General features: G+C 38.7%; 2 protein-coding genes and 1 pseudogene across 2 annotated transcripts; 2 read left to right on the forward strand and 1 right to left on the reverse strand.

Moving 5' to 3' along the window:
• Positions 1–13,435: 13,435 nt before the first annotated feature.
• LOC104101970 (mitogen-activated protein kinase kinase kinase 17-like) lies at positions 13,436–14,800 on the forward strand. The gene has a single exon (XM_018772703.3). It carries the CDS (start codon positions 13,513–13,515, stop codon positions 14,548–14,550), a length of 1,038 nt encoding a protein of 345 aa, XP_018628219.1. The 5' UTR covers positions 13,436–13,512; the 3' UTR covers positions 14,551–14,800.
• Positions 14,801–24,470: 9,670 nt separating this feature from the next.
• On the forward strand, positions 24,471–25,812 carry LOC104096001 (mitogen-activated protein kinase kinase kinase 18-like). The gene has a single exon (XM_009602278.4). The coding sequence runs from the start codon at positions 24,559–24,561 to the stop codon at positions 25,807–25,809; it is 1,251 nt and encodes a 416-aa protein (XP_009600573.1). The 5' UTR covers positions 24,471–24,558; the 3' UTR covers positions 25,810–25,812.
• A 30,634-nt stretch (positions 25,813–56,446) lies between these two features.
• Positions 56,447–59,364, reverse strand: LOC104096008 (sesquiterpene synthase 15-like; annotated as a pseudogene).
• Positions 59,365–72,089: the final 12,725 nt, after the last annotated feature.

Genomic DNA, 72,089 nt, shown 5'->3' on the forward strand with positions numbered 1-72,089 from the left:
TGTTTAAAGGAGTTTTTTGGCTGATTTTTATAGCTGAAAATTGATGAAAAATCAGCTGGGTTTGAGGAGGAGAAAGGAGCTGTTGTTTGGAGGTCTTTTAAGGGTATTTTTGGAGCTCTAGTCACCGGTTTCCATGGAGTTCTTCATGGGTTTTAAGGGTGTTTTAAGTGGTGGAGAAGATGGCCAATTTTTATGGAGGTTTAGAGGAAGAGGATGAATGTATGGTGGGGAAGAAGAAGAGAGCAGCTACGTTTTTCTTTTCGTGTGTTCCCTCAGATCTCTCTCTGTTTTTCCCCCTTTGCAGTGTGTGTGCGTTCTAGAGTTCTTTTTTGGGCTAGGTCCTCTGCCCTTTTGGTTCAAAGAGATGATGACACTCTCTTAAGAGGGTGGCTGTTGGAAATTCTAAGGTTCTCTCCTAGGGTTTGTGGGAAGATTAAGCTTTTATATAAAAGGGATTGGAGAATAGGCCATTGGATGAAAGTAGATCAATGGCTATGATTTGGGGAGGGGGGGGAAGGGGGGGTTGGATAGATGAGAAAATGATTTGGACTAAAAGGGATTGGGAAGAATGGACATTTGTCTTGCTGGGCCACTAAAATCCGAAAATGAGCTTCCAGTTGTCCCAAATTCAATTCTTTCCCATTGAATAAAATAAAATAAAAATAAAAAATAAAAATACTGCCAAAATATATAAATTAATCTTAGTTAATAAGAATAAACTATTAAAGTGAACTATATATTAAAATAAAAATATTTTTAGTATTTTTTAAATGTTATAAATATTATAAAATACTAATAAGCTAATATATATATATATATATATATATATATATATATATATATATATATATATATATATATATATATATTATAAAAATTATTTTATATTTTTAAACTTATGTTTTAAAATTAAAACTAAAAGTTGACTGAAATCCTATTAAAATAAAAATAAGTATATATTTTTTTTAAAAATACTACTTTTAAAAATTGCGCGGGTCAAAAATTACGTGCTTACAGTAACTACTGCTAAGGAACCTGGTTCCTCCATTAAAAAACGTGTATTGCCTGCTTGGACAAAAAGAAGTTTAATTCTCCCTTTTTCTCACTACAAGGAACCCAAACTTGTTTGGGTTCCTAAGTCTAATCCTTGATTTTCTTGTGCATGGAGCAGTGAAAGGAAGCAGCCAGAAGTGGTATATGGATAGTGGCTGCTCTAAGCATATGACTGGAAGCATCGATGATTTTCTTTCACTCAAAGCTCTGCAAGGAGGGAGTGTGTCCTTTGGCAATGGCAAAAAGGGATACATTCTAGGAGTATGAAGAATTGGGAAGACGTTCACTCACTCAATTGAGAGTGTGTACTATGTGAATGGCTTGAAATATAACCTATTGAGTGTCTCTCAAATCTGCGACAAAGGAAACAAAGTAGAATTTTTATCAAAAAGCTGCACAGTCACAAATCTCGTGACTGGTGAAGTGATTCTGTTGGCAAAAAGATACAAAAATATCTATGTTTATGATTTTGAGTCCTTGCACAATGTAGATCTTACATGTCTGAGTGTTGTTGATGATGATGCTGAGCTGTGTCATAGAAGATTGGGACATGCAAAATTTTCATTGCTGAACAAGCTGGTCAAGAAGGACCTGGTCCGTGGGCTGCCCAAGTCAAGGTTCAAAGGTCACAAGGTGTGTGATGCTTGTGTAAGAAGAAAGCAAGTCAGGTCTTCTTTTAAGCCCAAGAATGAAGTAAGCACCTCAAGGCCACTTGATCTCCTCCATATGGATCTGTGTGGACCTATGAGGGTGCCCAGTAAAGGAGGAAAGAAGTACATCTTTGTCATAGTTGATGACTACTCGAGATTCACATGGACCTTGTTTCTCAGAACCAAGGATGAAACCTTTCCAGTTTTTATTGCATTTGTGAAGCAGATTCATATGAAGATGAGCCATAATGTTGTAAGTATAAGTATAAGGTCTGATCATGGCTTGGGATGTTCATTTGGATCGGATATCCGAAATCTGAACCGATCCGCTCAATTTCGAATATTTGGATCGGATTTTGGATTGTGTTTATTAAAATTTTGGATATTTGGATTGGTATAATTGTAACCGGATCTGATCCGAAATTCAAAATTATTAGGGCATGTATAAATATTAAACTTTAATTTTGGATAGTCATTACTTCTTTTACATCTTCCTCCAAGTTATTACCTTTATAATTGTTGGATTTAGCTATATCGATACCATAGTACTATCACAATTGCAGAAACATGAATTTTTCTTACTGTATTGCCTCTTTTACAAAGAAAATATATATATGCGTTTGCAACTTTAAGGCATAATAATCCGATCCGAAATCCGAAAATTCGATCTGATCCGATATTAATTCGGATCAGATTCGGATTGTATTTTGTAGCATCCGAAATCCGAAATCCGAATCCAAAATGTGCTAAATCCGATCTGATCCATGCACATCCCTAATCATGGCACAGAGTAATGCAAAATTCGACTAATTTTGTGCTGAAAATGACATAAGTCACAATTTTTCAGCTACCAGAACACTCCAACAAAATGGTGTTGTGGAGAGGAAAAATAGGACTCTTGAAGACATGGCAAGAACTATGCTAATTGACAGTGGCATAGCAAAAGGCTTCTGGGCAGAGGCAGTAAACACTGCTTGCTACTTGGGGAACAGGTGCATGATCAAGTCCCTCCTAAATAAAACTCCATATGAACTTTTGAATGGAAGGAGGCCCAAGCTAACTCACCTAAGAACGTTTGGATGCAAATGCTTCGTTCTCAATAATGGTAAGGAAGTTTTGGGAAAATTTGACCAAAAGTGATGAAGGAATATTTCATGGATACTCCTCACAAAGCAAAGCATACAAGGTCTATAACAAGAGGACTCAATGTGTTGAAGAAAGTATACATGTTGTCTTTGATGAATCACACGACCTATGTGAAAAAAATTCACATGATAAGATTGATCAAGACAGAGAGCAGTCGAAGGTTCCTGGAGAAGTCATTGATATGGCAAATGGAAAGGCAAAATTGATGAGCCAAGTCAAGGAATTCAACGAAGAAAATCCAACAGAACCCTCAGCTGATGTAGAAGAACCCGGTTCCTCCATCACAGCAACTGAAGCAGAGGATAGAGTTGTTGATGTCGTGCAAGGAACTCCTAATACTGAATAGAGAAGTGGTACTCAATCATCCACATATGTCAATAATGGATTCTACTCTGAGGAACCTGGATCTTCCCACAATAAGATTCAGGTGTCTAACTGGAAGCACAAAAGTTCACATCCTCTCCAAAATGTGGTCACTGCTCTTGATTCAGGAATTCAAACAATCAAAGTCAAGAAACGCGTTTGCTTTCTCAGCTTCCCTTTCTCAAATTGAGCCTAAAAATATCAATGAAGCATTGAAAGATGCTGACTGGATTACTATTATACAAGATGAACTTCATCAACTTGAGAGGAACCATGTATGGCACCTAGTCTCTCGACCCTTAGATAGAATGGTCATAGGAACCGGGTGGGTGTTCAGAAAAAAGCTTGATGAATTTGGAAATACAACAAGGAACGAGGCCAGGTTAGTGGTTCAAATCTACAATCAAGAAGAAAGGATCGACTATGATGAAGCCTTTGCTCCAGTTACTCGTATGGAAGCCATCAGAATCCTTATTGCTTTTGCATCTCATATGGAATTCAAATTATTCCAAATGGATGTCAAAAGTGCATTTTTGAATGGATATTAAAGGAAGAAGTCTTCGTCAAACAACCACTTGGGTTTTAGTTTTATGAGAATCCTGTACATATATTCAAATTTGAAAAGACATTATATGGATTGAAGCAGGCCCCTCGTGCATGGTATGAAAGGTTGTCCAAGTTTCTTCTTGAAAATAGCTTTACAAGAGGAAGAATTTACAAAATCCTATTTCTGAAAAAACAGGGAAGGAACCTGCTCATTGTGCAAGTTTATTTGACAATATCATTTTTGGTGCAACAAACAACTCCTTGTGTGAGGAGTTTGCAAAGCTTATGGGAAGCGAGTTTGAAATGAGCGTGATGGGAGAATTGAATTTTTTCTTAGGGTTGCAAGTTAAGCAAGCCCCTAAGGGAATGATGATAAGCCAGCAGAAGTACATTAAGGAGCTCCTGAAGAGATTTGATATGGAAAGTTCAAAAACTATTGATACTCCTATTTCCACTGCCACCCGTTTGGACTTGGATGAACCTGGTTCTCCTGTGAACGAAACCATGTACAGAGGCATGATTGGTTCACTCTTGTATCTCACAACTAGTAGGCCTGATATTGTATTCAGTGTGGGATTATGTGCTAGATTTCAATTCAGTCCAAAGGAATCTCATCTCAAAGTTATAAAGAGGATTCTAAGGTATCTTAAAGGAACGCATGACCTGGTTCTCTACTATCCTTCAGGGGACAATTTTGACTTAATTGGGAATGCTTATGCTGATTATACTGGTTATCTGGTGGATAGAAAAAGTACATCTGGAATGGCACATTTTCTGGTATCATGTTTGATTTCATGGGGTACAAAGAAACAAAACTTTGTAGCTCTTTCAACTGCAGAAGCTTAGTATGTGGCAGTTGCCTCTTGTTGTGCTCAACTGCTGTGGATCAAGCAACACCTGGAGGACTTTGGTGTATTTTCTGATTTTGTACCATTACTGTGTGATAATACCAGTGCTCTCAACATGGAAAAGAACCCGGTTCAGCATAAGAGAACAAAGCACATTGATGTACGACATCATTTTCTCAGAGACAATGTTGAAAAGGGTCTTATCTGCATGAAGTTATGCAAAACAGAAGATCAAGTAGCAGATATCTTCACCAAAGCACTGAGCAGAGAGCACTTTGAAAATAATCGATTGGCATTGAGGTTGATAAAATTGAACTGAGCACCAGGTCCCTCAATAATTGACTATGAAAGAATAAACAGGTAAAAATAGCTAAAAGTGTTTTCTGGCAAGTTCTAACTCATCTCTATACCGTTACAGGTAGACACGCATGGAAACTACATAGCAAACAAGTAGCTAATGACATTGCATCTTGGTAAAATGACGAGGCTTACATTTACAAAACTAAGTCAAGGAACCTGGTTCCCTTGACACAGGTTAGTAGTTCCTTTGTATTCTCATGCGTATTTTTAAACGGCTATAAAAGTGCCACGTCATTAAAAGTTTCAATCTCTCTCTCTCTCTCTCTCTCATCTCTTAGAACTCAAACGTCACACCCGTTACTAAACGATCCTTCTACCCGGTGATTTGTACCCGTTTGTAACCGGTCCCCCACTTCCCTTAAATAACCCCAAAAGCTATCTCTTTCCTCGCTATCCACATCAAAGCCAAAAATTCCTTTCTCTCTCTCAAAGCAAATACCTTTCTTTTTGCGTCCTCACTACAAATCTCTACTATGTCTCAAAATCCAGAAGTTTTAAACGTCTCTAGTGTAATCCCCATTGTGTCCTTGCGGAGTCCTCTATGTCACCCAGTCCAAACCCCACACCAGAACATTAACCACCTACTACTCCCTCTCTAACCCAATCGAGTTCTGGATCTCACCGCATTCGCAAGACTCAGAACCCCAAACGATTTGTTGATACGACCTCTCCTTCTTCCTCGCCTGAAAAAATGGCAGAAGGTGAAACACTAGACGGAGATGAAGGTCAAGAAGTTTCTAGTCAGAAGGCTGGTGAGAGTGCTGAAACCTAACAGGATGTGGTTCGTTGTAGTAAAGAGTCAGCAACGCCTATTCCAGGCTTCGATTTGAATATTGCCAACCCTACAGATAATATTCCTCTTGTACCCTCTGACTCTACTTTGGGGGTAAATGAATAAGAAGCCATTGAGAACATGTTGTTAATCGCTATAGAAGGAGGTTTGGTTGGTGGTTATGAGGGTGTTAATGAGAACTTTGGGTCTCAGGGGGAAGGTGAAGGTCATCAGGAAGAGGGTAGGAACTGGTACCCCTTGAAAATCTGGCACCTAATAGTACTGCGGGGGAAACAAATGAGGGACCTAATTCCTCAGCTCAAGAAAAGCCCCTGCTCCTACTTGGGATGAAACTCCCTGCTCTTCAAAAGAGCCCCAGGTCAGTACTGATCCTGCTCCCTCTCCTCACTTCGATGCTGAGCCGTTAAACATCGCCTTTCCTGAGATAAGATCTCTTTCTGAGGAAGAAAATGAAAACAGTGAAGAAGACTATGACAATGCATATGTTGCAAGCTTCTTTATGGCTAGGAATATGAGTGAAGTTCCCAAAGAGCCCACTCCTAAAAGACCTACTATTAGGCTGCAAAAAAAGGAAGCCCTTGAATCTGTTCTGAAGAAAAACAAAAAGGAGAAGAAAAGGATTAGGCTGGTGAAAGGGGAAAAACTGGTAAATGAGGAAGAAGTGCCTCCAGCACTTCTTGTTGATGTTGACGATGAAGAGGTGAATGAGGAACCTGCTTCCTTAATTTGTAAGTCCTCTAAGAAATATGTGATTCCAAAACCTAGGAGAGAGCCATCTGTGAAAGTTGTGGAAGTGAAAAATGTTGAGGTGGACAAGTCTGGTGAAAAGGTGTCTGAGAAGTCTGGTGAGAAATTGTTTGAGAAGTCTGCAAAGAAAGAGAAAAGTGTGAGAAAGTTTGTGAAAAGAAAGGTTGGCGACAACGAAGAACCCGGTTCCTCCAAGAAGGCCAAAGTAAGTGTGGCTAAGGATGAAAGCAGAGAAAATCTGAGAAAACAGAGGGTATTTGTAGGGCAGAACATTTACCTCTAATATTCTTGACATAAAAGGGATGCGCCAACTGGTTGATATTTATGAGTTTCAAAAGTGGACACACCTATTCACTAATGAGAGTCCCAAGGTGTATGAGGAAGAAGTGAGTAGCTTCTACGCAGACATGTTCACAGTGGAAGATGATAACATCTGCTTGTAGGCGAACGAAGTAGACTTTGTGATGGACGAGGCTGTATTGGGGAACATTTTAGGAGTGCCTACTGAAGGGATCTCATCCATTGAGGGGACTTGTTCTCCCAATTTCAGAAGTGCCATTCTGAAGGATGATGATGTGCAGCAAGGGGAATGGGTGCACAAGAAGAGCCTCCTTCCAATGTATCAATTGATGTTCGAGATGGTGAACAAAGTCTTGCTTCTATGTGTAGAAAGGCATTCTATTACGTCAAAAGCAGACCTATTCCTCATGGAAGCACTGGATGCCTACACTACTATCAATCTGCCATGCCTCATGATCGAGCATATGAAGAAAGTGGCAGGCTTTAACGATGGTAATCATGGGTTGCCCTACGGGTTCTTGCTCACTAAGGTATTCAACTTCTTCAAAGTCCCTTTCGGAAAAAGCAATAGTGGAAACTCGCAAGCAGACCTTCTCAAAAACCACCTTGGAGGAATGTGAGTGCACTGATAAGAAAGGAGGGGTTGGCAGCAATTCCACTATCTCTCAATTGATAGATGCTCAGAATGCTGCAATTGAGGAAATAAGGAGGTTGAAGACACAAAATGCCATTCTTGAAGGGCAGCTTAGTCAGGCTCAGGAGGCACCTGGTTCCAGCAGTGCACAAGGCACAGAGGTTGCCCGTCTGACCAAGAAAAATGCTGATCTTAGGAAACATGTCGAGGACCTGAAGGAGCGGCTGCTTAACGAGCAAGTGTCTGCAAATGCTCGAATGGATATTCTCCTCATAACTCTTGCCTCTTCATCCCTGCCTCCCCCTTCTAGTGCTGCTTAAAACAGTTCCCTTCCTAGTGTCTAGTGAAATGCTGTTTGTCTTACCTTGGTCCCTTTTTGTTTTGTTGTTTTTGTGGCCGGTACTTTAAAGTTGTTTTGATTTGTGAATGGTTGTGTAACAATGGTACTACTATTTATGTTCTCCTTTCATTAAAATTAATGAATATTCCGTCCTTTTACTATGCATATTATATTCTTATGCTCTATTTTTAGCCATGCTTGTGTGCACACATATGACATGAGTACACTTCAGCTCGAAGACTTCGGTATTAATATGATAACTCAGAGTAAAAAATATTGGCTTGCACTTTATGCAACTAAACTCCACCTATTCGGCCTATTATGTTTGTATAGATAGGAGTGATAAGTGCTAGTATTAATTTGGTGCAATCAATTGCAACTTTCATAACCATTCACTTATCATTTGAATTGCATTATCACCACTTGATAAAATTTTAACAAAATATTTTCTCGTGCTTCCTAAAGATAAATATCAGATGCGAAGAGGTAATTGTGTAGACGTAAAATAAAAAAAATTGATATATTCTCATCTAACACACAACCCAACAACCATCAAAGGATGCGGTGCAACGAATGAAGCTACTCTTCCCTTAACCAAAGGTCTCGGGTTCGAACTTTTGATATGGAAAAATTCTTGGTAGGGAGCGCTTCCCCACGAATGAGCCCTCTGCGGCACAAATCAGGTATAGTCGGGCTCCAATGCAGGTACCGGACACCGAGTGAGAAACCAAAATAAATACAACTCAATACAATATAATTGTATATTGTGCCCACATTTCTCATGATGATCCGCAATTATCTTGCTGGTTTAAGTTCTTCTCGTTTGGATTTAGTAATGGTAACAAACTTTCAGAAAAGGTGGTGAGAAATTTGAATTTTCGAAGGATTTCCTATCTCTCAAGAAGCAATATATGATGATTATTCCTTCAATATAAAAGTAAAGTGGCTGCATCTTTTTCTAGATGTGACAAAAAAGGAACAAAGAGATAAGTAAATAACGTCAGAGACTCAAAAAATCATCTTACTTGAAAGCTGAGATATATTAAAATGATTGTTTCCTAAAACATAAATTCCTTTATCAGCAATTAATCAAGAAACCGCTTCATCATAAACTTTTTCTTTAAAAAATTTCAAGTAGCGAAGCAATTAAGTTCCTTATTTTATCAAAAACTATTCTTAGTCCAAATCCTTCTATTGAAAAAATGAATTTGTGAACTGTCAAATATATTTCACATATGAAAGAAAAGTGGATAATTGCATGTCAAACGTTGACCAAATTCAAAGTCCATTTTTTGGGGAAATACCTAATAAGAAAAGGCACAAAAAAAATAAGGCAACCTATACGTCGACAAATTTTGTATACCAAATCACGATATATAATCAAATCCAATCTTACCATATTCAATTTCCACAATCAACACGTATCTCTTGCAAAATTAAATATAATTTCACCACTTGTAAGTTGTGTCAATTTTTTGGTTTAGCCAAAATAACAGTGCTGTCCTACCGGCTACCCCAAAAAGTGGCGTAGGAAGAGTAAAACTTATCTTGTGCTACGAATACAGTAACTTTGATTCAAATTATTTATTTATTTTAATAAATTTATTAAATATATTTAAATTATTAATTTAAAATTCAGTAATTTAAAAAATTTAGAATCCCGATCTAATAAATTTCGAATCATGATTCCGCCTATGCATGCCCTTTTGGGGTCTCGCATTATAGTTTACTTGAATTCAGACTGTTTCGATGCCAAACTAAGAATATAATTTAGTATTAATTTTTATTTGTCGGTTCTCAAAGTTGTAAGTTAACTTCAGTTGAATGCACCCACCAACTGCAGCTAAATTCCACTCTAATATTGTAATTGTACTGCGGTACACGCATTTTTCAACAAATATGACATTAATTCAATATTTGACAACAATAAAGAACGTTTATTAAACATTAAAAAAAGGGAATTCCAAAGAGTAATAAAAGCGCATTCTTTTTAAAGAGAATAAAAAAAGGTCAAAAGGTGTGAAAGCAGTTGTAACAAATTTCACCAAATAGTTACGAATTTGACTCTTTAAAAAACGTCATTAAGTAACACAATAAGTGGGGTTAATTAATTGTAAAGTAAAAGCCAAAAATCAAATGATTACCTCATCACATGAGCCACGTATGACACAATACCAGTATTAAAACTTAATTATTAGATTAGCTAGATATATACACGCTATAGAATCTACTTCTAGCTAGCAGATGTTAGAAAATGTTATGAAACTAAAGTCACGTGTTTACTATAGTATATCAATTTAAGCACTTTAATTTGAATTAGTTAAGCTCCTTGTTTTCTTAGTTAGGAAAGTTGGATCAAGGTTAAATCATTCATCGAATGACAGGTGTTTTATGTATTCCGAAATTAAATGGATCTGAAATTAATTGTCTACCATAAGATATGCGATGTCATCTAACATATAATCTTATGCCACATGGTACCTGTTAAATCTAGAAAAATACAGATCAGATTAGAAAGGGCCACCAAATTGTTGCTCCATATTTAATTTCTTCTCTTATGGTCAGAAGGCAGGAATGTAACTTGAAAGAACCAGGGTTTATTTGAATTCAATACTTTTGACGTGCATATAAATTTAAGTGTAAAGATTTACTAAAATTGCAAAAAATAGTAGATATGAACTCATAAGTTTAAAAATATAATGTGTTTGAACCCATAAAACTTAAATTTTGATCCGCATCTACTTATGGTTCTAACTTTTGTGAAAGAGAACAAAAGAAAAAGGGGCAACTGATTTCTTTTTTTCTTAAATAAACTTATAACAGTACCAGATATATAGATTGTCTTTCAAGGCAAATTAGGCATTTTTTAAATCTCGAAGTTCTCGAAGTCTGAAGTTCAAAAGTTTTTTTAAAAAGGGGTTCAAAAGTAAGGTCAAAAACCAATTTCTCCAAAAAAAAAATCTTTTTGACTTTCAGTTTTACTTAAAGGAATGAGTATTAGATTCACCAAAGTAACTTCATTTGAAAATCCTAGGTGGCTAAATTAAACTGAAAACATTTGGCAGTAAATTAAAGCCGATTAAATTTTGTGGAGGTGTGACATTTGAATGCAAAAATATATAGAGGCCATATATCATATGTTATAGTGGATTGGTAACTGGTAAGTACTTCTTTATTTTTAATAAGAAGTCTCGACTCGTATTCTAGAAATTGAGTCACCTAATGTTAAGGAACGTTTTATCCTCAAAATGAGATTTTTTGGCACAAAATTGAATTTATGAAGCCTTTACGAATACCGGACATCGCATGAGACTATCAGTATCAGACATGTCAACTCATTTTAAACGGGTTTTTCTCCAACTTGTGTGAACCAGTAAGAAAGAGAACAAAGAAGTTATGAGTTTGGGAAAATGCAAATTAGGAAGATGATATATAGACAGGAGTTGGTTAGCCTGCCAAATCGTAGTCGTGTTATGTTTATTGTTGGCTTTCACGTCGCTCTTTAGTCTTTACAATTATAGTAGTCGAGGAATAGAGGATAGGATCTTTATATATTTGAAGTGATCACAAAAGATTCACAGTCTTATGCCAAGTGTTGAATTTTGGTTGGGGTAATTGTGGAAGGCGGAATTAATTAAGTGGAGTAATTAAATTTGCTGGCTTTGCGTCACAGGGACAGCTAGACATTTAGTTGGGCATGTACTCACGTATGTACTTGCACTTCCTAATCATGCTTTTGCCTTTGTATCGTGTTTAGTAGTCCTGAACCTTGATCGGCCATAGATTTTGTTTTTATTTTTTTAATTTTTTTTTGAAAATAATGTTTGTTTATGAAGTAAGATCATGTTTTGGGAAAAAAAAATTCAAAAATTTTCAAAAATTATTTTAAGGCAGTTTTTGAGTGAAATGTTTTTTTCCACTCATAAAACTTTAACTTTTATTCAAATAAAATATATGTCCAAACACAACTTCAAAAACTCTTTTTTAAAGTTTCAATCAAATTTATCTCCAAAGGCTATCTTATTCTCTTCAAACTAGTACTTGTTAGGCGTTGATTTAAGTTTTCCTTTTAAAAAGAAAAAAGAAAAACCAACCTGAAAAATTTGGAAAGTTTCATCTTTTAGAAGTATTTTTTCTTTCGGAATTCATCTTTTAATATGATAAAACTGTCTCTTGTTGAAAGACTAAACTATCTGGGAGATATTTTTTTTATTTTGATTGACCTTATGCTTGTCCGCTTCCAGGAAGTTTAAAATCTATGGTAAAGTTTACTCATAATTTAATGGATAAACATGTGAAAACTTTGCTGACTTCAAATTCCAATTGGAGTCAATGCCCATAAAAAATTGGAATATACAAAGAATTCAATACTCGTAATCCATTTTGGTTGTTCAAACTACTCTCTTGAAAAGATACTTACCAAACACCTTCCCTGTCTCCCAAATTTAATCTTCAAAATCTTTACACTCCATACAAAATAAAGGATCATAATCCAATCTACCGCATCCAACTTCTTACTAAAACATAAATGATAAGAATTAAATTTACCCATTTAATTTTACTGACAATGTAAAAATTATTACAATACTCATGTAATTAAATCTATATAATAGTGAGTTGCTCTAGTGGTGAGCACCCTCCACTTCCAACTAAGAGGTTGTGAGTTCGAGTTGCCCCAAGAGCAAGGTGAGAGTTCTTGGAAGGAGGGATCCGAGGATCTATCGGAAACAGCCTCTCTACTCCAGGGTAGGGGTAAAGTCTGCGTACACACTACCCTCCCGGGATAAGGTCTGCGCACACACTACCCTCTCTAGACTCCATTAATGAGATTATACTGGGTTGTTATTGTTGATATAATCGTAACCCGTCTTATTTTTTTAACATACGAATTCTACTTTTTATGAACAATTAACTAACATGACCCCTGGCTATATAACTCATTTCGATATAGCAAACCTTGTGAATTCTCCAGCCTACTCAAACTGCCGTATAGCCACAACCATTTGGCCACGTTGTGAATTTCCGTTAAAGCAATCGTCAAACTTCTAAAGAGAATAGAGAGCCACCTAAGCTCTACCAACTAATTTGGAGTTTTGGACGTTCACCATATTATATGGATCCGCCATAGATTTTTTCAAATTAAATTTGAGTTTTATTTGGCAAACACATATTTGGTCATAGATGTTGCTTATATTTTGGCAAAATTTTAAATCACAAATCCCAAAACCAGTTCAATAGCTGGTTTTGGGCCAAAATATCACTATTACATTTTTTAAAATTGTCCCAAACTTTTGTATTTTATAAAAGAGTTCACCATTTATTATTTTGTAACAATGTTGCTTCGTCTTCTCGGTCACCTGAGAGTGTATCATATAGTTAATTATAAAAATGATAATTTTGTATCAAATTTATTTATGTTCAGGACAATGGTTTGCGATAATATAATGAATGTTATTGATAATGGTACTGTTGGGTATTTGTGATAGTTTTTAAAACTTGTGATATAAGTCATGTTTCATGTTTTTCCAAAATAAATTTGAGAAATATGTTTTGAAAACTGATGTCCAAATACATTTTCATTTTCAAACCAAACTTCATCCAAATCAGATTTTGCACAATAAATTTAGAAATTAGTTATATATAACTCTGTTGCCGCTTCTAACAAACCAAAAACAGAACACTTTCTAAAAATTCATACACTGCCTACCAATCTTATTTCTTCTTCTTTTAAAATGGATTGGACCAGAGGGCATATTATCGGCCACGGCTCCTCCGCCGCTGTCTCCGTTGCCAAGTCACGATGTTCCGATGAGGTTTTTGCTGTCAAGTCAGTGGAGATATCGCAATCGCAGTTCTTGCAAAAAGAGAAGACAATTCTGTCCGAGTTGAGCTCCCCTTATATAGTTAGCTACAAGGGTTACGATGTTACAAAAGAGAACGACAAATTCATGTTTAATCTTATGATGGAATACATGTCGGACGGTACAATAACCGATGAAATTCGAAAACAGGGTGGTCGGATCAAGGAGCAATTGATCGGGTATTACACCAAGCAAATTTTGCTTGGATTAGAGTACCTACATTCAAGAGGCACAGTACACTGTGACATTAAGGGACAGAACATTTTGTTAGGTAACACCGGTGCCAAAATTGCCGACTTTGGTTGTGCTAGGTGTGTTGATCCGGCAGAGAGGGACGGTGGCACAGCGGCTGTTTCCTCCGAGCCAATTGGTGGCACGCCGATGTACATGGCACCAGAGGTGGCGCGTGGGGTAAAACAGGGGTTTGCAGCTGATATATGGGCATTAGGATGTACAATTATTGAAATGGCCACTGGTGGATCACCTTGGACTAATGTGGCTAATTCAGCTTCATTGATTTACAAAATTGCATTTTCAGGGCAATCCCCACAAATTCCAAAGTTTCTGTCTTTACAAGCAAAGGATTTCTTAAGCAAATGCTTCAGAAAAGATCCAAGAGAAAGATGGACGGCTAAAGAGCTACTCAAACATCCATTTCTTGAGGAATTATCCCATTCAAATTCTAAGGCAAATCAAGATTTTGTCACAAGCTCCCCAACGAGCATTCTTGAGCAAGACATTTGGAATTCAGTGGAGGAAACAGAAACCATGGACTTTTGCTCAATACAAACAGTTAGCTCAATGGATTCTGCTCTAAAAAGGGTAAGAGAATTGGGTTTGAATTCAGGAGAGCCGAACTGGAGATGGGACGATCAGAGTTGGATTACACTTAGAAGAAGAGGTGAATAGCTAGAAGAAAGAGAGGTAGCTCGTGGAACAATGACAGCCTTTTTTCTAACTGAGATCTAGAATTTCTATTAAACGGGTGTACTACTTAAAAAAAATGACTAAAAAAATGTACAAAGTGAAAATTGACCCAATATTTCTCTCGGTAATTAGATCAATCTTCAACCAAGTGCATCATTCACCTCTTTTGCAGCATGGGTGATAAGTGCCAATTGTTAATATTTTATCAATTTTAGAAAATTTGTACATAAAATATCTTTTCGCAAATGGATCACATGCCCTATATTTTTGCCTGTAAATCCGCCCCTGGTGGGGAAAGAGACAGCTAAATCTCTAGCTGTAAACTTTGGTACTATACAACAGAAGTCTATAAAACCAATGTGCAACGATGAGTAATTAAGTGCCACCTTCTCCTGAAATACACTGGACGATCACGAAGATAATGGGGAGTCCCAACATCTCTTGACCAAGGAGTGAGAAGAAGGATTTAATGGAAGTTAAATTCATGTAGAAAAAGCAAGAAAAAAGCCTTGAATGGTGTGAATTATTAGACATGCACTCAAGTGTATATTATAACGAAACGTGAAAGCAAATGTTGTTCATTATTGTGACGCGCATACAGTTGAAGAAAACTCTCTTCATTCAATTGAAACTAAAGCCTCTATAACGTCACACAAAGAAAACAATTTTATTGGACAGAGATAGATTTGGTGGTCCAACCTACCCCCCCCCCCCCCCCAAACCCCACCCCCACCTTCAAACACAAAATAATGTGAAAATTTGAATTTATGTTTACTTGATATTTTTTCCAAAAGAAGTTACCTTGTTTTCGAAACTGGGGAAAAATCAAGTTTTCTCCTAAAAGCTTTTCTTTTTTAATGGTGAAAAACCTCATTATTCACTTTCTATTCTGAATGTCATACAAGTAATTAGGTTCATTACACAATTATTCCTTCATAAGGAAATCTATGTCTGGTTAAATAGGCCTGGTTGTATATGCTGTCAAATGAGAGAAGAAACTTAACTTATACGAAATAAGAGCTTTTAATCTTTTTCCGCAAAAAGAAAAAAATTTCGTGAAATATCTAGATATTATATTCTTTTTCATTGAAAGAAAAATCAAATATAGTTGTACCATAATTCAACCCACAAGCTAACAATGCATAAGTTTTCTTGCATAATGAATTCGATTCACCCTTTTTCACATACTCGTCGAATATTAAACTTGATACATCTCCTCCTCTGAAGACCCAATAGGCGAAAATATCTAAATCCAATTCATAAAGTCTCCATCTTGAGATGCCAAGATTGAAGATGACTCTCCATTCAAATTCCTTATAAAAAATCTCCATTATTATCAAATTAACCGTTAGTAATTGAATCTCCAAACTCTAGCGTTCTGGTACGTACAATTACATAATGATAGTGCTCCATATTGATGTAGAGAACTTGATAAAGTAAACCATGGACGACAATAAGTAAGATAACAACGAGAATTATTAGAATAAAAGATACACAAAGAATTATGTAGTTTGATCGTAGGCCTATATCCACCACGCACGGAGAAGCAATCCATTATTTTAGAAATGTTAAAGAGAAAATAGAAAGTTAGAGACACACTCTAAATACGAGAGATTAATAACCTTACAAAATTCACTCTATGTGTGAGTAATTACAATAGTTCAACAAAAAAGTATTGTTCAAGTGGTAAGTATCTTCTATCTTTAATTTTAAGATTACGGAGTTAAGTCACCAACGGAACAAATAAGAGGTTTTGGGAGGGGTTAAAAAAGCACACAATGGAGTTCGTAACACAAGCATAAAGATTGCTTATCTCAACACGTGAACACAGGTAGAATTCTTTGTTCTCCTTAAAGTCTCTAACTCTCTAAGTCTGAAGTGATTTCCCATAGTGCTTAGTAAATGGACTACCTGCAATCCACCATACCCAACTTCCACACGTATGCTCAGTACGCCACAATTAAATACTTATAATTTTGTGAGTTGTAAGTTGTGTCAATTTAGTTTTGCCAACCAAATAGCAGTGCTGTTAGAGTCAGAGCCAAGATGTACTAATAGCCCCAAAAACTATTGCCACGTGTTAAATAATTGTCTACTACAAAGGGGTGAGCTAAAGACAAGACCACGTTATCATAGTAAAAGGGGGAATGGTTCCAAACCTTTCTGAGTGATAAGGAAAAAAAAGAGATCTAAAACCTATCCTAACAAACCGTTTAAAGATAAAGAAGTGAAATATCATAATCAGCAAATAGGATTGGGAAGTGCAAGTACATACGTGAGTACATGCCCAACTAAATGTCTAGCTGTCCCTGTGACGCAAAGCCAGCAAATTTAATTACTCCACTTAATTAATTTCCGTCTTCCACAAAAAGAAAAAATAATAACACAAAAATGCCCAACCAAACTTCAACACTTGGCATAAGATTGTGAATCTTTTTTGATATCGTCAAATATATAAAGATCCTATCCTCTATTCCTACTTCCTCCGACTACTATAATTGTAAAGACTAAAGAGCGACGTGAAAACCAACAATAAACATAACACGCCCACTTGTCCTGCAGCTGCTTCATTTACAATTGGCAGGCTAACCAACTCCTGTCAATATGTCATCTTCTTTATTTGCATTTCCCAAACTATTGCAGTGTAACTGTCTTCACTTTTTCTCTCATATGGTCCACACAAGTTGGAGGAAAAACGTTTAAAATAGGTTTACATATGTCTGGCCGTCCTACTAATTCCCAAGATCCCCTTTCGTATATTTTTGCGTTCAAATATCACCTTCCACAAACTTTTATTTAACCATGCTTACTAGTTACTACTAAGTGTTGTCATGAGTTTAGTAAAATTTAGAAGAACACTTAAAGTAAAAATTGTCAACGAATGTATACTACACGTGGCACTAAACCAGTTTAAAAATATTTTTAACATGTTTGTATACCCAACAATTTCTTCTTCGAACTAAGTTTCATGTGGCCTACTACCACGATCAACGGGTGTCCCCCTCAAACAAAGTGCCACATGGCCTATTTCCATGATTCATGGGTTAATTTTCGAGATTTATTGTGTCCCATCAATATTGTTAGAGTATTTATGGCAACCAAAGTCCGCAACTAGCTTCTTCTTGTTTGCACGTCTCCAAGCTCATAAGGATAAACAAATCGAGTCGCACACAATTACCCAGCCATCACCATACTCGTCTCGCCGAATCTGGGCTCTGATATCAGTTTTTGGGCTAAATCAGCCCAATGATACTCTTAATATGGTGTGATATTATTCGTTTTGGACTAAACATCCATGATTTTCCATATATATATAAAATAAATAAATAAATAAATAATAAATCCGGCCGGCTATAATATTTTGAAATGCAGTCACTTTGATACTTCTAATATACATTATATTCCCCGCAGAGGTACTAAGAACCATAAGAGAAAGATTAATTGTGGAACAACAATATTAGCCCTTTCTAACTCAGCTCTTATTTCAAGCTTTAACCGGCCGAATCACGTGGCGGGATGCTACAAGCTGGATTACATCGCAGATCCTATGTTAGATTATTCATTTCAGATCCAAAATGAACTGTTAATTTCATGATCCATGACACACCTGTCACTCCATGAATTAATGATTTAGCCTTAACTTTCCTTGGGAAAAAAAAATTAAGGAGCTTAACCAATTCAAATTAAAGTGGTTAAAGTAACACTATAATAATACACGTCACTTGAGATGAAACAACATCTCTGATTAATTTGCTAACTCACACGCCACGCCTTCATACATGAGGGAGCACGGCATGAGCATGGAGCTAGTATTATATTATAATTAATAAAGTAAACACTTGCAATTAGATTCATAATCATTTCTTATCATATCTGCTTGCAAGATTTTGTCGCCCCAGAAATCGGATAACAATTGAATTTATATACGTTTTTAAGTACATGTGATCTAATTTGATACAAAATGAAAAATCATATTTAATATAGAAGAATAAGTAGAAAAATAAATACAAACCATGCAGAGTGAACAACTTAAGTCTCGCAAGGTTAATTTCTTTCGAATTTAGATGTGATATTATTGAAGCAAGAATAATATGAACAAAGCTGGAAAATAATATCTTGTTCTCTTAAGTATGTTACCATGTCCCCTATAAATTATTCCATTCCCTTTATATATACAGGGAGATGAAACCTTTAAGACATTATTTTATAGGAAATTATGTAGACCGTTAGCTCCCTTTTTGATTTAATCCCGTAATTTTCGCTATAATAATTGGTCAATGGCGAGAATCACAGATACTTGTCGTGTGAGTTGGCAAAACTTTTCTTAGAGGTCATTAGAAGCGGGTTCGGTTGTGCCCCCGATAAAATCGAAGGCAAATCTGATGGTCTTGTTCGAACTTCGATCCTCGATATCGAGCTCAGTTACATTTGTAACTTCGATCTCTTACGTAGGTGCCGAGCCTTGACCTATTATTCCATATGCCTCGATCAAGCATAGATGTTATAACCCGCACTTTGGGGTTGTAATTTCGGCCAAGAACTGGTAAGAAAAAGGTCCTTCTGATGGTCTGACGTAGAACAGTCTACTCGGGCAACTTGGGCTTTTTAATTTTAAGCATATATAAGGGGGGTATAGGTGATGAAAGCTCTGACCTGCCTCCCCCAAACGCGTTGTCACCGAGCCGTATAGAACGAGCTGCCTTGGGGGCGAACCCCAAGGGCCTGCCTAGATGACTCAAGAGAGTGTCAAAGGTATCCATACGAGTTTGGGAACTCGTATGGGCTGCGCAACGCCTTAGGGCCTGCGTTGGGCATCAAAAGGGCAGTGGAGGCTGCTATTGTGGAACGGCCAGTCCCGCGGGCTGCCGAGTGTTGGAAAGAGACCTCCACGCCGATTGGATACTTGACGCACCTGTCATAGGGGCATCATGTGTCGACTTGTGAGCATGGCTTTGGTTCAGCCATGCAAGCAAGGGTCCGTTGGCCTAAAGGTGCAGGTGTGGGCGACACTGCACTACTTCGGAATGGAAGCGTGCTGCAAGAGGGCTATGTATGTGCATGGCATAAAAGAGGCGCATGACAATGGCCAAGGACTAAAGGTTGCCTTACTCGGGCGAGGCACGAGCTAGTCGCGGATGCACTAGACGAGTGTAAGCTTGAGGATTGGGCTGTGCACGCGGGAGCGATGCTCAGTCTTGGGCTATAAGGACAAGGCATGTCCTAAGACAAGTCCCCAGGGCGCGCATGGATTGTGATCCTAAGATGGAGCGCCACTACATGTCTAGGGCCAAGGGCCTAGGCATCTTACGGGCGGCACAAGTTGGGGCGAGCCTACGGGCGAGTCCCACCGACAGGCACAGGATCGTGCTTGGAAAATCCTGGGACAGGAAGAAGGCTGGCCTGCAGCGAGGGGAACTGCAGGCGCCGCACGGGCGAGCAGGTGCAGTTACCCAATGTAAGGAAATGGGCCCGTGACACTTGGTATCAGAGCTGATTAAAGCCATACTATGCCATGGCACAACGTCAAGGCAAAAGGGTGGATATGGCGAGTGTATTTTGGATGTCAGTGCCGAGATCACGTCAAAGCAGAGATTGATGTTCATATGCCACCAAAGATCAAGAACCAGATACTAATGGTCGACGAAGGAAATTGGTGATTCCATTGTCCTTCGTGAGTCTAAGGTGCTACTGAATGAGGTGATATGCCGATGAGTCGGATGGCCAAGAGAATGCCATGTTTGCCAGGTCGTGCAACCATATTGCGAAAGAGTGGGAGCCATGGACTATAAACTTGGGCATGATCATAGCGGAGATCTTGCCAAGGATGCGTGCAACGCATCATGTTGAGTGTCTTTCCTTCGGGAGAAGACTTTGGGTTGCCTGAGGGCATTGCCAAGGTGAGGAATCGGATTTGAGGGTATAGCGAAGCTACGGAATGGGATGAGTTCCCAAGTTTAGAAGGTGTCATCATTCTGGAAAGGGGTATGTCGAATGATCGGGGACCGAGAGTGTCCAGGTGCGAGGCACACCGAACCGGGAAGCCGTGCTAGCAGGACCAAGAGAGTACCTGTCTATAGGGCGAGTATTGAAGTACCATCGGGAGCATTGGCTACTTGCTGAGGAAGTGACGACTGGAGAACAAAGAACTCTGTTCGAAAAGGCGGCGATGCTATGACTTTGGGAATGTAGTACTCACCAAAGGTCGTCCCAAGTGCTGGCCGAATGCCAAGTGGGACGACAGTGCTAAAATGTATCCTCCACATTGAGTGTGGGAGGATCCCGCCTATGCAAGAGGCATAAGGGCGAAGTCGTGTGTCTGGAAGCGAACACATCTTCAAGGTAGTGGGCAAAGAGAGCTGCGGGAGCGGAATGCTACGTGAGCTATGCTAGAGGCGTTTGAAGGCCATGTGAGCGAATGAGCTACTAGGGCCGCGCCAAAGAGGGCATCTTAATGCTACGGGAGCGAAAGGCTACGGGAGCCATGCCAAAGGCATCTTAGGGCTACGTGAGCGAAAGGCTGCAAGAGCTATGCCAAAGAGGGAATCTTGAGGCTACGGAAGCGGATGGCTACGGGAGCGACGTCAAAAGAGCACGTTGATGTGCTAACCTGTGAAGGAAAGCTTCAGACGGACATGAAGGCCGTGAGGGTCATGGTGTGATTTGACTAGTGTGGGTCAATCACAAAGTTAGACACTAGAGGGTGCAAGTGCGGAGGCACTTTCCAAGTGAATACCGAATAGAGGTGAAGTGCAGAGGCACGCTTGGAAGATACTTGGGGGAGGAGTGCATGGGGCACGACTCCTTTTGAGAAAGGACTTCGAGGAAGTCCAACCCACAGGACAAAGGGAGCTTGAACAGGCATACCTGAGGGGGCAGACTCCGGGATGTCTTAAGCCATGATGTGTCATCGGGGCGATGACATTATGAGTGTGGGAGGATGTTACAACCCGCACTTTGGGGTTGTAATTTCGGCCAAGAACTGGTGAGAAAAGGTCCTTCTGATGGTCTGACGTAGAACAGTCTACTCGGGCAACTTGGGCTTTTTAATTTTAAGCATATATAAGGGGGGTATAGGTGATGAAAGCTCCGACCTGCCTCCCCCATACGCGCTGCCACCGAGCCGTATAGAACGAGCTGCCTTGGGGGCGAACCCCAAGGGCCTGCCTAGATGACTCAAGGGAGTGTCAAAGGTATCCATACAAGTTTGGGAACTCGTATGGGCTGCACAACGCCTTAGGGCCTGCGTTGGGCATCAAAAGGGCAGTGGAGGCTGCTATTGTGGAACGGCCAGCCCCGCGGGCTGCCGAGTGTTGGAAAGAGACCTCCACGCCGATTGGATACTTGACGCACCTGTCATAGGGGCATCATGTGTCGACTTGTGAGCATGGCTTTGGTTTAGCCATGCAAGCAAGGGTCCGTTGGCCTAAAGGTGCAGGTGTGGGCGACACGGAATGGAAGCGTGCTGCAAGAGGGCTATGTATGGGCATGGCACGAAAGAGGCGCATGACAATGGCCAAGGACTAAAGGTTGCCTTACTCGGGCGAGGCACGAGCTAGTCGCGGATGCACTAGACGAGTGTAAGCTTGAGGATTGGGCTGTGCACGCGGGAGCGATGCTCAGTCTTGGGCTATAAGGACAAGGCATGTCCTAAGCCAAGTCCCCAGGGCGCGCATGGATTGTGATCCTAAGATGGAGCGCCACGACATGTCTAGGGCCAAGGGCCTAGGCATCTTACGGGCGGCACAAGTTGGGGCGAGCCTACGGGCGAGTCCTACCGACATGCACAGGATCGTGCTTGGGAAATCCTGAGACAGGAAGAAGGCTGGCCTGCAGCGAGGGGAATTGCAGGCGCCGCACGGGCGAGCAGGTGCCGTTACCCAATGTAAGGAAATGGGCCTGTGACAATAGAGCTCGGTTCTTCCCGTATACAGATTTATATTTCTGTCCAGATAATTTAATTAATTAAGTTTTAATACTGGTATTTTGTCATACGTCATGAGGCCCAAGTTATGAGGTAAATCTTTTGATCTTTGGCTTTTACTTTACAACTAATTAACCCCACTAGTTATGTCACTTAATGTTCTTTAAAGAGTTAAATTCGTTTCTTTTTGGTGAAATTTGTTACAACTTCTTTCACAACTTTGTCCCTTTGTTTTTATTTTTTAATTTCCCCTTTATTCAAACCTCTGCTGAAGATTGTGTTTTTTACACTTCGTAATTCAGATGTTCTTAAATATCGAGTTAATTTCATATTTATTGAAATATGCACGTACTGTTTCACAATTACTAAACCAGAGTAGAATTTATCTGCAGTTGGTGGGTGCATTCAACTGAAGTTAACTTACATCTTTAAGAACTGTCAAAAAGAAATTAATACATTCTTTAGTTTGGTAGTGAAACAGTCTGAAGTAGCCTTCTTTAATGCGTAACCATTTGGACATGACATTTTGTAAATTGTTTTAGCAAAGTGGTTATAATATGTAGAACTGTAGATGCTATACTTCTTATAGAAGTAAAGAGAACTAAATTTAAAAAAAGAAAAAGCATGCAATTGAAGGCACATTATATTTACTAGCAACAGTTTAAAAGTCGGCATCTGATGGAATCTTGTGGAGATTTTGAGGTATGATTGGAAAATAAGGCCTACTTTGCTACATTGGAGGATTAGCAAAGACTTGATTTAGAAGTTAAGAACCACTACTAGTAATAGGCCACTTTTAGTCACTGTTTGAGAATGGTTTAAACCGCAAGGATTCCAAGTATGATTTTTCCTTTAGCATAATGAGAAAGCAAATTTTAGTTGACGTTCCAGAAGGTGATTATGCGATTTGGAATAGCTTAATTATTTACATTAAGTAAAGGTAATTATTAGTATCAAGCACTTGATTCGCTTTGATTAAATGCCTTGTTGTTTTCATCTGACACCCTAGGGGAATCCCACATTAACAAAATATGAGAGAAATGTTGGTATATAAGTAGACAAGGTTTAAATTTTAGTGACGCGTTTTAAAGTTGTACGACTCTAAATCCAAAGTGAATGATATCACTTTACAAGTGGGTCTTTACACTTACATACTGTAAATTGGCTGCTAAACCTTTTTTTTTCCTTTGAAATCTATTCTTTGTAGTAAGACATATCTATTTGCTAGATTCTTCTTATTTTGAAATCTATTCTTTGTAAGAAGACATATCTATTTACTAGATTCTTCCCATTTTGATTGACCTTATGCTTGTCCTTTTCTAGGAAGTTTAAAATCCATGGTAAACTTTTTTAGTGGATAAACATGTAAGAGCATCAATGACTTCAAACTCCACTTGAATTCAATGCCTATCAAAAAGTGGAATATCTAAAGAATTCAATACTAGTATCCATTTTGGTGGTTCAAACTTCCCGAACTCCCAAATTTAATCTTCAAAGTAATTACACCCCATACAAAACAAAGGATCACAATCCAATCTACCCAACTCAACTTCTTTTCAAACATAAATTAAAAACTTAGATCTAACCATTTTGATATGATTTAGTTATATGTATCGATAATATAAAAATATCTTTTTTGTTGGCAGTATACTTTAGCTTGAGATAGCAGATATCATCTAATTATAGTAATTTACCAGCAATTATCTTTACAACACTTGTACCTAAAACTTAAAACACTTATTTTGAAATTATCATAGCTTGCCACGTGGCATCAATTCCAATTGGCCAAGTAATGGTAGTCCTCCAACCTACTCAAACTGCCGTATGGCCACAAGCATTTGTCCACGTTGTGAATTCCCGTTAAAGCAACCGTCAAACTTTTAAGGGGAAAGAGAGGCCATCTAAGCTCTACCCAACTAATTTGGAGTTTCGAACTTTCACCATATTATATATGTATATATATATATATATATATACCTCTATTGCATCTTATAACAAACCAAAAACAGAACACTTACTAAAAATTTCTACACTGCCTACCAATCTTATTTCTTCTTTTAAAAACAAAAATGGATTGGACCAGAGGGCATATTATCGGCCACGGCTCCTCCGCCGCTGTCTCTGTTGCCAAGTCACGTTGGTCCAGCGAGATTTTTGCTGTTAAGTCAGTGGATTTATCCCAGTCTCAGTTCTTGCAAAAAGAGCAGAAAATTTTGTCCGAATTGAGCTCCCCTTACATAGTTAGCTACAAGGGTTACGATGTTACAAAAGAGAACGACAAATTCTTGTTTAATCTTATGATGGAGTACATGTCGGACGGTACAATAACCGATGAAATCCGAAAACAGGGTGGTCGGATCAACGAGCAGTTAATCGGGTATTACACCAAGCAAATTCTGTTGGGATTAGAATACTTACATTCAAGAGGCGTAGTACACTGTGATATTAAGGGACAGAATATTTTGTTAGGTAAGACCGGTGCCAAAATTGCAGACTTCGGTTGTGCCAGGTGGGTTGATCCGGCGGAGAGAGACGGTGGTGCCGCCGCTGCTTCTGCCCAGCCTATTGGCGGCACGCCGATGTACATGGCACCGGAGGTGGCGCGTGGGGAAGAACAGGGTTTTGCAGCTGATATATGGGCATTAGGATGTACAATTATTGAAATGGCCACTGGTGGATCACCGTGGACTAATGTGGCTAATTCAGCTTCATTGCTTTACAAAATTGTATTTTCAGGGCAATCCCCACAAATTCCAAAGTTTCTATCTTTACAAGCAAAGGATTTCTTAAGCAAATGCTTGAGAAGAAATCCAAAAGAAAGATGGATGGCTAAAGAACTCCTCAAACATCCATTTCTTGAGGAAATATCAAATTCGAATCTTAAGGTAATTCAAGACTCTATCACAAGCTCCCCAACTAGTATTCTTGATCAAGATATTTGGAATTCAGTAGAGGAAATAGAAACTATGGATTCCACAATACAACTAGAAACTTCAACAGATTCTCCTCTTCAAAGGGTAAGAAAATTGGGTCTGAATTCAAGAAAACCAAACTGGAGATGGGACGATGAAATTTGGACAACAGTTAGAATGAACAGTAAACAAAATGAAGGAGATGATGATTTGGAAGTTTGTGGGACAATGACAGCTTTTTCTGGAAGTCATGAAATTGAGCTGGAAAGCTGTTTTGGTAGTGAAGAGTTGGAAATACGTTGTTTAGATAATATTTTTTGTTGTAATATACAAAAGAGCTCTGTAGTTAGAAGTCTTAATTTTACCAGACATTTGACAAGTTCAGTAAATAAAATTCAATGTTCATAATTCGATCCTCTCACTGTTTTACCGTTATTTTTTTTTTACCTTTTTATAAATTTGAATCTATAAAAAATATTAACATTGCATAGAAATTAAACACATTCCACCGAAAAGAGGGTTAATAAAGCGAAGAATTAATCCAAATAGTCGTTCACCTACCCGTTTAAACTATAAATAGCCGGCGGAGATATAATATATGTATAATTTATGCATTAATATATAATTTATATATATGACTAGAAAAAATAAACAGTAAATATGACCGGCTATTTGTATAAAAACTTTCATTTCACTCGTCGGTGTGCAAAAGTTAGAAAAAATGAATGAAAGGGGCTTAACCCCACAGCTTTTAGGAAAGGAGAAAATTTTGTAAATAAGCAAGCACGTATCATGTTTTAAGTCTATTGAAAATGACTAGTCATATGTACGTATAGGGGATCTTGAGAAGATATAATGAACAATGTTGGTGGAAGTTAAATTTAACTACGTATACATGATTTAATATCTCGCTAAAACTATAAGAGGAATTGTTTTCATAATTAATTCTGTGCTCCCACTTTCTGCCCACTCTTTGTGCGTCTGGTATGAGTAAATGTTTTATGTAAAAATATTTTCTTTTTGAGAAATATTTTATTTTAGAGAATAATTGTCTAGGTGTTTGGACACTAAGGTAGGTAACTTATATTAAAAGTAGAATAGCAGGGATTAGGGCTACTTATCGGACGGATCAGACGGATTGTTACGCTTAACGGTTCGGCTTATCGGTTATCGGCTCGTAAATGTACTATCCGCTAGCCAAACCGATAAGATATCGGCGGAATGATATCGGTTTCGCAATTATCGAACGATTTATCGGCTAAATTAAATAGTAATGAGTGCATATACCACTTGACATTAAATCACCAAATTTAAATCTTAAATTTAACCCGTTTATATAACACTGTCACTAAATGGAAATTTATGTTTTCTCCTTAGAAGATTTGGTCAGAATGGATATAGCCATATACTAAATTAGTGTTGCATAGGGCTCTTTTCTTTCTGCTATTGCATCAAGCCATATGCAAGTGCATTTTCACAACCGGCAAAAGTCACAAGAATTTGAAAGTGAATTTTCAATAGTCTAATACCAATAAGTTAGTATTTGTGATAAAACAATAATAGTTAATAACTTAGCGAACCTTCAGAATGTGAGTAGTAACTGCCTTCTGAATGTGAGTAGTAAATGCTACTTTGTCAAATAGTGAAAGAGATATTTAATATACATAGGGGTACAAATACAAATATTAAAATTCTTAACAGGTTAACGGTTTATCCGTTAAAAAAATTGAATAATCCGCCCCCAAACTGATAAGCCGTTAATTATAAAATTTCAATCCGTTCACCAACCGTTAATCCAATAACCCATTAAGCTAAATTTGCGGTTCGATTTTCGATTATGGTTGGATTTTGACCGCCCTAGCAGGATAGGACAAGGGCCGGTGTTCTGGCAATAATTTTGAGCACTAAAGGTAGATTATAATATTAATATTGGTTGAAATATGTGACATGCTGCAAGATTAAGATATGGTAAAGAAATATTACTTATTTACCAACAAAGATTGTGGTAGAGTAGTAAGTACTCCTTATTCTTAACCAGAGATCTCGGATTCGAGTTATGAGTATGGAGTTGCTTTTGTTAGGGAGCACTTTACCCCCAATGTGGAACTTCCCGACGTGAATCCAGATTTAATCAGGCCCAATGAAGGTATCGAACACCATATGAGAAACCAAAACAAAAAACAAAAAAATTACTTGCACTCATCAATGACGCAAGTCATTCCTACCCATTGCTTACACTCATCAAAAGCTCAAAGATAATTTCGTTAAGAAAAATACTTTTTGCTATACCAAATGCACAATAAAAGGGAATTAAATTGAAGGGAAGTGAAAAAAAAGTCATAAACAGGATTTTGAGCCAAATCTGTTAGGTATCACCACGATGTCGAAAAACATTTTCAAGGTATTGGGAGAGGCATGAGTGTCACGTTGGGCTTGCTTTCTTCTATTTAAAATAAATAAAATGGGAGACTTTTACTTCCTGCATAATTGTCTAAATGCTTTTGTTGGGCTATCTCAATTTTACACCTAATTAAAAATTTATGAACATGAAAATGGACAATAATGATCCACTTGCAATACTCTGACTCTACTACCTCTCAAGTTAGGAACACCAAATACTTGACATCAACTACTAAGATTTACAGGAATCATTTCAAAAGATATCAAATATTGAACATAGGGGTTTACATAGGTCTGGTATTTTTCAATTATCAAACCAAATCAATGGTATCGGGTTTTTAACTTTATAAACCAAACCAAACCAACAAAGTCGGGTTTTTTTAATTTCGGTTTTCTCGATTTTTCGGATTTTTTTCGGTAAAGTCTTCATAGCATAAAATATGCAACTTGTGCTCCAAATATTTCTTAAGTCCTAGTAAAATACAACTATATAGTGTATTTTCCAAGAAACTAACACAATAATATGAGATAAGTCATAGCATTATGTCACACCTCCTTTTTCCCGAGAGATGGGGAGCTAGGGAGTTTTTCTAACTAAAGTGACATAATCGAAATGAGATTATTTATTAGATTCAAAGTCGCCACTTGGGATAGTTTATGGTGTCCCAAGTCACCGATGTATTTTAAATCCCATTTTATCGAGGAAATTGACTTTAATTTTACGGTTCGCGAACACATAAGACCGGGTAAGGAATTCTGTTAACCCGGAAGAAAGTGTGAGGCACATCCGAATTTTGTGGTTTTAGCATGGTCACTTAATAATTAATAATTGACCTAATTATCTGATTTAATACATATTCGAAACCTATTTGCGCATTTTACCTTTAAACCGATTTTAATTAATATTTAACCGCTTTTAGTATTTATAAAATTTATTTAAATAAGTCACAATATCGCTCACTTATTGTTTTTGTACACATTGCGAATCGCGTTACGTGAAACGCACCCGCGATTTACAACATGTTGAATTTTATTATTATTTGAAGTTATGATCGAGTCACGTGAAACACACACTCGAATTGGAATTTACGTATTGTGACCATGCCACGGGAATCGTACCCATGGTCATGATGATTTGTTATTGCGCGCCTAAAGCAACGAGCGCATTTGAATTATTTTTGAACTACATTTGAAATGCATTGTGAGGCCAAGGGAAATATGGAAGTCATTTGTGGGTAGGTGTAAGATTTGACTGTTACAATTATGGAATAAATGTGGACAATAGGTTAGCGTTGCGTTCATGCCCAATTCCTCTCAAAGCTTATCAACCCCAAACCAATCCAAACATAACCAATCAACTCCCAAAATCCAATTAGCTAAACCAAGCTTACTGCCATATTAAGTTAATACACCAATCTAATAATTGTATCAAGCAGACCACTTAATCCAAAGCAACAAAAGATTAATATGAACTTATCCAAAAGATTTCAATGAAACTCATAAAGGAAGTACATATCTCGAAGAAAATAGATGAATAAATTGAGACGATGAACAAAGATGGAATAACACCTAAGAGCAACAACTGACTAGAATCATTCATTATGCTAGCAATATCAAATTGAGATAAGATAAGTGAATGAAATTTCAACTGTTTTTTATGACCACCTACAGAGGAAGAGGAGCTGGTTTAAGAGTAGCGAAACTGCTGCATTTCAGTGATGTTTTGAGCTGGTGTTTTGGTTGGTTATGGGATTGATTTCACGTCAGTTTTAGGTAGAAGAAGGCAATTGGTTTTATGTTTTGTTGGCTGCATTTTTACTGCTTGTTATGGCTGGATTTTGGAGTGGTTTAAGGGAGCTTTAAGAACTGAATTTCGTGGCAGAAAGATGGAGTTTTCATGGCTGATTTTAAGCAGTAACGCATCTGTCTTGAGCTGATTTGCAACAACTATGGAGTTGTATTGTTGGTATTAGAATGAAACTTTTGTAGGATAGTTAACGTGCTGGACTGGAGAACAACTCACGGATCGCTTCGAACCTGACCGAATATTTACAAGACTAAAATGCGAAGCTGTTCCTACGGACGAAGCTCAAATTCAAGTTCAATCCACCAATGACTGATTACATAACTGAACTAGAATAGAAATAATGATTGAACTCATTAAGAGTCACTTAACGTCAAATCTGCATACAATAGCTTAACAATAGCATATGAACTACTCCTGAAGCCCATCTCTTGGCTTTGACATTACAAAATCCAACCAATCAAAGGCTCACCACTAACAACAGTGTCCTAATTGAGAGCATGAAATGAGTAATTCATATAAACATCTCATTTCGAGTTACTTAACTATTTCAGTCAAATAGAGGCCAAATACACGTCCAGTAAACAACAGAATCAGTGCAAAGTCATACTTGAACAAATAAGAAAAAAAAACTAAATAGGAATTCAACCGTTTTTATTCATTTACTGAAAGCATAAGACAAAGTAATTTCAAACTAACCTAGTTGAACAAAGAAAAGCTAGAATAAACTAAATAAAAGCAGAAGCAAACTCGAACGGAGCTCAACAATTCAAGAAACAACAAAATCAGCGAAAATCGAATGGCGATTTCAATCGGAATTCTCTTTAAAATGCGAAAGTGTAGAATAAACACAACAATAGAAGAGTAATTTCAGAAATTGCTTTTGATTCTAATCTCCCTCTGTTTTTCGAGCCCTTTGTTCCAAATCTCAGAAAATGGCCTTTGAATTTCCAGAATCGATTTGCTAGTCAGTGCTTTGAATGTGTGTCAAGTCTGTGAATTCAGAGAGAGGTGAGAAGAGAAGGCGTGTGTGAGGGATCTGAGAATATTTTTTCCATTGGGGCGGCTAGGGTTTTTCAGGTTAGAGGAGTTCGTTTTTTCTCTTTTTTGAGAATGGGGAATTAGGTCTATATAAAATGGAGAGTGGGCATGGGCTTTGGATAGGGTAAAAGAATAGGTTCTGGGGCGGATCTGATAGCAACTGGGCTAATATTTTAGTCCATTTGAACCAATTCCAATAAAAGGCCAAACAACCTCTCTCTTGCCTTTTGTTTAATTTCGGAAATAGCCACTTGACCAAACTCTAATTGCTAAATTAACCTACTTACAATTTTTAATGCCAAACAATCAAAAAATATTTTGGGTTATGTTTTAGGAGTAATTTTCTATGTGGGGCAAAAATTAGGTGCTCACAGCTGCCCATCTTTGCTCAGAAATATGAAGAGTTTTCGGACAAAGATAAAGTGAGCAATTATGAGCAATTTTTGCCCATTTGAATACTCCATGGGAAGTATTTTTGAAAAAGTTTGACCGAACCTTGCTTCGGAGGTTGCCTACATATCCTTGGCTATAAAGGAATCAGGTCAGTATAGGTTTGGAAGTTTTGGTAGCTGGGACTATCGAGAAGCTGTGATTTCACTGCTGTTGCTGCTGTTTACTGTTTGCTGAGCTCCTTATTATACCAAAGTCAAAAATGAAAAGAAACTAACTAAGCCTACCAGCTACGAGTTATAAGATTCCTATCTATGAATCTTTTGAAGCTTGATCTTGAATCTTCTACAGTCCTGTTGTGCATCTCGAACTGTTGACTCGCAATCTTGAGCGAGCTTCTGCTATTTGTAACTTGAATTGACCCTATTCTTTAGGCGGGTTCCTGCTGTTGAATTGAATTTGAATTTAACTCTGACATGAATTCCCTTGTTCTCCAGGTGGGTACCTGCTACTGACTTGAAAATTGAAATAACTCTGAAATGAATACCCTCGTTCTCCAGGTGGGCGCCTGCTACTGACTTGAAAGTTGAAATGAATTTTGAAATGAATTCCCTCGTTCTCCAGGTGGGCGCTTGCTACTGACTTGAAACTTGAAATGAATTCCCTGCTACTGACTTGAACTTGCAATGAATTCTGAAATGAATACCCTCGTTCTCCAGGTGGGCGCCTGCCATTGACTTGAACTTGAAATGAATTTCCTCATTCTCCAGGTGGGCGCCTGCTACTGACTTGAACTTGAAATGAATTCCCTCATTCTTCAGGTGGGCGCCTGCTACTGACTTGAACTTGAAATGAATTCTCTCATTCTCCAGGTGGGCGTATGCTACTGACTTGAACTTGCAATGAATTCTGAAATGAATACCCTCGTTCTCTAGGTGGGCGCTTGCCATTGACTTGAATTTGAAATGAATTCCCTCATTCTCCAGGTGGGCTCCTGGTACTGACTTGAACTTGCAATGAATTCTGAAATGAATACCCTCGTTCTCCAGGTGGGCGCCTGCCATTGACTTGAACTTGAAATGAATTCTCTCATTCTCCGGGTGGGTGCCTGCTACTGACTTGAAATTTGAGATAACTCTGAGATGAATTCCCTCATTCTCCAGGTGGACGCCTGCTACTGACTTGAGAATTGAAATAACTCTGAAATGAATTCTGAAATGACTTCCCTCATTCTCCAGGTGGGCGCCTGCTACTACAGCAAAACAAACAAAACAAAAGAAACTTCTCCTAGCCCAGTTTGCACTAGGATGATTTGTGAGTTGTTAGCAGAACTATAAATCACCTATGCTATTGATGAAGGATGCAATGATGAGAGTAAAATTAAAGACTCGACTAGGATGTGCGTCTCTTATGAGTAAAACCAAGAAAAGTTTGACTAGCAAATGCGTCTGCTAAAAAAACCTAAATGACCTAAACTAGGAAGTGCGTCTCCTAGGGATGAACTCAAATGACCCAAACTAGGAAGTGCGTCTCCTAGGGGTGAATCTCAATTTAGTAAGTGTGTCTCCTAAAAGTATGACCTGAAAGACCCAAATTAGGAAGTGCGTCTCCTAGGGGTGAAACTTGAATGACTCAAACTAGGAAGTACGTCTCCTAGGGATGAAACTTGTAACCTAAGATTAGGAAGTGCGTTTCCTAAAAAGTATGACCCGAAAGACTCAGACTAGGAAGTGTGTCTCCTAGGGATAAAACTTGAATGACTCAAACTAGGAAGTGCGTCTCCTAGGGTGTTACACCCTGTACGTTCGAAGGTGATATATAATGAATATGAGACTTATTAATCATGATTTAAATGAGTTTAAAGTCATAATATGACTATATATGATGGTTGGACAAAACACATAAAGTTTGGGGAGAATCGGATTAAAGTTGCGGATAAACCGACTAAGAATTTGCCCTATAACAGAGCTTTTTGAGAAATAAATTTCGTATGCTATATGAGGTATTTTTGGGATATATTATATACCAAATTAAAGGTTTTGGAATGTAGTTTCCAATGCTCTTAACCGTTCATTCATACGATATCCGGATAAAAAGATATAAGCGTTGGAAAATGGGCGAATCAGAGGGTGCCAAGCTAGCACCTTTTGACTTTTCAAAAGTTTGATAAATATGTTTTAACTCGTCTCTCTCTCTTCATTTTACATAGAATCTGACCAGAGACACCATAAAAGAACGGTCCTTGAGCTCTCTAATAGCTTCAAATAATACTAACATCCTTGGTACGAAATCGAGAAGCGATAACATCAGAACGATCCCTACGACGTAAGTATCACTATACCACCTCTCTTTTTCTTTGTAGTTTGAGTTTTGGAATGTATTTAATAGTTAATAAAAATTTATAATTTCTGTATTTAAGCTTTAAAATATATAGAAAATTTGATAAATTCGTTTCCTAATAGTTAGACCTCACGGGATGGTGATCGAAAGTCGTGAGTTCGAGTTATTTGATTTGTAGTGGACTATTTTGTGGGTTATTTTGTGTTGCTTTTGGGCTGTATATTGTGCTGATGATTTATGGAGTTTGGAAGGATAAAAATGGTCGTGGAGAAACACCACATGTGGTAGGGTAGTAGGCTGGTCGCTCGTCATTGTAGTTGCAGGCTAATTGATAATTTGTTGATTGGGTGTATTATTGTATATTTGGGGGTTTTGTTGTATTGAAGGTCCCGGATTGTAATTAGGTTGGTTTTAAGTTGCTGATTGTATTATGTTTGTATTTCGCCAATAGTAGGCTTGAGGGAGCAGTAAAATCATAGAAAATTCTGCCCGTTTTATTTTAGAATCGAGTTATCGTTTGAGATACGTAATATACTACCGCTATCTAAATTGTACATGTATTTCTTTGCTATTGGGTTGGCGCTCTAGTTGTCATAAGATTGTTGTTGAGTTGCATTGATGACTTGAGATATGTTAAGGCTATTCCTTCTTTCTTTTTGGCATGATCCAAATGAAACAAACAAAACGAGCAAAATACGTAACTTTCATAAATGACTCTATTCATAGAAATACTAGGGGTGTCTATATTCTTGATTCCGCAAGTGAATTATTATTATATCCTCTGTTCATGGGTCCCAGAAAAATATGTATTTGATAAAGTTTGTCCGAAAAGAATATAAATTTTATGATATTCGAGAAATCTTATTAACGTACTTCTTATGCATTTCATGCATTTATACATGTACATTGACCCATGAACAGAAGGCATTATATACGCGTATATTATATGTATATGGGATATGGGAAAAGGTTAGGGCATTATATACGCACCACCACCTGATCAGCTGGTATATGTTGATGATTTTGCCCACAGTGGCCGAGATGATATGATGGGATGCCCTCAGAGGCTCGATGATGTTATGTACACCTATACCTATGCATGATACGACATTTACACGCACGTGCATGATATTATAAATGTTTCAGGATTCACAAAGTTATTTAGACTCACAGGTGGAATTCTTTACCCCATGTTTCATCTATGTCTTTTATGTACTGATTTTCATGCTTTACATACTCAGTACATTATTCGTACTGACGTCCCTTTTTGCCTGGGGATGCTGCGTTTCATGCCCGCAGGTGCAGGTAGACAGGCTGGCGGTCCCCCTTCTTAGGATCCTTGATCAGCGAGAGTTGGTGTGCTTCATTTGATCCGGAGCTGCTTTGAGTTTTGGTACGGTGTGTTTACATATATATATATATGGGTACGACGGGCCATTCTCTTCCTTTATATAGTTGTACACTCTATTAGATGTCTGTAGACAGTCATATATAGTTATATAGTATGTGGCCTTGTCGGCTTGCCCTACAGTATATATATGTATGTATATATGTCTTTTGGGCATGTTTTCCCATGTAGGTTGTTCATATGAATTAATAGTTTATTTCCAAACGTTATGCATGACTTACACTTATTTCATGTTTATATCTTAGACGAATGCTTATTGATATTCGATAGGTAGAACTTGGGCACTCATCACGGCCTATCGGTTTGGGTCGTGACAAAAGTGGTATTAGAGCAGTTCTGTCCTAGGGTTGTCTACAGACCGTGTCTAGTAGAGTCTTGTTTATGGGTGTGTTGTGCACCACACTTATAGACAGGAGGCTACAAGATATTTAGGATGGTTACTCTTCTTTCTTATCTTAGATCGTGCGATATAAGAATTCATTTTCCTAACAACATGTTATGTTTTCAGCGATGCCCAAGAAGGCTACAGCCACCCAGAAGGGCAAGTCCGTGGATGATAAAACTACAAGTAGAGTGCCACGAGTTACCAGATCTCGGGAAAAATCGCATAGTGAGACGCCATCTCAGACTTCACATACCTGCCCTTTCCAGAGGACATCTGAGGGGCACCAGCTCCAGCACTCGCTCCAGTACCCCCAGCTCCTCATCCAAATGTACCGGGTCAGGAGATGAGAGATGTTATTCAGTTATTGACTCGGTTAGTGGCCGAACAAGCTCGACGTCAGGAGGTTGGTATTGGTCATGCGGATAGGGCCATTAGTGCGAGGGTTCGTGATTTCATTAATTTGGACCCTCTGAAATTCACTGGAGCAGATCCAAATGAGGACCCTCAGGTATTTATCAATAGGATGCAGAGGACTTTGAGGGTAATGAAGGCCACTGCAACTGAGTCAGTTGATCTAGCTTCCTATAGACTTCGGGATATTGCAATTAATTGGTACGAGTCTTGGGAGTTTTCCAGAGGTGAGGATGCCCTTCCACCAGTATGGCAGGATTTTACAGAGGCTTTTCTTCATCATTATTTGCCACCAAAGCTTAGACGGGCCAGAGTTGATAAGTTCTTGACCCTTCGACAGGGTAATATGAGTGTTCGGGAGTACAACCTTCAGTTTGATTCTTTGGCGAGGTATGCTCCCACTATTGTAGCTAAGTTGGAGGATCGGGTTCACCAGTTCGTGATGGGGTTGGATCCGCACCTGCTCAATGACTGTATGTCGGTCTCACTTTATCCAGGCATTGATATTTCTCGTATTCAGGCATACGCTCAGGGTGTAGAGGAGCGTAAGCAGAAGCAGAGGGCCGATCGTGAGCATGATAGGTGCTATAATAAGAGAGCGAGATCTTCAGGTCCTTCTGGTGAGTTTCGATGTGGTCAGAGACAGCAGTACCCGAGGTATCCAGCTCAGCCATCATCTAGTGCACCCCCTCAATTTTTCGGTAGGAGATTTGATCGTTCCACATATTCAGGGCCCAGTAAGAGTTCCAGGGCCTCTCGTTCTCAGTATAGGGGTGAGTCAAGTTAGATGAGGCCACCCTTGCCACGATGTGCTCAGTGTGGTAAGCATCGTGTCGGGTAGTGTCTCGTAGGGTTGGGTGTTTATTATACTTGTGGTTATCCATGCCACGTTATGAGATATGTCCGACGAGAGGTGGTGCAGGTATAGTTCAGTCAGCGGGATCTATAGCTAGTTCGTCATCATCAGTACTCTCCCTGTGCAAGGATCACATGCACCAGTCGGTCGTGGTAGAGGCAGAAGTGGAGCATCTAGCTCGAGCGGTCCTCAGAACCGCATTTATGCATTAGTGGGATCAGGAGTCGTCACCTGATGTTGTTACAGGTATATTATCAGTCTCTTCATATGATGTATATGCATTGATTGATCCAGGGTCCACCTTATCATATGTCACTCCGTTCGTTGTTAGCAAGTTTAGGATAGAACCTGAGTTGATTAAACCTTTCGAGGTGTCTACACCTATTGGGGATCCAGTGATAGCTAGACGGGTATATAGAGATTGTGTAGTAGGAGTTCTTAGTCATTCTACAGTAGCGGACCTGATTGAGCTAGATATGGTAGAATTTGATGTTATAATGGGTATGGATTGGTTGGCTTCTTGTTATGCTAACGTTGATTGTAGATCAAAGATGGTTCGGTTCCAGTTTCCACGGGAGCCAGTTCTAGAGTGGAAAGGTAATACTACATCGCCGAGAGGTAGGTTTATTTCCTATCTCAAGGAAAGGAAGATGATCAGAAAGGGTTATATTTATCACTTAGTTCGGGTACAGGATGTGAAAGCAGAGTCACCGACTCTTCAATCTATTCCGGTGGTTAATGAGTTTCCCGATGTTTTTCCCGATGAGCTTCTAGGCCTTCCGCCAGAGCGAAAGATTGAGTTTGCTATTGACACATTACCAGATACTCAGCTGATATCTATTCCTCCTTATAGAATGGCACCTGCAGAGCTGAGAGAGTTGAAAGAACAACTGAGGGATTTGCTTGAAAAAGTTATTAGACCCAGTACATCACCGTGGGGAGGACCTGTGTTATTTGTGAGAAAGAAAGATGGTTCCTTGCAGATGTGTATTGATTACAGACAGTTGAATAAGGCGACAGTCAAGAATAAGTACCCACTTCCAAGGATTGCTAATTTATTTGATCAGTTGTAGGGTGCCAGGTGTTTCTCAAAGATAGACTTGAGGTCGGGGTACCATCAGGTAAGGGTTAGAGAAAAGGATATTCCGAAGACAGTATTCAGGACCAGATACGGACACTTTGAGTTTCGTGTTATGTCATTCGGTTTAACTAATGCCCCAGCGGTATTCATGGACTTGATGAACCGTGTGTTCAGACCGTTTCTAGATCTGTTCATGATTGTATTTATAGATGATATTTTGGTTTATTCTCATTCAGAGGTTAAGCATGCAGATCATTTGCGTACTGTGCTCAGAGATCAACAAGAAAAGAAGTTGTATGCAAAATTCTATAAATGTGAATTCTGGTTGAATTCTGTAGCCTTCCTTGGTCATATTATTTCAGGTGAGGGTATCCGGGTCGATACACAGAAGATTGAGGCAGTGAAGACTTGACCTAGACCCAGACACCAACAGAGGTTCGTAGCTTCCTGGGTTTGGCAGGTTATTACAGGAGATTTGTAGAGGGGTTTTCTTCCCTTTCAGCACCATTGAGAAAGTTGACTCAGAAGGCAACCAAGTTTCAGTGGACTGATACTTGTGAGATTAGTTTCCATGCATTGAAGGACAAATTGACTTCAGCACTGGTTCTGACACTTCCAGAAGGGACCGATGGTTATGCTATCTATTGTGACGCGTCGGGCGTTGGATTGGGTTGTGTATTGATGCAGCATGGTAAGGTTATCGCTTATGCTTCTAGACAACTAAGAAACCACAAGAAGAATTACCCCACCCACGATTTAGAGTTAGCCGCGGTGATTCATGCACTAAAGATATGGAGGCACTATTTGTATATCATTCATGTAGATATCTATATGGACCATAAGAGCATTCAGTATATATTCAAGCAAAAGGAATTGAATTTACATAAGAGGCAATGGTTGGAGCTACTAAAAGACTATGATGTTGATATTTTATACCATCCAGGAAAGGCGAATGTAGTAGCCGACGCCCTCAGCCTTAGATCTATAGGTAGCTTATCATATTTATAGCTAGAGAAGAGTGAGATAACTTATGAGATTCATCAGCTAGCTAATCTTGGAGTTCGATTATTAGATTCAGGTGGTACCGGAGTTATTATTCAGGACACGACAATATCCTCTCTAGTAACTGAAGTGAAGGAACGCCGGTATGAAGATCCTGTGCTAGCTCACTACAGAGATACAACCCCTCAAAAGGAGAAGACACCATTGGAGATTACAGGAGATGGAGTCCTCAGATATCGAGGTCGATTATGTGTTCCTAATGTAGCAGGGTTGCGCCAGCAGGTTATGGGAGAAGCTCACTATTCTTGTTATTCCATTCATCCAGGAGTGACGAAGATGTATCATGATATCAGGGTAATATACTGGTGGGACGGAGTGAAGAAGGATATAGCAGAGTTTGTTGCTCATTGCCCAAATTGTCAGCAGGTTAAGATTGAGCATCAGAAACCCGGTGGATTATTGTAGGTTATAGAGATTCCGACTTGGAAATGGGAAGCGATTAACATGGATTTCATCATAGGCTTACCTCGTACCCAGCGTAAGTTTGATTCTATATGGGTTATTATTTATAGACTTACAAAATCAGCCCATTTTCTGCCTGTCAGAACTACGTATTCAGCAGAGGATTATGCAAGGATTTACATTAAGGAGATAGTACGACTTCATGGTGTCCCTATATCTATTATCTCAGATAGAGGTGCTCAATTTACAGCTAATTTCTGGAGGTCCTTCCAAAAAGGATTGGGGACTCAAATAAGTCTTAGTACAACATTTCATCCCCAAACAGATGGTCAGGCTGAGTGTACTATTCAGACACTGGAGGATATGTTATGGGCTTGTGTGATGGACTTCAGGGGTAACTGGGATGATCATCTTCCACTTATTGAGTTCGCATATAATAATAGTTATCATTCCAGCATTCAGATGGCTCCATACAAATCTCTTTACGGACGAAAGTGTAGGCCACTTATCGGATGGTTCGAGGTTGGGGAAACTAAGTTAGTAGGACCAGAGTTGGTACAACAGGCAGTTGAGAAGATTAAGCTTATACGGGAAAGGCTATTAGCAGCTCAGAGTCGTCAGAAGTCATATGTAGATAATCGACGATGAGACTTGGAGTTTCAGGTAGATGACTAGGTATTCCTAAAGGTATCACCGATGAAAGGCGTTATGAGATTCAGTAAGAAAGGAAAGCTTAGCCCTCGGTACATTGGACCTTATAAGATCATATGCAGAGTATGCCAGGTAGCATATGAGTTAGACTTGCCTTCCAACTTGGATTCAGTACATCCAGTTTTTCACGTGTCTATGCTCCGCAAGTGTATTGGAGATATTTCTAGAGTCATTCCAGTGGACGATATTCAGGTCACAGAACATCTATCATATGAGGAAGCTCCCATTGCTATACTAGATAGACAAGTTCGGAGATTGAGAACTAAAGACGTATCTTTGGTTAAAGTACTTTGGAGGAACAATAATGTAGAGGAGATGACTTGGGAAGCTGAAAAAAACATGAAGTCTAGGTATCCTCACTTGTTTATGCTTCCGAAGGAGGATCGGACTGAGAGATCACAACCTTAGGTACGTATATGGTACTTGATTCTTATGTTAGTTATTATCATTGGTTGTGTGAGACCATTGGTGTTATTGATGATTGTGGACCTGTGTGGCTTTGTATTGTTGGGTTTGCTATCTGAAAGGTTGGTAGTGATACCATTACAGAGGAGACTCTGTCAAAATTTTTATAAATCTCTAGGAGTTTAACATTCGAGGGCGAATGTTTCTAAGAGGGGAAGATTGTTACACCTTGTATGTCCGAAGGTGACATATAATGAATATGAGACTTGTTAATCATGATTTAAATGAGTTTAAAGTCATAATATGACTATATATGATGGTTGGACAAAACACATAAAGTTTGGAGAAAATCGGATTAAAGTTGCGAAAAAACCGACTAAGAATTTGCCCTATAACAGAGCTTTTTGAGAAATATATTTTGTATGCTATATGAGGTCTTTTTAGGACATATTATATACCAAATTGAAGGTCTTAGAATGTAATTTTCAACGCTCATAACCGTTCATTCATACAATATTCGGATAAAATGATATAAGCATTGGAAAATGGGCGAATCAGAGGGTGCCAAGCTAGTACCTTTTGACTTTTCAAAAGTTTAATAAATATGTTTTAACTCATCTCTCTCTCTTAATTTTACATAGAATCTGACCAGAGACACCATAAAAGAACGGTCCTTGAGCTCTCTAATAGCTTTAAATAATACTAACATCCCGGGTACGAAATCGAGAAGCGATAATATCAGAACGATCCCTACGACGTAAGTATCACTATATCACCTCTCTTTTTCTTTGTAGTTTGAGTTTTGGAATGTATTTAATAGTTAATAAAAAATTATAATTTCTGTATTTAAGCTTTAAAATATCAAGAAAAGTTGATAAATTCGTTTCCTAATAGTTAGACCTCATGGGACGGTGATCGGAAATCGTGAGTTCGAGTTATTTGATTTGTAAAGGATTATTTTGTGGGTTGTTTTGTGTTGCTTTTGGACTATCTATTGTGCTGCTGATTTATGGAGTTTGGAAGGATAAAAATGGCGTGGAGAAACGCCACATGTGGTAGGGTAGTAGGCTGGTCGCTCGTCGTTGTAGTTGCAGGCTAATTGATAATTTGTTGATTGGGTGTATTATGGTATATTTGGGTGTTTTGTTGTATTGAAAGTCCCGGATTATAATTAGGATGGTTTTAAGTTGCTGATTATATTATGTTTGTATCTCGCCTATTGTAGGCTTGAGGGAGCAGTAAAATCAGGGGAAATTCTGCCCGTTTTATTTTAGAATCGAGTTATCATTTGAGTAATATACTACCGCCATCTAAATTGTACATGTATTTCTTTGCTATAGGGTTGGCGCTCTAGTTGTCATAAGCTTGTTGTTGAGTTGCATTGACAACTTGAGGTATGTTAAGGCTATCCCTTTTTTCTTTTTGGCATGATCCAAATGATACAAACGAAATGAGCAAAATACGCAACTTTTATAAATGACTCTATTCATAGAAATACTAGGGGTGTCTATATTCTTGATTCCCCATGTGAATTATTATTATATCCTCTATTCATGGGTCCCAGAAAAATATGTATTTGATAAAGTTTGTTCGAAATGAATATAAATTTTATGATATTCGAGAAATCTTATTAACGTATTTTTTATGCATTTCATGCTTTTATACATGTACATTGACCCATGACCAGAAGGCGTTATATATACTTATATTATATGTATATGGGATATGGGAAAAGGTTAAGGCGTTATATACACACCACCACCTGATCAACTGGTATATGTTGATAATTTTGCCCACAGTGGCCGAGATGTTATGATGGGATGCCCTCAGAGGCTTGATGATGTTATGTACACTATACCTATGCATGATACGACATTTACACACACATGCATGATATTATAAATGTTTCAGGATTCACAAAGTTATTTAGACTCACAGGTGGAATTCTTTACCCCATGTTTCATCTATGTCTTTTATGTACTGATTTTCATGCTTTACATACTCAGTACCTTATTCGTACTGACGTCCCTTTTTGCCTGGGGATGCTGCGTTTCATGCCCGCAGGTGTAGGTAGACAGGCTGGCGGTCCCCCTTCTTAGGATCCTTGATCAGCTAGAGTTGATGTGCTCCATTTGATCCGGAGCTGCTTTGAGTTTTGGTACGGTGTGTTTACATATATATATGGGTACGACGAGGCCCAGTCTCTTCCTTTATATAGTTGTACACTCTATTAGATGTCTGTAGACAGTCATGTATAGTTATATAGTATGTGGCTTTGTCGGCTCGCCCTACAGTATATATATGTATGTATATATGTCTTTTGAGCATGTTTTCCCACGTAGGTTGCTCATATGAATTAATAGTTTATTTTCAGACATTATGCATGACCTATACTTATTTCATATTTATATCTTAGACGAATGCTTATGGGTGTTCGATAGGTAGGACTCGGGCACTCGTCACGGCCTATCGGTTTGGGTCGTGACATAGGGATAAACTTAAACGACCAAAACTAGGAAGTGAGTTTCCTAAAAGGTATAATCTGAAAGACCCAGACTAGGAAGTGTGTCTCCTAGTGATAAAACTCTAATGACCCAGACTAGGAAGTACGTCTCCTAGGGTTGAAACTTGTAACCTAAGATTAGGAAGTGCATTTCCTAAAAAGTATGACCTGAAAGACTCAAACTAGGAAGTGCGTCTCCTAAGGATAAAACTTGAATGACTCAAACTAGGAAGTGCGTCTCCTAGGGGTGAAACCTTTAACACAGAATTGGGAAGTGCATCTCCTAAAAAGTGTGGCCTGAAAGATTTAAACTAGGAAGTGTGCCTCCTGGATGTGGGATTGGGCTTGAGGAAAACTATAAACTAAGCTTGACTAAAATAAAAACTGACCCTATTCTCCAGGAGGGACCCTAGAACTCAAGGAAAACTAATGATTACCAACCTAACAAAATTAAAAACTGGCCCTATTCTCCAGGCGGGACCCCTGAACTTTAAGAAAACTAAAGATTACTAAAACTGACATATTCTACAGGCGGGACTCCAAAACTTAAGAAAAGCCAAAGATTCCTCTCAACTAGTGATATGCCTAGGAGGTATGGTGCTTCTCAATTAGGGAACATGCCTAGGATGTGTGATCTTCTCAATAGCCTTTGCGTTAGCAGAACTGGGGCATTACACCTAAAAAATTCAAGCTTCCAAGCTTTGATATGAACATAGCCTTCATCCTTGTTTTAGACAAAGAAAACTTGTGAGTTTTAAACATGGTGGTTAGTTTGTGGCTTTGACTTCGAGGGCAATTTCTCTTGCACTGCTTTGTTCCTGTTTCAAACAAAGAAAATTTTGTCAGTTTTAAAAGTGGTGGTCGGTTTGTGGCCTTGATGTCTTTGGCAGCTTGGCTTTGGGATCATCCAGCCTTTGGAAGATCGACTGGATTGGTAGTTGGTTGCACTGCTGGGAGACTCTGTTGTTGCTTACAAAGGGCCTTTACTTTCTGTATCAACTGTGATTGTTTCGGTCCCAGTGCCATTTGTGTTTTGTCGCTCAATCAGCCTTATCTCAAAAAGGAGATTTCTTTTCTTGGATAACCTTTTCTGATATCTTGAATGGCTTTTGCTTTTGGAGCAATTTGTCTTGTGGTTATCTTTGCTTGCTTTAGCCAAGTAGGCTGATAAGAGTCTTTTGGTGGGGACCCTTTGCATGAATCCTCAAGGTATGTTGACTGCAACAACAAAGTGTGCTGGCCAAATTTACTTTGTGCAACTGAAAAGTTGGTAGCAGATTTTAAAATTTTTTCTTGCTTATTTTGACAAGGAACTGACTTAGAGTGAAGGACACAATGATGCAAAGAAATAATATTAATAAGAAATGCCCCTGTCGGGAAGGACAAAAGTTTTTTTTTCAATAACTAGCCTTAATGATCATGACATGTATTTTGGACTTAACAACCTGATCTATCAAATCGATCAAATCTTCCCTCTTACCATTCTTATGACCTTTAAAGTCGGGCTTGTTCGTGCCAATTCTTTGCATCAGCTTCATGACTCACTTTCGACTAGTGGTGCTCCAAGGGATTTTCACCAACAAGTCTCTCTCATTTATTTATCTCTACTAAACGCCGCCTTAATGTACCCGTGAGGGTTTTCACTAGTAAGACTCTCTCTTTTTTCTTTCTTTCTTTTCTTGATTCCTTGAGCGAGAATCATGACCATGTCTCTCATATGACAACCGTTGCTCATTGCGAATTTCCCTTGGTATTCTCAAAACTGATCAGGAGGTTTTGTTTGGAACGCTTTTGGATATGGTTAGAAAGAAAGGACGGCATGAAAACTCAAAAGACTCAATGATGGGGTCATACACTTTACAACTCTTGGAATGAATCGACTTTTTCAAAGGTGAAATAAAATCTTTGCCTCAGTTTCAGATACTGGGGATTTTTGGATTTATTTTTTCTTTTTCTTCTTTCTATTTTTTTTACTCTTATTTGGTTGGACCGAACCATGTAAGGCTGTCTACGTATCCTTTTTAAAAGAATCAGGTCAAACGTAGTTCAAATGTCTGACCTAACTATTTTTCATCTTTCTTTCTTTGTCTTTTTCTTCTTTTTTTTTTTTGTGTTTTTTGTTTGTTTTCAAAACAAGTATCTCCAGCTCTTATTTTCCGGGGGCATGGACCTTTGACTGTTCTTTTCTTCTTTCTTTTTTTTTTTACTTGAACTTTCTAAGAGTTATCCCAGTTTTTACTCTTGGGGCATGGACTTTTCTTTTTAATTTTTTTTCATTTCATTTTTTTTACTTTCGACTCTAAACTTGATTCCAAAAGAGGGTGGTCAAAGGAAATAACAACAGGCTCGAAAGGGGTAACGAAGGGTATAAAGTGTTTGGATAGCAGAAAAAGGGCCTCCCAGCCTCGATAATTTCAATCATGTTAGCCCTTCACAATCACGACATTGATGGACATGTTGCTTTTTGGGTCTTTTTCAGTGTAAAGTTATATGAGCAATATTTTTCTCGCAGTGCATGACCCTTGTTAATTTGGGTGACTTTTCTTGGATTTTTTCTTGATGTAGAAGATGCATTTTGCCACTAAACTGAACCATTTCATGTTGTATGGAATACACCTTCTTTTGAAAAATACTTTCTATCTCTTAGTGCAAAACATACTTCAACCCGTCTGATCATCCTTAAGCCTGATCTTCTCAATGATTCAAAAGGTAGAGATCCCGAACTTCCATGAGCATGACTGCTTTGGTTCCATGCAAACTTGGCTCATTCTTATTTTCTAAATGTTTCATGTCTTTATTCATATTCAAAAGTGTCTCTTTCTTACTTATCCAATTCAAGACTAAATCAATTTTCTAAGATCTCGCCAAAAATTTCACATGCATGTCATGTTACTAGAACTAGCGTGAAAAGAACTATGCACAAAATGGATACAAAAAAACTGGCTTTTTTTTATTGAATAAAGGATAGCAGGGTCCGATAACACAAAAAGAAGAAGAAAAGACGACAAAATAAGCTACCATGGCTAAAAGAGGAGTACTTTCCAGTTACAAAGGGACATCTTAGACACAAATTTGCACATCAGCACTATTACGACATTCAACCTTTTATTCCTTTTGATTCAGCACCCAAATTTTGACTTTTTGATCAAAACATTCCCAATATTCATTGCCGGATTTCAGGACTGACGACATGGGAAATTTCAAAGCAACTCATTTACTAAAGAACTTGGAAGAATTCTCACGTCTCCCCATCATCAAATCATCCCGAGCAGGCCATGTCTTATTGCTCAAATCTTGTAAAGTCAACCCCATATTTGCCACCATTTTTGATTTTTCACCGCCAACTTGCCTACTTGCTTTTTCGTGACTTTGGATCAACAACAATGGTCCTTGTCCCATTGGTTGAGAAGATGCTTTTATTTTCGAGGGATCTTGGATTGTTTTTGTGGCTCGCCATTACAAACCAACAAACCGACCACCTTTAACTAGCTTTTATTTCAAAACAACAAGCAAGTTAGAATAAACACTCTCTTTCTTTTTTCTTTTTTTATCTTTTTTTTGTTGTTCTTTTTCTTAAACCATTTAATCGAACCTGATGTGGGTTGCCTACGTATCACGTGGGAACATGAATCAGATCTTGTGTAGTTCGGGAAAATAAGGAATAAAGAAAATAATCTATTTTTTAAAAAAATTTCTGAAAGAAAGACTTATAAAGAAAAAAGAAAATATTTTTGGATTTGGATTGGTTTGTTTTTTTATTTTTGAAAATAAAGACTTCTAAATAAGAGAGAAAACGTATTATGTTTTTTTGAATTTCGTTTTTTCTTTTGGAATTTCGAAAGAAAAATTTCTAAAGAAGAAATGAAATATTTTTGGATTTTTGTTTCTGATTTTTGTTTTTGGAATTTTTGGGAAAAATACTTCAAAATAAAGGAAACCCGTATTTTGGATATTCTTTTCATATGAAAGACTTCGGAAAGAAAGAAAATATTTTTTAGGCTTAAAATCCCTTTTATTGTTTTGAATTTTCTAAGGAAAGACTTCTATAGAAGGAATTAAAGAAAAATATTTTTGAATTTTTAAAAATTGGGGACGGAACCGATAAGGTTTGTCTACGTATCTGACATCCGGTAAAAATCAGACCCGCGTAGTTCGGTCAGTTTTGACGGAACAGGAGAAACACGATTTTTTAAAAATATTGGCTTATTTTCTTTTCTTTTTTTTTTTTCAAAATTTCGGCAGAGTTTCGGAATTTTTCAAATACTTACCTCTCACTCTTGTTTATTTTATTTTATTTTATTTTATTTTCTTTCCCTATTCTAGAAGCCGGTCAACATGCAAGCCGAAATAAATAAATATACAAAAGCACATAAAATACATCAGGGTGGTCTTTTAAATTGGGTACACCTGTCCTAGACGGACCCAACCCCTGTGTTGAGTCCCCAAAGTCAAATGCACGTGATGCAAACAAACGTACCTACTAGAGATCCGGCATGAGGTTATGTCATTCTAAGTTTAAATCTTGGGTGTATTGTTCTAGACCTGTCTTACCCGAGTGGAAAACTCGAGTCGAAGGGACAACGTACCGGGAACCAAACGTCCATCCGACTTTGTAACTGATCCGATCCTCGTTCTAAATTAGGGTATGACACTAACAGAAAAGAAATCACGCCAGCGTGCACTTCCCAGAAGATTTAGAAGACTCAGAGAGAAAAAAAGTTTCGTAACAGTTTTATATACAGTTCAAGCAATATCAAAGTGGTAAAAAGCGGCATTTAGCGCATTAGGCCCAAACACATAAAAATCAGATAATAAACAAAAGCCAAGTATCACAGTTATTCTAAGCTCGAATTTTGAACCCTGAACTAGAGATTCTGGGTTCGATCCCCAGCAGAGTCACCAGATCTGTCACACCTCATTTTTTCCGAGGGATGGGGAGCTAGAGAGTTTTTCCAATTAAAGTGACATAATCGAAATAAGATTATTTATTAGATTCAGAGACGCGCCACGGGAATCGTACCCATGATCACGATGATTTATTATTGCGCGCCTAAAGCAACAAGCGCATTTGAATTATTTTTGAACTACATTTGAAATGCATTGTGAGGCCAAGAGAAATATGGAAGTCATTTGTGGGTAGGTGTAAGATTTGACTGTTACAATTATAGAATAAATGTGGACAATAGGTTAGCGTTGAGTTCATGCCCAATTCCTCTCGAAGCTTATCAACCCCGAACCAATCCAAACATAACCAATCAACTCCCAAAATCCAATTAGCTAAACCAAGCTTACTGCCATATTAAGTTAATACACCAATCTAATAACCGTATCAAGCAGACCACTTAATCCAAAGCAGCAAAAGATTAATATAAACTTATCCAAAAGATTTCAATGAAACTCATAAAGGAAGTACATATATCGACGAAAGCATATGAATAAATTGAGACGATGAACAAAGACGAAATAACACCAAGAGAAACAACTGACTAGAATCATTCATTATGCTAGCAATATCAAATTGAGATAAGATAAATGAATAAAATTTCAGCTATTTTTTATGACCACCTACAGAGGAAGATGAGCTGGTTTAAGAGTAGCGAAACTGCTACATTTCAGGGACGTTTTGAGGTTGTTTTGAGCTGGTGTTTTGGTTGGTTATGGGATTGATTTCACGTCAGTTTTGGGTAGAAGAAGACAGCTAGTTTTATGCTTTGTTGGCCGCGTTTTTATTGCTTGTTATGGCTGGATTTTGGAGTGGTTTAAGGGAGCTTTAAGAACTAAATTTCGTGGCTGAAAGATGGAGTTTTCATGGCTGATTTTCAGCAGTAACGCATCTGTCTTAGAGCTAATTTGCAGCAACTATGGAGTTGTATTGTTGGTATTAGAATGAAACTTTTGTAGGATAGTTAACATGCTGGACTGGAGAACAACTCATAGATCGCTTCGAACCTGACAGAATATTTACAAGACTAAAATGCGAAGCTGTTCCTACGGACAAAGCTCAAATTCAAATTCATTCCATCAATGACTGATTACATAACTGAACTAGAATAGAAATGATGTTTGAACTCGTTGAGAGTCACTTAACGTCAAATCTGCATACAATAGCTTAACAACAGCATATGAACTACTCCTGAAGCCCATCTCTTTGCTTTGACATTACAAAATCCTACCAATCAAAGGCTCACAACTAACAACGGTGTCCTAATTGAGAGCATGAAACAAGTAGTTCACATAAACATCTCATTTCGAGTTACTTAATTGTTTCAGTCAAATGAAGGCCAAATACACGTCTTGCAAATAACAGAATCAGTACAAGTCATACTTGAACAAATAAGAAAAAAAACTAAATAGGAATTCAACAGTTTTCATTCATTTACTGAAAGCATAAGACAGAGTAATTTCAAACTAACCTAGTTGAACAAAGAAAAGCTAGATATAAACCAAATAAAAGCAGAAGCAAACTCGAACGAAGCTCAGCAATTCCAGAAACAGCAAAAACAGCGGAAATCGATGTAATATACTAGAATTTGTAATAGAATTTGAGAAGAAGACAATGAGAAGGAATATAATTTCTTTATTGATATGTAATAGAATTGGAAATGTTATAATGTTTTTTCTACCATAGAGCTACATTTACACCATGGATAACTTGAAAGAAGGAGAAGAGAAAGAGATTAGAGGTGAGAAGAGAGAGAGAGATAGGTTGAGAGAGAAATTAGTTAGGAAGTTGTAACTGAAATTTACCAGAAATTGCCTACTGTTTCCTTCCCTCCTCTGCGTATTAATACTCCTCACTAAGCTACTTGTGGACTGAATTACTTGTGGGCTAGTTTGTAATTGGGCCTGCTCTAGTCTGTCTTTGTTGGCCCAATAGCGATAGAGACCAAATGGAACCCAATGCTTAGCTTGATCCACTTTTGATATAAGACCTCAATATAGAAATAAGACCCCACTATAGGAATATCCGCCTACTTTCCTAATTCATTCCTTTCAGACATTACAATCCCTACCTCTCCCAGAACGACCTTGTCCTCAAGGTCTTTGCTGAGCAACAAAGTCAGGAAATCTGCTTTTGATATAGCTCCAATCTTCCCATGTAGTATCCTCTTCCTTTAAATTTGCCCATTGAACCAGAACTTTCACCCCCACACCATTATTTTCCTTCACCATGCGTCATTGAAGGATTGCAATAGGTTGAATCAAGATTCGTCTTTCGCCATCACAAATTGGTGGTTGTAGCTGTGGAGTAATGGATGGACCAACACGTTTCTTCAACTTGGAGATGTGAAAAACAAGATGCAGCTGAGACCCTTCAGGAAGCTCTAGCCGATAAGCCACTGTTCCGATTCTTTGCATGACCTTGTAAGGTCCATAAATATGAGCACATAACTTGACATTTCTTCTGACATCGATGGAAGATTGTCGATATGGATGTAGTTTAAGTTAGACTAGATCTCCAACCATCAGTACTCGTTCAGATCTTAACTTGTCAGCATAAAACTTCATTCTAGATTGAGCCTGTGTCAAGTTGTCTCTTAGAGATTGCAGCATCTGTTGTCTCTGAGTTAGGCACTCTCGTGCTGACTGATGACCAGTCTGTGGTAAGGACCCTAGTAGAAGTTGTGGAGGAGCATACCCATAGAGTTCCTGAAAAGGTGTAGTCTTGAGGGAGTTGTGATAGTTGGTGTTGTACCACCATTCCGCTAAGTGTAACCATTTTCCCCACTACTTAGGATTATTGAAGACCATAGATCTCAAATAGGTTTCCATGCACCTATTGAGTCTCTCTGTCTGTCCATCATATTGAGGGTGGCAAGCAGTGCTCATGTTGAGCTTAGTGCCCAATCTTTAAAGAGATGTTGCCAGAAATGGCTGGTGAAAACAACATCTCTGTCAGATACAATAGTCTTTGGTAATCCATGTAACCTGTAGATTTCCCTGAGAAATAATTCTGATACATCTTGAGCTGTATAGGGGTGTTTGAGTGCCAGGAAGTGCCCATACTTGGTAAATCTATCCACTACTATCAAGACTGCATTTTTGTGCCCAGAAATGGGTAAAACTTCTACAAAGTCCAATGATATGTCTTGCCAAGCCTGTGTGGGTATAGGGAGGGGTTGTAGAAGCCCAGGCGGGTGAATGTGTTCTGATTTAACTCTTTGACACACATCACACCCACTTACCCATTTGCAAATCTCTGTATTTATGTTTGGCCAATAGAACACAGACTGTATTCACCTATAGGTTCCTTGTTGACCTGAGTGCCCTCCAATAGGTGACTGGTGCAAGGCCTCTAAAATCTTGGTTTTCAAAGTGGTGCTTCTCCAAATGTATATCTTATGTTTATACCTTATAACTCCTTGCTGCAATGAATAATCTGGGTTGCTGGAGGGAGAAATTGATAGTTCACTGAGTAGTTGTAAGACTAAGGGGTCAGATTCATAGCTATCACAGACTTCTTCAATCCATGTAGCCTGAGTGGTGGAAAGGGCTAAGAGGGTAGAGTCCTCTTCATGTCTTCTGGATAAAGCATCTGCCACATTTTTTCTACCCCCTTTTATATTGCACCTCATAGTCCAATCCCAAAAGTTTTGCCAGTCCCTTCTATTGTAGTGCTGTAGTTACCTTATGCTCTAGTAAGTACTTTAAACTCTGATGGTTTGTCTTAACAATGAAATGCCCTCCTTGCAAGTAGTGTCTCCACTTTTCTATTACTGATAGCACAGCCATATATTCTTTCTCATAAGTAGAAAGTCCTCTATGTTTAAGGGCAAGAGCCTTGCTAAAATAAGCTATAGGTCTGCCAGATTGCATCAATACAACTCCTATCCCAGTGGAGCATGCATCAGTCTCCACTACAAAAGGCTTAGTGAAGTCAGCTAGAGCCAAAACTGGAACTGTTGCCATAGCTTCCTTCAGTTGCTGAAAAGCCAATTCTGCTTCTTCATTCCATTGAAATGCATTCTTTTTTAGTAGGTTTGTTAGGGGTCTGCTAATTACCCCATAGGACTTAACAAACCTCTTATAGTAGCCTGTGAGCCCTAGAAATCTTCTGAGGGCCTTGATAGATTTTGGCACTGGCCATGACAACATAGCTTCAATTTTAGCAGGATCAGTAGCTACCCCTCTCCCTGAAATAATATGTCCTAGATATTCCACCTTGTCCTACCCAAATGAACATTTGGACAATTTGGCATAAAGCTGCTCCTTCTGTAGAACTTCTAGCACTGTTCTAAGATGAAGTGCATGCGTTTCTAATGTAGGACTGTAGATTAATATATCATCAAAGAACACCAACACAAACTTTCTGAGAAAAGGTTTGAAAACATGGTTCATTAGGCTTTGGAAAGTGGCAGGTGCATTGGTCAAGCCAAAGGGCATGACCTTGAACTCATAATGTCTTAAATGAGTTCTGAATGCAGTTTTAAAAATATCACCCTCACTCATTCTGATCTGATGATAACCAGCCCTCAAGTCAATCTTTGAATAGATGCAAGATCCATTGAGTTCATCCATTAAATCATCTACCAAAAGTATAGGAAATTTTTCCTTAATTGTCATCTTATTAAGCTCTCTGTAGTCAATGCAAAATCTCCAACTACCATATTTCTTTTTAACTAAAAGTACTGGTGAAGAGAATGGGGAATGACTAGGCTGGATAATTCCATTTGTCAACATTTCATTAACTTGCTTCTCTATTTCATTCTTCTGAAAATAGTTATATCTGTAGGGTCTAATACTTACTGGTGCTGCATCAGGCTTGAGGGGAATGGAGTGATCATGGTCCCTCCTTGGTGGTAAAGTCTTTGGCTCTGCAAACACCTTGGGAAAGTCCTGGAGCACTGATTTGATCTCTTCAGGTAATTCTGCTATAACTTCCACTTCCTTAGCTGAGATTGAAAATAAATGTGCCCATATCACTTGACCCTTCTTCAACAATTGTTTAACCCCAGACAGTCATGGCCTGCAGTTGGCCTTCTTCAGAAATCCCCTTCAATTTCACTCTTTTACCATTGACACTCACTTGGAGTCTATAGCCAATAAAGTCAAATAAGACTGGATTGTGTTTCCTCATCCAGTCTACTCCCAACACCATGTCACACCCTCCAACATCCAACAACCTGAGCTTGTGCTCAAATTCAATTCCATGTATCTTTCATTTAAATGAAGGACATGAATGATAACTCATCAGATGACTGCCATTGACTGCAGTAACCCTCATAGGTGCATCTTCCTTAATTACACACCCCAACTGTTTTGCAGAACTACAAGCCACAAAACTATGAGTGCTACCACTATCAGCTTCTGCTTCCCATACATCCCTTTCAACTTGATAGTATTAGAGGTTACAGTTCCTGATAAGGCATTGAGGCTTATGGCCTCATCAATTATCTCCCCTTGATCATTTTCAACTTCTTCTATTTCTTCTATTCTTTGACTTTCATCTACTATATCCTGATCAGTAGTACCATGCAAGATGTTCAACTGTTTATCCTTACATTGATGACCTGGGAAGTACTTCTCTCCACATCTATAGCATTCACCCCTGGCTTTTCTTGCTTCAAACAACTTATTACCAGAGATGTTGGAGTTAGAATAACTCTCTTTAGAAGTAAGGGCAGTCCACCTTAGCAGCAGTATTGTTCGAGTAGAATTTTCTAGTTGAATTCTCCTGTGGCTCCATCATTCTCATTCTGCTGCTCGATCTATCCAATTAATGAGCCTCAGCTGGAGCACTACCAAGGATTCCATCCTTGTTCACGAACAACTTGTCCATCATGACATCAATTTTGTGGTTTAGATCATCCATTTTGGAATCAGTAGAATCTACTTTCTTATTTGTTTCTGCCATGTAACTGTGCAACTGGGTCTCCAATTTTTTGACATTTTTCTTTGTGGATTTTGCTCGAGTTTCTGGGGCTGTCATGTTCCAGGATTCTGCTCTGATACCAATTGTAATATACTAGAATTTGTAATAGAATTTGAGAAGAAGACAATGAGAAGGAATAGAATTTCTTTATTGATATGTAATAGAATTGGAAATGTTACAATGTTTCTTCTACCATAGAGCTACATTTACACCATGGATAACCTGAAAGAAGGAGAAGAGAAAGAGGTTAGAGGTGAGAAGAGAGAGAGAGAGAGAGAGAGAGAGAGAGAGAGAGAGAGAGAGAGAGAGGTTGAGAGAGAAATTTGTTAGGAAGTTGCAACTGAAATTTACCAGAAATTGCCTACTGTTTCCTTCCCTCTTATGCGTATTAATACTCCTCACTAAGCTACTTGTGGACTGAATTACTTATGGGCTAATTTGTAATTGGGCCTGCTCTAGTCTATCTCCATTGGCCCAATAGCGATAGAGACCAAATTGAACCCAATGCTTAGCTTGATCCACTTCTGATATAAGACCTCAATATAGAAATAAGACTCCACTATAGGAATATCCGCCTACTTTCCTAATTCATTCCTTTCAGACATTACAATCGAACGACGATTTGAATCGAAATTCTCTTTAAAACGCGAAAGTGTGGAACAAACACAGCAATAGAAGAGTAATTTCAGAAATTGCTTTTGATTTTAATTTTCCTCTGTTTTTCGAGCCCTTTGTTCCAAATCTCAGAAAATGGCCTTTGAATTTCCAGAATCGATTTCATATGCTAGTCAGTGCTTTGAACGTGTGTCGAGTCTGTGAATTCAGAGAGAGGTGAGAAGAGAAGGCGTATGTGAGGGAGCTGAGAGCATTTTTTCCATTGGGGCGGCTAGGGTTTTTTAGGTTAGAGGAGTTCATTTTTTCTCTTTTTTGAGAATGAAGAATTAAGTCTATATAAAATGGGGAGTGGGCATGGGCTTTGGATAGGGTAAAAGAAGAGGTTCTAGGGCGGATCTAATAGCAACTGGGCTAATATTTTAGTCCATTTGGCCTAATTCCAATAAAAGACCAAACAACCTCTCTCCTGCCTTTTGATTATTTTCGGAAATAGCCACTTGATCAAACTCTAATTGCTAAATTAACCCACTTACAATTTTTGATGCCAAATAACCAAAAAATATTTTGGGTTATTTTTTAGGAGTAATTTCCTATGTGAGGCAAAAATTAGGTGCTCACATATTATACTAAAATATTCAATAACAAAGATAAAATAATAAATTACATAAAATAAATATTGCTAATTAATAAACCATAATGAAAATTAACATAATCTAAAAATACTATATAGGTCATTCTAAAATAAATATAGCTAATAAGTACTAATATTAATTACATAATTAAGCACTAAAAAAAAAAGATAAACTAAGTTATGCATTTTCATTATAAACCAATGTAAAACTAAAATAATTATCCAACACTACCGTCATTCCTAGTATTGAATTGAATTTCTTTTGTTAGCATTATTATTGATTTGAACTTTGTTTGAGTTACTACATTTAATGGGTTTTAAAATTTATTTAGCATTCAAGAATGTTAAGTCTAAACTTGAAATAATACGTTAAAAGATAAAACTATGAAAAAGTTTAAGAAATATTTATAAATTACATTACAATAAATATTTATATGTATAAAATATTTTCGAAAATTATATAAATATACTATTGGATTGGTTTGGTTTCGGTTTGACTTTTTTAGTTAAAACCAAACCAAACCAATTATGGTCGAGTTTTATTTTCCAATACCAAACCAAATCAAACCAAACCACATTATTTTTTTTTTTCGGTTTGACTCGAATTATCGGTTTGATGTGATTTATCGGTTTTCTTTGTACACCCCTAATTAAAATAGCACTATCTTTGCTCCTCTTTTCCCGATTCCATGTTTCTTCCTTAGAAATAGCATCCACTAGCGGCTTTTTGGCTCTATATTTGAAAAATAGTCATTATACTGGAGTTTTAAATTTTGCAAGTGAAACTTTATGACATATCTTGGGATTTCAATCGTAGAATTTGAAAATCTAAAATAATGACTAATTTTCAAATTATAGGGGGTGAAATGTGGCTATTGGTGAATTTTTTCACGTTCTAGGACAACTCTGTTGGGCCTATTTTGGTACATCACAATAGAGTAACCTAACATAAAGTAAGGTCCATTTTATTGCAAGTCCATAATCCTAACGAGATTTACTGATTTGGCACGATCCAATCTGCATTTTACAATTGATCTCCCTCCCCAAGCCAATGTTTTCAACTTCAAATTTTATTTTGTTTTATTTTATTCTTCATTTTTTTACTCATTTTATGTCTTTTTATAGGAGGGTATTTTTGTCAACACAATCGAAAGTTTTTACACTGAAATTTTACCATTGAAACGTGTTAGATGTTTGCATACTTGTAACTTGTAAGTGGATAGGAGAAAAAAAAAGTGGTTAGGATACTTTAGGGTTCACGGATACTTCAGACTAATGTTAATATTATAGCAAGTTACCCCCCCCCCCCCTCTCCAAACCCCAACCTAAAACTAAAAGCATTAAAATTAGTAAAACAGTACAAAGTCCAAAATTGATAGATGTCATGTATATGACTTATAAGTATAACAAAAGAGTTCAACTCCAATAACTAAACAAACTACACGAAACCAAATGATATTCATTCCAATACATTTAGCTCATCCAAATATAAGCATTGTCTATTTGCCCTGGAAGCAGCAACCTAAATCTTTTTGCCCACTTTGAAGTTCCTCTTGTTTTTGTCCTCGTAGCAAGAAAGATATATTAGGAACTTCTTTTATTAAACTTATTTTTATAAATGTGTTTTGAAACACACACACACACACACACACACACACACACATATATATATATATATATATATATATATATATATATATATATATATATATATATATATATATATATCATTTTCTTTATGTTTTTCGTTTCCAAGTTTTCATACAGTAATGGGATCAACTAGCACCATAGAAACGATGTCTCTAAAGTTATTTTGGGAAACTGTATAAGAATCTTCATCTTTATATGCGAACTCACACATCCTAGCAAGGTTGAGCACTGGCATTAGCAAAACTTTTGGTACATGGGTAGGTTCTAGGCATCCTCGATTCAAATCCTTCCATTTACTCTCCAATATTTTCCTAATCTCTGTGCATGCTTCTTCCTTTGTGACACCATATTCGTTCATGTAACACTCTACACCTGATACATCTCCTCTTTCTACTTCTCTCTGCATATCCATATAAATAGCAACAATCACCATTAGATTACAAGAGACAAAATTGCTGTGTAAACTAAGTGGTATGAACTATATATGATTTAAGGGCAGTATCTAGTATTATAGGTGTGCGTTCAATTGAACCCATATATTTTAGTCTAGACCTAGATTTATTTGTGCAAAACCCATTAGAGTGTGAACTCATAACTCAAACAAGGTGATGTATGATTCAATGGTTAAAACTTGAGTCTTGAATCCATAGAATTAAAATTTAAGATCCGCCTCTGACTGTGAAGCATCCAAAGGCCTTGAGAAAGCTTGCACAATAATTTTTGGTTGAACTCATAAATACTACTTATTTGTTATATTTAGGGTTGAACTAAAAAAACTTATTTCCTACTATGCTTGTTATTCCAATATTTAAGCTTGAATTAAAAAATATACTTAAATAGTATACCTCATGTGAAACAATATCATTCGATAATCTACCAATTATAGAGGAAGCAACGAGAAGTGGAGGTTCACTTGCAATCCAATCGTATGCCTCCTTCGTTGCTTCATTTCCCATGCATAACCAAGAGAGAGTCGCAAGACATGGGATAGTGCTAGATCGAATTCCATTCTTCACATACTGTTCCATTGTTGGGATTTTATTCCCATGATACCATTCGGCCTCTTGAAAATATGCATTTATCAACTTTTTCATCTGAAAGGTACAAGAGTAAAAACTCATGAATTATCCTTAAAAAGTTTAATTTACTGATTAGCTAAGTAACTGATCCCCGCTTAATTACCGCAGCTATAGAATAGTTGACTCGAAATGACTTGTTATCACCTGCCAATTCTTTCTCCACTTGATCGTAAATATCTAGAAGTGCACGGTAAAAAAACTTCATATATGACGGTAACTGTTCTGCAGCCTCGGTATTCCACCTACGTTAACGTCAGATATAGGTGAGGTTATTAGTAAGATTCTTAGTTACTGTACAAGTTATTACATAGCAAAACTAAAGCAGTAATTAAGATATAAATCATGTTACAAAAAAAAAAATTGTACTACCTTTCTATTGCATTCGTGAGGAGAGTAAGTTCATCTAGTTTTCCATAGGTGTCATAGATATCGTCAGTAACAGAAACGAAGCATAAGATTTTGGTACTTATGTTTCTGGCAACCCTATACTGGGGCTCAAAGCTGTACACACCCAAACTCCAGAAGTACAACTCGATTATTCTGTCTCTTGCAAAAGGTAATGCTTTTGCGAAGTCCAATTCTTTCCACCACCTAAAAAATGTAAAGTTGGATCTGAAAATTGATGTATTCTTTTATAAATTAATTAATTCAGTGTTGTGATTTTAATTAGTGATTGTCTATCTTACAAATTACCTTGTGATATCACATAGTTCCCTTTTATGCATTTTCTGCAATATGTTGAAGTCCAATTTTGCGAAATTTAGTAACGTTTCATCACAATTATCTTCTTGGTAAAATGATATGTATTTCCTCGTCGCTACCGTCGTTATAGTATAGTTGATTGGATACTTTAGTGCATTCGTGACCTGCATCGCGAGAGAATTTCTCGATGTAGGCAACATTAGCTTCAAATGAGTGGTGGTGAAATTATCTGCTTCGTCCGGTATTTCTTCCCCGTGTACTCTGAATTGTGCTGCCTCAAATAAGCTCAACAATCCTTGCACGTCGCTAACCAATGCTTTGTTGTAATTTCCTTGGTCATCAGTAAACTTCCTAAAAACATCTGCTTCAATTCATCATATTTTATGCAGTCAATGTCTAAAACTTAAACTCTTTTCAACAAAAACTCGAGTAACAATTACATACCAGACGAGACATAATAACCGTGTTGCCTAAGTAATCGAAACCGCAGAGCAACAAGATGGAGGTCAGTTTCATCAGCTTCACCATTCAATTCTTCATAACAATTGCAAATGTAGGCCAATGATTTCAAAATCTCATGTTCAAAATGGTACGCTACTCCAAGACATTGGATTGCGTTTATTAGGTCAAGATTTTGCAAAGATTTAGAAGTAGCCATCTCTAGCATTTTTCTCACTTCTTCTTTTAGGACTTCATGTTCCTTCTCTTCCCATTCATTGGCTCCCTGTGCAGAGTAATGATAAATAAAATTTTACTTTCTTTCCGCTCTAAATTATTTATAAACACGACGAAGAAGATGCAGAGCAGAAAGGAGATACTCCATTTGTTTTAATTCATGTGTCTTAGTTTGGCACCTAATTTAAAAAAGTAAGGAAGACTTTTAAATCTTATGGTTTTAAATTAAATACGTGTGTAATGTACTAAATTGCCTTTGAATCTTGTAATTTTATATATGGCAAGTGAAAAGTCGAAGTTGAAGAGTTACTAAGTATAAAAAATAAGATTTTTTTTTGAACTAAAAAGAAACGTAAGACATATAAAATTAAAATAGTACAGACGGAATAGTATTTAATTAAATACAAATTTACCGAGAGATGAGCATAGGCAAGAAAATGGTCTCCCAAACAGTAGGATGATGATTGTCACACCGCCGTTTAACTTCTCCAGCATTCCCATCCATTTTTCTTCGTCTTTTAACGGAGTTCTTGGCTCTTCTGGTAACAGTAGTAGAAAATTAGAAATTAAGTTTTAAGAAATTCTGTTCTAAGTTAACAAGTTCACATAGACATGAGTCTATTTATAAAGCTTCAAAAATTGTAGTCCTACTAGTGCTGACGATTTAAGGGCCAGTTGAGTGATCGTCTAATGTAAAATATTAGTGGTCCTTATGTTTCACGTTATGTGTTTTATCTTCATTTTTTATTTGTTAAAATAGAAAGTTACTTTTTATATTTGGTAAATTTTTAATTCTAAAATTCTCAAAATTTTCTTATATGAATAACATGAATATTAAAGACCACAAATTTCAAAGAATAATTTTAGCACATTACACACATTTATAATTTAAACCGACAGATCCAAAAATCTGACTCATTTTCTTAATATCCATTCAAATTAAGGCACGTAAAATAATCGATCACACTATTCAAATTAACACAAATAAAATAATCGAGCATATTATATCAATGTGTTATTATCCTGTTATTCATATCAAGAAACTTAGGAAAAATACATAAGTAGCTATCTATACTTGTCCCGAAAACTTAATTATCTATTTCGGTTATACTAAAAGCAAAAAATCTCGTAGCAAAATATCATTCGCCTTTTTAAATTATTAGAAATATATTTTACATAGATCAAAATTGCAAGTTAATTATTTTTCTAATATTTAGGAATTAGAAGTCAACTATTTTTTTTTTAATTATTAAATCTTCCTTTATTTAATCTATATAGGAAATCCTAATATGTAGGATTACTAATCCCACTCCAATTAAAGTTTTCAAATGTATGTATTTGGTTACGTTATGACTCGATGTAGTCTCGATTTTGACATTTCACTTGAACATATTCGATGGATTTAAATTTTTACACTCTAATAAATTGGCTAAAGAAATAATTAAGTGTAACGATCCGACCGGTTGTTTTGAGTGTATTAGCCCCGATCCCCTATTTGTTGTTTCCCACGTATCTGTTTATGCTTATGTGACTTGCCGGGAGGTCTTATTTTTTGGTTTCGGAGTGATTTGGGACACTTAGTCCCTAAAACAGAAGTTTAAGTTTTAGGATTTTGACCTTTGTCGAAATTATGTGAAGACGACTTCGGAATGGAGTTCCGTCGGTTTCGTTAGTTCCGTTGGGTGATTTTGGATTTAGGAGCGTGTCCGGACTGGGAATTTGAGGTCTGTAGCTAATTTAAGCTTGAAATGGCGAAAATCGAACTTTTGGGGAGTTTGGCCGGAGGGTTGACTTTTTTATATTGGGGTCGGATTCCTATTTCGGAAGTTGGAGTAGGTCCGTAATGTTGAATATGACTTATGTGCAAAATTTGAGGTCAATCAGACGTGGTTTGGTATGATTCAGTATCGTTTATAGAATTTGGAAATTTCGAAGTTCATTAAGTTTGGATTGGAGAGCGATTCGTATTTTTGATATTATTTGAGGTGGTTTGAGGATCCGACTAAGTTCGTATAGTGTTTTGAGACTTGATCATATATTTGGTTGAGGTCCCAGGGGCCTCGAGTGAGTTTCGGGTGGTTAACGGATCATTTTTGAACTTTGGTTGATGGCTAATATCTGCTGGTGTATATTTTCTGGTCTTCTCTTACTCGCTCACGAGAGGAGCCTTGCGTTTGCGAAGGGTTAATGTGAGCTAGGAAGATTTTGTTCTTCGCGTTCGCGAAGAAGAGGACGCGAACGCGACGGTGTGGTCTGCGTGTGCATCGCGAACACGTGAGTGGTGTCATGTTCGCGAAGAGAAGTGAGGCAGCTGGGGACCCCAGGTCTTTGGTCTAAGCGTTCACGAGGTATGGGCCGCGTTCGCGATGAGTTAAGCTTGTAAAGCTTCGCGTTCGCGAAGACTAAACTGGGAGGCAGTCTGAGTTGGCCTACGCGAACGCGAGAGGACGGTCGCGTTCGCGAAGAAGGAAATCTGGGCAGACAATATTAATTTAAAAAACAAGGGTTTGAACCCATTTTCCATATTTTGAACTAGAGAACACGGAATTGGGCGATTCTTGAAGGGATTTTTGTGAAGTTGATTGGGGTAAGTGATTCCTACTTGGTTTTGGTTAAATCCAATGATTTCATCTTTAATTTTATCATCTAATTTGTGATTTGGGGTGAGAAATTGGGGAAAAGGAGGAAGAACTCTTAAGTTAGAATTTTGAGGTTTTGAATGGGATTTTTTATCGGATTTGAGTAATTTTGGTATGGTTAGGCTCGTGAGTGAATGAGCTTTCGGGTTTTGTAACTTTTGTCGGATTTCGAGATGTGGGCCCGGGAGCCGGGTTCGGGCCGATTTTGGAATTTTGGCTTATAATTTCATATTTTCTTGTGGAATTGATTCTTTTAGCTTATATTAATTACATCGTACTGCTTGTGGCTAGATTTGTGGCATTTGGTGATTGATTCGAGGGGCAAGGGCATTGCGGAGTAGGATTTTGCTTGGTTTGAGGTAAGTAACAGTTTTAAATCTGGCCCTGAGGGTATGAAACCCCGGATTTTGGTATGATGTGATTGTTTTGGAGGTGACGCACATGCTAGGTGACAGGCGTTTGGGCGTGCACCGTGGGGGATTGTAACTTGGTCGGTCTCGTGAGACTCTAAAGTCGAATAGCTTATTGTTAATTACATGTTCCCTCTGTCTTATAGAAATTTGACTGCCATTCATGTTAGAAACCATGCTTAGGCCATATGTTATCACTGTTGGGACCCGTAGTGGTCGAGTACTTATGGAATTAACTACTATTTGTTGTCTTGAACTCAGTCACCGTGCTACTTGCGAGTCATATCTCTGTTTCCTTTTGTTTCTTGTTGACACTTGTTATTATCTCTTTTGGCTGATTTGTATGATTTCTAGAAGCCCGAGAGGGCTGGAGAGGTAAGTGACTGAGATAGGGCCTGAGTGCCTAGCTGTGAGCTATGTTAGGGTATATGGATCGGGTTGCATGCCGCAACGAGCCTTATGGCTATTTATAGACTGTGGATTGGGTTGCACTCCGCAACGAGCCTTATGGTTACTTATATGATTAGGTCGGGCTGCACGCCGCAGCGATATAGCGCTTGGGCTGAAAGGAGCCCCTCCAGAGTCTACACACCCCGACTGAGCGCAGGTACCTATTGAGTGTGAGTACTGAGGGATGAGAGCCGCGTGATTGAGCTGTTGTGACGTATTGAGTGACTGTTGCCCTGAGAGGCTGTACTTGCTTTTTCATTTGTTGATGCAATTAGTTGCTATCTGTCATTGTCATGAAATTTTTGAAAGATTCTATATCCGGATTTACCTGCACTTTACTGTATAAAACTGATTTGATTTGAACTGCCGGATTTGTAAGCATGTCTATTCTTTGCTGGAATTATTGAAAATGAACTGTATTTGTATAGCTCGTCACTACCTTCTCAGTTCCTTATTTATTTCTGTTACTTGCTGAGTTGGTTGTACTCATGCTACACCCTGCACTTCATGTGCAGATTTAGGTGTGTTGGATCACGGAGGTTATTGAGTTCGTGCGCGATCGAGTATCAGAGACTACGAGGTAGCTGACGGCGTCCGCAAACCTTGTCTCTCCTTCTATGTTTTCTTTCTTTTCTGTATTGATACTTAGACACTGTTTGTATTAGGCTGGATATCTAGATGCTCATGAATCAGTGACACCCCGATGTCGGGCTATTTTTCCGCACTTATGCTTTGGATTTTACCCGTTTTTATGAAAGACTCTGGTTATTTTAAATGTATTAATTCATTTCTGTTAAATGTTGAAAGTGTTTTGGAGATGTCGGCTTGCCTAGTATTACGATAGACGCCATCATGATGGGTTAGGTTTTGGGTCGTGACAAGTTGGTACCAGAGCCTAGGTTACATAGGTCTCACGAGTCATGAGCAGGTTTAGTAGAGTCTTACGGATCGGTAAAGAGACGTCTATACTTATCTTTGAGAGGCTACTAAACCATTAGGAAACTTCACATTCTTGAATTCTTGTCATGCGAATCTTTTGATTCTGGTAACTAAATATTTGTTGTTCTAATTCTCTCACAGATGGTGAGGACGCGTACTACGGGGCAGGATGGACAACCACCGGTACCACTAGTCAGGGCCGGAGAGGCCGAGGTCGCACCGCAGCTAGGGCAGCACCTGTAAATCCACCAGTTGCCCCAGTTTAGTAGCAGGCTCCAGTTGTGGATGAGCCGGTAGGACCAGCTCAGGCACCACCTGTGCCTATTGTGATTCCAGGCCTTCAGGAGGCCTTAGCTTAGATTCTGACCGTGTGTACCAGTCTTGCTCAGGCGGTCTCTATTCCAGCCACATCAGCCACTTCTCAGGCCAGGGGAGGTGCTCAGACTCCCGCCACCCGCACACCAGAGTAGGTAGTATAGGGATTCCAGACATCGGGGGCATCACCAGCCCAGCTGGTTACAACTGCTCAGGACTATGTGCTTCATGTCATGCCTGATGATGAGCTGTGTCAATTGGAGAGGTTTGGGAGACTCCAGCCTCCATCTTTCAGTGGTACCGAGGGAGAGGATACGCAGGGCTTTTTGGAGAGGTGTCAGAGGATACTCCATACACCAGGTATTCTAGAGGCTAGTGGGGTCTTATTCACTACTTTTCAGTTCTCTGGGGCTGCCTTCAGTTGGTGGGAGGCTTACGAGAGGCGTAGGACGGTCGGCGCAACACCCCTTACATGTCAGTATTTCTCCGGTCTATTCCTGGAGAAGTTCATGCCACAGTCCCGGATAGAGGAGCTGCGCATGCAGTTCAAGCACCTTCGTCAGGGTTATATGTCCGTGACACAGTATGAGATGAGATTTTTCGAGCTGGCCCGTCATGCTATTTGGTTGGTTCCCACAGACAGGGAGAGGGTCAGGAGGTTCATAGATGACCTCACTTTTCAGCTGAGATTGCTTATGACTAGAGAGAGAGTGTCTGGTGCTATTTTGATGAGGTTGTCGACATTGCTCGTCAGATTAAGATGGTTCACGGCTAGAAGCGGGTTGAGAGGGAGGCCAAGAGGCCTCGTGGTCAGGGTGGATTTAGCGGCGCTCCTTCTAGGGGGCAGTTCTACCACGGTAGGGGTCGTCCTTTCAGACATGCTCAGACGGCTTGCCCAGTCCACCGTGGTGCATCATCTGGCCATGGTTCACATAGTTATCAGCAGGGCCATTCATCTATCAGTGCCCTCCTAGCTCAGAGTTAGTCCCGTGCTCTATCGGGTCAGGGCTCGTCTATGCCAGGTCCTTCTACTAGTTATCCTGGTGCTCATGGCTCCTTTTAGTCCCCAGCACTAGCACCAGGGAGTTGCTATGAGTGTGGAGAATTTGGCCACATCAGGAGACATTGTCCCCGCCTTACGGGAGATCCGGATCAGCAGAGAAGCCAGTCTATGACATCAATACTAGTTTCTGCGCCACCCGCTCAACGAGCTCGGGGTGTAGTCCAGTCAGCTAGGGGTCGCCCGAGAGGGGAAGGCCGATCAGGGGGCGGCCATGCCCGTTTCTATGCTCTTCTTGCCAGACCAGATGCCATTGCTTCAGATGCTGTGATTACAGGTATTGTCTCAGTTTGCCATAGAGATACCTCTGTATTATTTGACCCTGGTTCTACTTATTCGTATGTGTCCTCGTATTTCGCTCATTATTTGGTTATGTCCCGTGAGTCTCTAGTTTCATCTGTTCATGTATCCACTCCAGTGGGCGATACTATCATTGTGGACCGTGTATATCGGTCATGTGTGTTGGCTATTGGGAGTCTGGAGACCAGAGTAGATCTCTTGTTGCTTAGTATGGTCGATTTTGACGTGATTTTGGGTATGGATTGTTTGACTCCATGTCATATTATTCTAGATTGTCATGCTAAGACCGTGATGTTGGCGATGCCGGAGTTGCCGAGAGTTGAGTGGAGCGACTCCATAGACTATGTTCCAGTAGAGTGATTTCATACTTGAAAGCTCAGTGGATGGTTGAGAAGGGTTGTCTATCTTATCTGGCCTTTGTGAGGGATGTTAGTGTAGAGGTCCCTGCTACTGATTCTGCTCCGGTGGTGCGACATTTTCTAGATGTGTTTCCTGCAGACCTGCCGGGCATGCTGCCCGATAGGGATATTGATTTTGGTATTGATTTGGTCCCAGTCACTCAGTCCATTTCTATTCCACCGTACTTTATGGCACCGACTGAGTTGAAGGAGTTGAAGGAGCAGCTTCAGGAACTCCTTGATAAGGGGTGTATTCGGCCTAGCGTGTCACCTTGGGGTGCACCAGTTCTATTTGTGAAGAAGAAGGATGGTACTATGAGAATGCATTGATTACAGACAGTTGAACAAGGTCACAATCAAGAACAAGTATCCCTTGCCGCATATTGATAATTTGTTTGACCAGCTTCAGGGAGCGATGGTCTTCTCCAAGATTGATTTGAGGTCAGTATATCACCAGCTGAAGATTCGGGACTCAAATATTCTTAAGAAAGCTTTCAGGACCCGGTATGGCTATTATGAGTTCCTTGTGATGTCTTTTGGGCTGACCAACGCCCCAACAGCGTTCATGGATCTGATGAACAATGTGTTTCAGCCTTATCTTGACTCGTTCGTTATTGTATTCATTGATGACATCCTGTTGTACTCTCGTAGCTAGGAGGAGCATGCTCAGCATCTGAGGATTGTGTTACATCGATTGATGGAGGAGAAGCTTTATGCAAAGTTCTCCAAGTGTGAGTTTTGGCTCAGTTTGGTGGTGTTCTTGGGGTACGTGGTATCCAATGAGGGTATTCTGGTGGATCCGAAGAAGATAGAGGCGGTGCAGAGTTGGCCCAGACCGTCCTTAGCCATGGAGATTGGGAGTTTTCTTGGATTGGCGGGCTATTACCGTCATTTTGTGGAGGGTTTCTCATCTATTGCATCGCCCTTGACTAAATTGACCCAGAAGGGTGCTTCTTTCAGGTGGTCGGAGGAGTGCCAGCAGAGCTTTCAGAAGCTCAGGACTGCTTTGACCACGGTTCCAGTTCTAGTTCTACCATCAGCTTCTGGTTCTTACACAGTGTATTGTGATGCCTCACGGATCAACATTGGGTGTGTTCTAATGCAGGAGGGTAGAGTGATTGCTTATGCTTCACGCCGGTTGAAGCCTTATGAGAAGAACTATCCTGTCCACGACCTTGAGTTAGCAGCTATTGTTCATGCCTTGAAGATTTGGCGGTACTATTTGTACGGGGTCCATTGTGAGATTTACATTGATCATCGGAGTTTGCAGCATCTGTTCAAACAGAAGGATCTTAACTTGCGTCAGCGGAGGTAGTTGGAGCTTCTTAAGGACTATGATATCACCATTTTGTACTATCCCAGGAAGGACAATGTGGTGGCCGATGACTTGAGTAGCCGATGGAGAGTTTAGGGAGCTTAGCATATCTTCATGCAGCGGAGAGGCCACTGGCATTGGATGTTCAGGCCTTAGCTAGCCAGTTTATTAGATTGGATGTTTCTGAGCCGAGTCGAGTATTGGCTTGTATGGTCTCTCGGTCTTCTCTTTATGATCGTATCAGGGAGCGTCAGTATGAGGACCCCCATCTGCTTGTCCTTAAGGACACGGTCCAGCATGATGATGCAAATGAGGTCACTATTGAGGATGATGGCGCATTGAGGATGCAGGGCAGGCTGTGTATACCCAATGTAGATGGTTTGTGTGAGTTGATTCTCCAGGAGGCTCACAGTTCGCGGTATTCTATACATCCGAGTGCCGCGAAGATGTATCAGGACTTGAGACAACATTACTGGTGGAGGAGAATGAAGAAGGACATAGTGGAGTATGTACCTCGGTGCCTAAATTGCCAGCAGGTGAAGTATGAGCATCAGCGCCCAGGTGGGTTACTTCAGAAGTTAGATGTTACACCCCACATTTTCGTATATGAAAGTACGCCATAAATAAATTGATGAGAGCTCGAAAATGTGATGTTACATTTCATATTTATTTTTGTACGCTAATATTTCGTCGTAAGTTAATCGACGTAAGCTCGGGAACGAGATTATTTTGGGATTATAAGTATTATGCTATTCCAAACAAGTGATGAGAATTTTCATGAAGGAGAGAGGGTAAGCAAATCGAAGAAAATGAAATTCCTCGAAGTTTGACAATTTGGGATAAAATACGGTCCGAGCTATAATACCCGGTATTTATAAATTAGTGCCATACAAGGTACCATATGACCATGATAGTATGATGTATAAAGTGTATTAAAAAGGAGTAGTATTTTAGGTAATTCTTAATTATGCGGGTAATTGATTAATTATCGGGTAACGGGACATTACCTAGTTAATTAATAAATTATGAGATAAGACTACACCTCCCCCAAAAAAGAAAAACGTGGCAGCAAGGGGCTAACCAAACAAAATGACTAAGGGTCAAATTGGCTTAGGTGGCTACCAGGGTAACAAGACTTTAACGTGTAAAGTAAAGACATTCAAGTTTGGTTTTATCTTATACAAGTTTGGTTCATTTGGAAATTAGCCATTCATACAATCTGAATATATGTCATTCTTACAATTAGAAACAATAGCCATGAATAAGCACTACAGAACGTTAACCATTCTTCAAGTTTTCAACAAAGACGTGAATTCTTGCAACCAAAAGAAATCCAACGAGAATTGTTAGCAACGTAAAAGCACAGTGCAACTTTTTCCAAGAATATTATACGAATTTTTTTCTTACTCCAGGTATATTAAGGCTATCCCTTCTTTCTTTTTGGCATGCTCAATACGATACAAACGAAACGAGCAAATGCACAATTTTCATAAATGACTCTATTCATAGAAATATTAGGGGTGTCTATATTCTTCATTCCCCATGTAAATTATTATTATATCTTCTATTCATGGGTCGCAAAAAAATACGTATTTGATAAAATTTATCCAACAGGCATATTATTTTTATGACATTCCGAGAAAATCTTATTAACGTATTTCTTAAGGCATATTATTTTTATGATATTACGAGAAAATCTTATTAACGTATTTCTTAAGGCATATTATTTTTATGACATTCTGAGAAAATATTATTAACGTATTTCCTATGCATTTCATGCATTTATACATATACATTGACCCATGACCAGATGTCATTATATACGTGTATATATTTATATATATATATATATATATATATATGTATATGAGATATGGAAAAAGGTTACGGCGCTATATACGCACCACCACGTGATTAGCTGGTATACATTGACGATTTGCCCACAGTGGCTGAAATGATATGATGGGATGCCCTCAGAGGCTTGATGATGCTATGAACACATATACCTTTGCATGGTATGATATTTATACACATATGCATAACATTATAAAAATGAAATGACTCACAGAGCAATGCACACGTACATGTCGAGTCTTTTACTCTATGTTTCTTTCATGTCTATTATTTACTGATTTTCATTCCTTACATACTCGGTACATTATTTGTACTGACGTCCCTTTTGCCTGGGGACGCTGCGTTTCATGTTCGCAGGTCTCGATAGACAGGTCGAGAGTCCTCTAAGTAGGCGATCAGCTCAGCAGAAGATATTGGTGCACTCCATTTGCTCCGGAGTTGCTTGTTTGGTCAGTATGATTTAGATGTATATAGTTTAGTATGAAGGGGCTCTGTCCCAACCTTTATGACAATTATGTACTCTTAGAGGCTTGTAGACATATGTCGTGTACGTGAAAGATTGTACGGCCTTGTCGGCCTATGTTTTGAGTTTATAAATGATGATGTTGGTCTATTAGGCCCGTATGTCATGTGTATATAATGATAGTAATAAGAAAGATACATTATGGTGGTACTCAGTTGAGTAAGGTATCGGGTGCCCGTCGCGGCCCATCGGTTTGGGTCATGATATTAGAGATTCCAGAGTGGAAATGGGAGCGGATCACTATGAATTTCGTTGTTGGTCTTCCACGAACTCAGCGGAAGTTTGATGCAGTTTGGGTGATTGTGGACCGGCTGACCAAGTCAAATCATTTCATTCCTGTGATGACTACCTATTCTTCCGAGCAGCTGGCTCGAGTATATATCCGCGAGATCGTCAGGCTTCATGGCGTACCGGTATCTATCATTTCTGTCTGGGGTACGAAGTTTGCATCATAATTCTGGAGGGCCGTACATCATGAGTGAGGTACTCGAGTGGAGTTGAGCATAACATTTAACCCTCAGACGGACGGACAGTCCAAGCGCACTATTCAGATATTAGAGGATATGCTCTGTGCGTGTATGATGGAGATTGGGGGTTTGTGGGATCAGTTCTTGCCTCTAGCGGAGTTTGCTTACAACAACAGTTATCAGTCGAGCATCTAGATAGCACCATATGCGGCTCTGTGTGGTAGGCGGTGTAGGTCTCCAGTGGGTTGGTTCAAGCCGGGCGAGGTTCAGGAGGCTCTGGAGAAGGTTAGGGTGATTCAGGATAGACTACGCACAACCCAGTCCAGGCAAACGAGTTATACGGATCGGAAGGTTCGCGATGTTGCATTTATGGTTAGGAAGCGGGTATTGCTCCAAGTGTCACCCATGAAGGGTGTTATGAGGTTCGGAAAGAAGGGCAAGCTGAGCATGAGGTTTATCGATCCATTTGAGGTATTACGATATGTTGGGGAGGTTGCTTATGAGCTTGCCTTGCCTCCCAGTCTAGCAGGAGTTCATCCAGTATTCTAAGTTTCTATGCTCCGGAAGTATCACGTCGATCCGTCTCACGTATTGGATTTCAGCTCAGTCCAGTTGGACAAAGATTTATCTTATGTTGAGGAGCCGTTGGCGATCTTAGATAGGCAGGTTCGAAAGCTTAGGTCGAAGAATATGGCTTCTGTGAAAGTTCAGTGGAGGGGTCAGCCGGTCGAGGAGGCGACTTGGGAGACTGAGCATGATATGCGCAGCCGTTATCCTCATCTTTTCACCACTTCAGGTATGTCTCTATGCTCGTTCGAGGACGAATGATTGTTTAAAGAGGGGGAGGATATAACGATTCGGCCAGTCGTTTTGAGTGTATTAGCCCCGATCCCTTATTTACTATTTTTTCCGTATCTGTTTCTGCTTATGTGACTTGCCGGGAGGTCTTGGTTTTTGGTATCGGAGTAATTTGGGATACTTAGTCTCTAAAACAGAAGCTTAAGTCTTAGGATTTTGACCGTAGTCAGAATTGTGTGAAGACGACTCCGAAATGGAGTTTCGTTGGTTCCGTTAGCTCCGTTGGGTGATTTTAGACTTAGGTGCGTGTCCGGACTATGAATTTGAGGTCTGTAGCTAATTTAGGCTTGAAATGGCAAAAGTCGAACTTTTGGGGAGTTTGGCCAGGGGTTGACTTTTTGATATCAGGGGCGGATTTTGATTTCGGAAGTTGGAGTAGGTGCGTAATGTTGAATATGACTTATGTGCAAAATTTGAGGTCAATCGGACGTGGTTTGGTATGATTCGGCATTGTTTGTAGAATTTCTAAATTTCGAAGTTCATTAAGTTTGGATGGGAGAGTGATTCATGTTTTTGATGTTATTTGAGGTGGTTTGAGGATTCAACTAAGTTTGTATAGTATTTTGGGACTTGATGGTATGTTTGGTTGAGGTCCCGGGGGCCTCGGGTGAGTTTCGGGTGGTTAACGGATCATTTTTTGACTTTGGTTGATGGCTGATATCTGCTGGTGTATATTTTCTGGTTTCCTCTTATGCGTTCGCGAAGGGTTAATGTGAGCTGGGAAGATTTTGTTCTTCGCGTTCGCGAAGAAGAGGATGCAAACGCGAAGGTGTGGTCTGCGTGTGCATCACGAACACGTGAGTGGTGTCGCGTTCGTGAAGAGAAGTGAGGCAGCTGGGGACCCCAGGTCTTTGGTCTACGTGTTCACAAGGTATGGGCCGCGTTCGCGATGAGTTGAGCTTGTAAAGCTTTGCGTTCGCAAAGCGTTGATCGCGTTCGTGAGTAGTAAACTGGGAGGCAGTCTGAGTTGGCCTACGCGAACGCGAGAGGACGGTCGCATTCGCGAAGAAGGAAATCTGGGCAGACATTATTAATTTCAAAAATGAGAGTTTGAACCCATTTTTCATATTTTGAGCTAGAGAACACGGAATTGGGCGATTCTTGAAGGGATATTTGTGGAGTTGATTGGGGTACGTGATTCCTACTTGGTTTTGGTTAAATCCCATGATTTCATATTTAATTTTATCATCTAATTTGTGATTTGGGGGGGAGAAATTGGGGAAAAGGAGAAAGAACTCTTGAGTTAGAATTTTGAGGTTTTGAATGAGGTTTTGTTATCGGATTTGAGTAATTTTGGTATGGTTAGGCTCGTGAGTGAATGGGCCTTCGGGTTTTGTGACTTTTATCGGATTTCGAGATGTGGGCCCGGGGGCCGATTTCGGATTTTTGGCTTATAATTTGGTGTTTTCTTGTGGAATTGATTCTTTTAGCTTATATTAATTACATCGTACTGCTTGTAGCTAGATTTGAGGCGTTTGGTCATTGATTCGAGGGGCAAGGGCATTGCCGAGGAGGATTTTGCGCGGTTTGAGGTAAGTAACAGTTTTAAATCTGGTCCTGAGGATATGAAACCCCGGATTTTGGTATGATGTGATTATTTTGGAGGTGACGCAAATGCTAGGTGACGGGCGTTTGGGCGTGCACCGTAGGGGATTGTAACTTGGTCCGTCTCGTGAGACTGTAAAGTCAAATAGCTTATTGTTAATTACATGTTCCCTCTATCTTCTAGAAATTTG

This window comes from Nicotiana tomentosiformis, chromosome 7 (genome assembly GCF_000390325.3).
Source record: "Nicotiana tomentosiformis chromosome 7, ASM39032v3, whole genome shotgun sequence".
Lineage (NCBI taxonomy): Eukaryota > Viridiplantae > Streptophyta > Magnoliopsida > Solanales > Solanaceae > Nicotiana > Nicotiana tomentosiformis.

Coding starts and splice junctions, on each gene's coding strand:
- LOC104101970 (XM_018772703.3), top strand. CDS start 13,513: ATGGATTGGACCAGAGGGCATATTATCGGCCACGGCTCCTCCGCCGCT.
- LOC104096001 (XM_009602278.4), top strand. CDS start 24,559: ATGGATTGGACCAGAGGGCATATTATCGGCCACGGCTCCTCCGCCGCT.